Source organism: Haliotis cracherodii, unplaced genomic scaffold, assembly GCF_022045235.1.
Source record: "Haliotis cracherodii isolate W230 unplaced genomic scaffold, xgHalCrac1.p SCAF_7, whole genome shotgun sequence".
NCBI classification, from domain to species: domain Eukaryota; kingdom Metazoa; phylum Mollusca; class Gastropoda; order Lepetellida; family Haliotidae; genus Haliotis; species Haliotis cracherodii.
Window position 1 is genome coordinate 35,162,854 of NW_027266330.1, and position 72,089 is coordinate 35,234,942.

The 72,089-nt window shown below is 41.9% G+C and overlaps 2 protein-coding genes and 1 pseudogene across 2 annotated transcripts in view; 2 read left to right on the forward strand and 1 right to left on the reverse strand.

Moving 5' to 3' along the window:
* Positions 1-7,895: 7,895 nt before the first annotated feature.
* Positions 7,896-19,316, reverse strand: LOC139449134 (apicoplast pyruvate carrier 1-like; annotated as a pseudogene).
* Positions 19,317-42,087: 22,771 nt separating this feature from the next.
* On the forward strand, positions 42,088-54,901 carry LOC139449131 (apicoplast pyruvate carrier 1-like). The gene is made up of 11 exons (XM_071230615.1): positions 42,088-42,196; positions 43,784-43,973; positions 45,442-45,568; positions 46,159-46,298; positions 47,383-47,512; positions 47,646-47,746; positions 48,241-48,385; positions 48,779-48,901; positions 50,052-50,261; positions 54,467-54,566; positions 54,795-54,901. Exons 1-11 carry the CDS (start codon positions 42,088-42,090, stop codon positions 54,899-54,901), a joined length of 1,482 nt encoding a protein of 493 aa, XP_071086716.1.
* A 13,185-nt stretch (positions 54,902-68,086) lies between these two features.
* The window catches only part of LOC139447340 (uncharacterized), a 12,647-nt gene continuing 8,644 nt past the window's right edge, over positions 68,087-72,089 (forward strand). The window contains exons 1-4 of the mRNA XM_071228644.1: positions 68,087-68,096; positions 69,976-71,030; positions 71,173-71,231; positions 71,909-72,007. Coding sequence (XP_071084745.1) covers positions 69,977-71,030; positions 71,173-71,231; positions 71,909-72,007 — 1,212 coding nt within the window. The 5' untranslated portion in view covers positions 68,087-68,096; position 69,976. The remainder of the gene's footprint in view (positions 68,097-69,975; positions 71,031-71,172; positions 71,232-71,908; positions 72,008-72,089) is intronic.

The following is a 72,089-nucleotide window of genomic DNA, read 5'->3' on the forward strand; positions in this document are numbered from 1 at the left end:
GTGAGGGGAGATAACCGGATGAATTTGTTTAAAATGCATTAGGTCTGGATCAGAGTTTATGCGTTTTCTCCAGGTTTCAAGATCATTCGCTTTAATGGCATCTTTCACAATTTTCTTCCAGGTATGACAGCTGGGGAATGTACCATGGGTACTAAAGCTGCTCAAGAATTGCTCAAGATTATATTTAGACATAATACGTTTAATGTCAGGAACATAACCCAGGGAAGTGGTAGAGCAATAGTAATTTGAGAGGGAAAGCCTAGTACTGAAAATTCTTCTCGGAAGGAACGTTATTCTACTATTGCATAGGTTCCCTAGAAACAGAAGTTTTCTCTTGCCTATTTCAGATTCCAAGGGGGTCCATCCAATTAGGGCATTACAAATATCAGTCCGTGTGCTTCGAGGGAGACCTTGTGCAATTTTTAATGCAGCTCTCTGGGCACGCTCTAAAGATAACAGTTCAGCTTTGCTTAAGCCACACCACAATTCACATCCATACAGGGCTCTTGGTACACAGACGCTCTTTAAGATGTTGGAACTCACCAGAGGGTTCAGTCCTCTTACGTGGACTCCTGTTCTTAACAACGCCATTGTGGTAGACCTCATCTTTGAGCAGGCATCTAATGTCCGTTCCCAGGAGCTGTATTCCGAGTCAAGTAAAATTCCAACATGTTTAATTTCTCTTGTAGCAGTGATTTCTCGACCATACAATGTTATATTGATGTTAGCGGCACTTGATGGGCCAAAGGTCAATAATTTGCTCTTTGACGGAGAAAATGTAAACCTCCATTGCCCACTGTATGTTTCACAAATAGACACCATTTCTTGAAGATGTGCTGGCACTGGAGAGATCAAAGTGATATCGTCAGCTTGGGTGGGAGCAGTAATGCTGACGTCCAGTACAACAGATCCCTTCTTACTCCTAACTAAGTTTCGCAAGAGCTCATCTATATACAGTAGGTATAGTTTTGCAGATAAAATGCTCCCTTGTCGAACACCTCTGTGAAGTTGAAACCAGTATGACTTCTCGTTGTTTGCTAAAACGCAACTTCTCATATCCGTGTAAATATGATCAAAAATTGTCCAGAGCGGATGTGGCACTTCCATATAGTAGAGTTTCAGGAGAAGGCCAGGCTGGTAGACAGTGTCGAAGGCCTTAGAGCTATCAAGGAATGCTACATGAACTACATCAGAACGCTCTGAGTAATGGTAAGCTGTTTCTTGTACCAGAAATGATGTGTGGATTGATGACATTCCTTTTTGGAAACCAAACTGTTGATTGCATGGGAAGGAGTCAGAATCTGTGATCTGTGGAAGTCTTTTAGATAGCACAAGTTCAAACAGTTTAAATATAACTGGAAGGAGTGTCACGCCTCTATAAGAGTCTGGAGACATTTTAGATTTATCTCCGCCTTTAAATATGGGTACTATAACCCCATTCTTCCAATCTCTTGGGATATATCCTGATTGTAATATGAGATTGAATAGTAAAGCAAGACATCTTGATAAATATTTTCCCCCATACTTCAAGTGTTCATAGGTGATTTTGTCTGCACCTGCTGCCTTGTTGTTTTTAAGTGAGAGGCACAAGCGAAATACCTCCTCCTGTGAAGTAAATAGAAGTTCAGCCTTGTTACCTTCTGCTTGGATTGTTTGACGTATTTTCTCAACTTCTTTGTCAATGCCCCCTTTGAATTCATCATTATAATGTGGTTCAGATTTGTCCATAAATACATCTTTGAGATGGTCTGCAAGGGCATTGCATATCTGTTTGGGGTGTCGGACCTGTTTGTTTTTAATATTCAAACATGAGATCTGTTGTTTCCTTTTTGTTCGTCGTAGCAGGGCCCAGAAGAGCTTCTGGTCAACGTCACTTATCTCGTCGAGCTTGTTAAACTCTTCAGCCTCAAACTTCTGGGCAGCAGTCTTGAGTGCGTTTCTAAAGGAGTCTTTCGTTTCCTTATATTGTTTGAACTCTTCATGATCCATTCCCCTTGGACGTCCATTCTTAATCCATATATCTCTGCGCATCATCATAGCATGGTGATGTTCTCTCACTGCACCTTTCCAATATGGCTTTAAGTGCTTAGAGAATTTGGATTGTGGAATAAATTGATCTGATGATGTGATAATACATCGAACTATATTGGCGTAAAATGATTCAACAGTTTCTGAACTACACCCCTGCTTTGGAAGAGAGACTGACCACAGCAGGTGGGAGACGCTACTGGTGTAATCATTTAGTGTGCTATCCCTTATGACCTTTTCCCAGGACGGCTTGGAGAAGTGAGGCTGACTGTCTTCTTCTTCAATGATGCTGTTAATCAAGGAGCATATTACTGGGTGATGATCAGAGATATTATAGGGATTATCTCCCTTCACTTGCACAAATGTCGTCAGTTCAGATAACTCCTCAGGAATCAGAATATAATCAATTGCCGACTGTGGTCCACCATCATAAGCTTGGAATGTAAAGATTGGACCTCTGCAATCATTCCGCATATTGACAGGTACTAGACTATGTTGTTTGATAAAATCGGTGAGGGCTTTACCTCTCTGGTCAAGTTTCTTGCAATATCTTGGTCCACATAGTCCTGCATTGAAGTCACCAAGGAGGATAACTTGTCCCCTGAGAGCGTATGCTTCATAAATGTCCTGCAGTTGTTGGAGATAGTGCCGGAACACTTCTAGTGATCTGTTTGAGGGAGGTAAGTATACCGAGAACAAGTAAGTATAGCTAGTATATTGGTTGATGAGCTCTATCCCTGTTATCCGACCACTATCACAGTCCAGTGTCAGTTCAGATATCTACTTATGGAGCCTTTTATGGCACAGTAAGGCGGTGCCTCCACTTGAGCACGCACTGTAAGTGTGGTGTTGCTGCTCTGGAGCTGGGCTAGCAATATTAAAGTAGTTTTCATTAAGGACATCCATAAAAGACAAGTTGTACTGTCTAAGTTGGTGATCTGCAATGGCACATATGTCAATACAATGCTCAGATAAACACTTGTTGAGGTAAGGCACGCTCGACATGATTCCCCATGCGTTCCAGCACATCATATTAAGTCTATTGCTTCTGTTCATAAGTTTGATGTTCATGTGTTCCTTCTCTGGTGTGGATCTTTTGCCAGAATTGTTCTCTAGAGAGCCATGGCTTGACGATAATGTCCACCGGCCAAAATGAAGAGTCTTCAAGTCTTTCTTTATATCGCATCAGGACATTTACTTGTGCTGATGCAAATCTTCTCTCTGGGCGGTTGAAGAATCTCAAAAAGGTTATAGTAACTTGTCTTTGGTCCAAATATTGTTTCAAAGAGTCCACTGTATTGGATTTGTTAATGCCACCTATATAGAAGCGTGATGTCCTTACCCTTGGAGGAGCGGCACATAATTCCTGTGGAACATCACGTGTTGCTGCACATTGGTCTCTGCCTACGATGGTTTTGATGAGCGATGATGTCTCCTTTGTCTCTGTTAATAAAGGTCCAGCTTGTGCAGGTAGGGACGGAACAGGTCCAGTTGGCATCTTGGTTCTGCCTGGTATTGATTGTAGGCGCTCACTGTATGTTGGGATATGTGCAGGTCCTGAGACTACCACAGGTATGAGCGACGGTTGAGTCACAGGCTGTGTCTGTATATTGTAGCATTCTTGATTGATCATTCCAGATGTAGGTGACACAGGTGGCTGTGCTGTGGTTTCATTCAGAGTGACGTCGCCTGTCTTCTTCGCAGCAATATCCTGGTTAGATTGTACGGATCTGGGTACGGGTCACCGGCTTAGCGTCACCGATCTAGATATATCTATGCAGGAATAGGTCATCCATGTGGATAGCGTAATCTCGATTAATGTATTCAGGAACCTTTCGTGAACAACATTTATTGAAAATGCTACCGAAGAATCAAACGACTTAAAGATTTGGCTTCTGTGGTGGAATCATTCTAATATTTCACATAACCGTTAACGTACTTCTTGAATGTTGTCACGCCATTCATTCAGACAGATCTCGAAGATATGTTAATATCTATGCGAGGACAGCGGATTAAATATCGCGAGGCCGGTTCACAATCCGTAAAAGCATGTGATATGCAACGAATAGCCCATTGCATCTCCTGTACACAAACTTTCTTTTGTACGTGTTGTCACAGAGCCACAAACTTAGGTCAGTGGATCAGATAAAAGCAGGACTGCTGGAATCGGTTGAGGTGAACTTCCGATGACATAAACTCCTACTTGACAACCGCTTTAAGAAAGTGCCGCCATTCATGTACACAGCCCTGTGGATGAATGAACGACCTAGCGAGGCCAGTAGCGCCACCTAGTGAGATATAATGGAAGAAGACCAACCGAGAGTTGAATCTTGACATACTCCGGTGCCATCTGCAGAACCTTGGTTAGCAATGGCACAGTGATTTATGAGAGTTTATGTGAGTCGGATTTTACGCCGCCTTAGCAATATTACAGCAATATCACGGCGGGGGATTCCCACATTGTGCCTATGATATGCAGAGAATCTAACCTGGACTTTCGGCACGAGGAGCGACCGCTTTTACCACTAGGCAACGCCAGCGGCCTTGATCATATGTTCATATCATCACAATCACCATCACCATCACCATCATCATCATCATCATCACCATCACCATCATCATCACCATCATCATCGCCGTCACCATCATTATCATCACCACCACCATCAGCATCAGCATCGCCACCGGTATCGTTATCACAGGTATATACGGTACTCCACACAGAGATTAACGAAGGGCATCTATTTGATCAGGGGTTAGTTAAATATCTATAAAAGCCGTGGGTCAGTATATCCAGTTTCTGTCAGTGCAGAAAAATACCAAGTCGGTCAGCTGTGAACACGGTTCTTCAGCATCGGACATCAGCTGTCCTTGACACGCACATTTCAGCGCATTTGAAGCTACTGAGAATGCCCCCTGCAGAGTTCGACGAACATTCTGTGGTAGCGCTCGCGGCGGAGTTGACCAGAGGCTATCAGCAGGTTATTTAGGTCCGTTGTGTGTGTGTGTGTGTGTGTGTGTGTGTGTGTGTGTGTGTGCGTGCGTGCGTGCGCGCGCGCGTGTGTGTGTGTGGGGGGGGGGGGGGGGGGGGGGGGGGCGTGGGGTGTGAGAACGGGGGTATAGATGATGGATTTAACAACAAGTAAGGTCATCTTGAGCGGGACGGTTTTCGTAGGATATGAATGGATTAGCATATAAACTATGATTCTCTTTAGGTAGAAAAAATTCCACGATGTTCGACCTGGTAGAAGTGTGTAATCAAACCGCATAGCTTTGGTCTTTGATTGACTGTGGCGTCAAACAAACTCATTCATGTACTTGATCTGAATGTTCATCTTAATTGTTATGGATAGTCACGGAGCCGTGATCCAGAGAACAGGGTGTCATTAGATAAAAATGAAGTAATAATAGGATTACCAGAAAAACGGGATATAACACCCAAGCCAATAACCTCCCCTCAGGAACACCAGAGTAAGTCAGTACAAGATTGAAAACTGCCCCATAAGTATATATGACAGGCTAGTCGGGTATTGTTACTTGTATATGTGAAAACAAAGTTATTAAAATTAATAGCAAAACTGATGAAAGTCACCAATAAACGTGTATAAGTGTTATATCGTCACTGCAAAAATAATGAGTGTTGTCTTTAGTATTAACATTCCAATACGTGATATCTGTATTAGCGATATTGTCTACGTTCCTCCGGTGAGTAAGCGTTAGCCTTACTATCTCGTAGTATAAATGTTGCAAGAAATTGCATTTCTGATGACATCACGATACAGTTTTTTTATCACGTCTGCACAAGCGCTTGATAACAGCCTTGTGTTTGGGTGTTTCAGTAGTTCAAATTGCTGTTCTTGATGTTGTTGAATAAACTTTGATACTATGAACAATATAAGGTTATATGAGAGTATGACTTAAGAATGGTAACATGCGTTAATGTATATCTGATATAAATATATAATATATATATAATAGGATGACATAAATAGAACAATGAGTAGTACGTCCAGATTAGTGTATAGGCAACATTTAAAAGTAGATGAAAGAACACAATCGTCCGGAATACAATGTATAATTCTAGTGCAGTTCCATTGGACTATATAGCATACAATAAGCTTTCGGGTCCCGTTTGGGTCGGTTTGGGTGGCAGCTTAGATATCTACAGAGTAGGTTCATCTCGGAATCTCCCATATAACTGGGGCTCTCTTCAATTTAAATGGAGTTACTTGTTTCTTTCAAAACTATACAGTTTTAGAGACTAAGCATTAGTCTGAATAGATATCACCAGTTTGGAATTTGAAACTAATCTGTTTACAGTAACAGAACACTGTTTAAGTGTCATGTACAAATGAGAAAGTGGAATCCCGTCAATTAGGCGGACGAACCTTAAAACTATTAATAAACATTAAAATAAGCAATATCGGGAAAATGTATATGCATATACTATCCGGCAATAAACACCAAGATCACCTTCTACAAAAATAAGTTTTAAAAGCCGGTTGATATTCTTTTGCGTATTTGACGATTATATAACTTTCGAAAGTATAAATCCTTTTCCTATACTCAGACGTTCCTGAGCCTTGCGCTTTCCTAATTATTTTGACTAAAATTATTACCGTTATCATTGTATTTGTTAATGGGAAATACGCGCCGATCATGTACGTGCCATAAATTAAAGCGACATTGTACGATTCCGAACTCATCACGAGACTGTGTTTATGAATCACTGTCAAATAGTGGTGACATATAGTGGAAACAATACGCGAAATCGCGCACGCACAGAACGGAAAATTTGGACAAGGCATTAAGCAATCCGCATGCGCAGAACGATTGATTTCAGTACTTCCGCTAAGCGCTTCGAGTACAGCGTCAAACTCGGGCCTGTAATCTAACACGCGAGAACTGACCAATGAAATCTGAGAAGTAGGAATACCGGTAGACGCTGTTGCTTGATTGACAATGCCAATCAAGAAAGGGAGGAGCTTGATGATATCCTTCTCTCCCAGTAAATTCCGATGTCAAATAACGACGTTATTTGGACGAAAAAACGATGGTTTGAAAGCGTCCAAATAACGTCGTTTTTCCGTCCAATGACCATATACGGAAAAAACGACGTTTTCGTGTTTGCAGTGTTAACAAGAGCTCGCCACCAAACATCACATGTTCATTATTGGTATTGTCAGGGCCAGGCGATTTGTTCCCTCTCACTTTCTGTACATATCTTGTGACTTCGTGAAGGAATATTTCGGCGCACTGTACACGTCATCACTGCAATTTGTTTTATTACAAGATGGTAATTTCTCAAATTCATAGACAAAACAATGTTTCAATTTTTGATCGAACTGATCACAGTCAGTCAGGTTTTGCTTTATTGCTTACGTCATTTTCTCACAGACTTGTAAAGCGTATTCATAACCTATTCATTTCTAACTCATTTTTTATAAACAACTCAACCTTTACACACCTAACTCAAACTGTTTCATATCAATCTCAAATCTTTTTTTTATATCTAACTCATTTTTGTTTTTATTTCCCGTCTTGCTCTCAGAAGGTATATCTTCAATAAAATAAAAAAGGGAGTAGATGTTTTATATCGATATTTTTTACACTGTATTATATATTGTCAGTCAATATTTCACTTCAAGTACACTGTCTATAATTTACGTCAATTATTTCACTGTTAATTATTTCACAGCCACCTGAAAAAAAATACAGGCAGCTTATATAGACAGATTTGCTTTATTGGTGAATAATATAATATGAAATCTGCTATCTCTGTGTTTTACAGTGTTCGCCCAACCGCGATCGTTGTGTGAAAGTCATTCACAACAAACGTACAAATTCCTATAGGTCTGTTTGACATTCTACAGGCGGGTATCACCTGATTTCTCGGCGTGTTTGTTGCTGTACATTTCCTTCTTCCTGGCCAATCGGTACTGCACAAGCATTCCACAACACAAGCAGAAACCTGCAGAAACGAACACGACCAAAAATCACCAAAATTCAAAATATTTGCATGTGATTTGTGAAGCACACCACTCTACCATGGCAAACATGAAATAGAGCCGGAATATGTTAATACTGCATTTCAGTGGACCTAGTATATCTAGCAGAAGAGTACAGTATACTACGGTTATAACGAACTCAAAGGGACCACTAATTTAAGTTCGTAATAAGCGAAGTTCGTTATAAGCATATATACAGCATAAATACAAAAATGGCAGGGACTTAAAAAATCGTTATATCGATTAGTTCGTTATAAGCGTGTTCGTTATAAACGTAGTTTACTGTATATTTGTGTACGTACTGAATATTATTCCTCCACCGCCTATGTAGAGTATCCCATGCCATCCAATGGCGGATTTCAGTTGTGACGGCAGAAGCGCCGCTGCCAGCTGAACTACAATCTGGACCAGAAAGAAGTTTGTGAACACGGCGAAACCGTTACCCGACGGAGCAGGATTTGGCGATATACGATACAATTAAGCGTGCATTCAACCTTTAAAGCAGTCACTCAAAATCAAGTTGTTCCTCTGCCGTGACTCAACTCTGGCTTACATTGTTCAGTGTTGAGTGAGACGCGACCGCAACAACTATCGTTATGTAAAAATGGGGGTTTAAGACAATATTAATCTACTCTCTAACAAACAAGGAAAACCAACAAGAGTTGTGCTGTTGTAGTGAGTGAGTGAGTGAGTGAGTGAGTGACGTTTTACGCCGCTGTTTGCAATATTCCAGCAATATTACTGCCGGGGACATCCGAAATGGGCTCATATTGTACCCATGTCTGGAATCGAACCCTGGTCATCGGCGTGACGAGCGAACACTTTAACCAGTAGGCTACCCGACCGCCCCTGTGCTGTTAACTGTGCCGGTCTGATTGACCGAATGTTCTGTATATATGTAGGGAATCTGTTTTTTAAAGCATAAAATGAACGTACTCCACGATACCTGATGAAACAACAGTAAAAGGACATTGTACGTTTTTCCTAAAACGTTACATCAGTTCCCCCTCACCTACCAAAAATGAATCCAGTCGCGGACAAAATCTCAAGACAAAAACTGCTCATGCCTGGACAGTTTATCTGAATGATCTTGATAGTGTCAGTTTTCTGTGTAAATAGAATATCTGGGGGTGACAATTCTCACACAGGGGTAGAAATACCGGATGTTACTACGTCTTATGAAAGACACTAATTACACATTCACAATGTACTACAGACATCAATCTTATCTTACTCATATTTTCTTACACCCTTATTATTTACTTCAATTGTTAATTCATCAGATGTTAGATCTACACTCACTGGTATTGCACATGATTGAGCTACAGCATTCGTTGATGAATTAATGAATACTGTTTTCATCAGGGAAAAAAGTGTTCTTCTCCAAACCAAAGTTTGTAGCTTCACGGGAAGTTTAAAATTAGAAGATAGTTTAGATCTAAGGTTTCATTCATAGAATAGTTCCCAATGCCATCTGGCATTAATTGGCTGGTTTTGTCAATACACATGGCTCTAAAAGTTAGTGCAGGTGAAAAAAATAGCTTATTTAGGTATATTGTATTTAATACTGAGCACGTTTCCCTGGCCCGTCTATTGGTGGCATTTTAGACTAAATAACTTACATACTCACATGTAAGAAAGTAAACATTTCCTGGTATATTGCGAAATGACTAATAACAGCCAACGAATGAAATTATTTAATATCATGTTTTCTTTAGCAAAATATTCAATACACATTTTCGTGTAGAGCATATGGTATCTCGAAAGTCATGAAAATATCAACAAATCGAACAAATTACCAGCTGGAGCATAAGCAGTCTCCTCCTAATAGGATACAAGGATTGTCCCTGCATATGTCCTTATGAAACGACATACAACGCCTAGACCTAGTCTGAGGTCCAGAGAGTGGAGATAGTCCCCCTTCAAATGATGGTGAAGTACTTAGCGGATGCCGTAGACTCACGTGGCTGGTACAAAGCAGGCCGAAGTTGACGTTGTAGTATTTCTGACCATACACATTCACTATCAGTGAGGGTATGAGGGAGTAGAATCCAGATAACGTCCCGTAAATAAGGCACAGCCAAATCATCAGCATCACCTTCCCGCCATATTCACACAACGTGAAGGTCGCTGCTGCTGTTCCGAGCAGCCCCACAACAATGGTGAGTGATTCCTGTGAAGGAATCATTGAGTGATCGAGGTTATTAATCCACAGCTTGTTAGAAGATGTGTAGAGTATGTGAGAGAGCATATGAATGAGGTCATTTATCCTTAGTTTGTAAGTAGATTCGTAGTGTATGAGAAAGAACTTATTTATGAGGTCATTAATCCATAGTTTGTCAGTAGATGTGTAGCTATGTGAAAGAACATATGAATGAGGTCATTCATCAAAAACTTGTTAGTAGATTTGTAGGGTACGTGAGAGAGCATATGAATGAGGTCTTTCATCCATAGTTTGTTAGTAGATGTGTAGGGTATGTTAAAGAACATATTTATGAGGTCATTCATCCAAAGCTTGTTAGTAGATGTGTAGGGTACGTGAAAGAACATATGAATGAGGTCATTCATCCATAGCTTGTTAGTAGGTGTGTAGCTATCTGAAAGAACATATGTATGAGGTCATTCATCCATAGTTTGTTACTAGATGTGTAGCTATGTGAAAGAACATATGAATCAGGTCATTCATCCATGGTTTGTTAGTAGATGTGTAGCTATGTGAAAGAACATATGAATCAGGTCATTCATCCATGGTTTGTTAGTAGATGTGTAGGGTATGTGAAAGAACATATGTATGAGGTGATTCATACATAGTATGTTTGTAGATCTGTAGGATCTCTGAAAGAACATATGAATGAGGTCATGATTAACGCCTATCTAAGAAACATAAGCTATAATGCAGTGGTCATGTTACATTGGCTAGACATATACGTTCTATGATGTCGACTCCTGGTGTTTGTTTTGTGTGGATATCGAAAACTGTCGGGATAGACATTTAAAAGAATAGCTCGTCATATGTTTAAGCACGAACGGTTCTCAACACAACAAACCTGGACCAAGTAAAAGACCAATAGGAAGTTAGGTAGGTATAATTATTTTGACGCCCCTCAATAAACGTCCCTGGACTTACCCTGTAGCCTATCTTGTCCCCCACTGCTCCCCAAAATGGCCTGCCCAGAGCATTACAGGCTGATCCAACAGAGCCCGCCAGAGCCCACCAGAGCCAGAAAATGGTCATCTTTGATGAAGGCCTGTGAAAAGCTCTGAAAAGAAGCATGCAAAGACATATTACATTCCAATCCCTACGCAGTTGTAAAATATTGTTTAAAAAATTCGAAAAGGTTTTTTATTTGTTTTGCAGAGTCGAGAAAGTTTCCTGACTAGCCTGGCAAGGCCAATTCAAATTGCAGTCCATTCAAGTAAAATATCTTTCACAGAAAAACCTCTGCCATTGTATTCAACAACGTCAGTGTCTCCTGTATCTGAGCCCCTATTGCTATCTTCACACATTCTCCTCCAGTTTGGAGAGAACGGACGCCACATTAATAATATTGGTATTCAACGTAGACCATTGTGACTGATGCAGTTCTGACCTTGTAAAAGTTGGTGACGAAGAATATACCGAAGATCACACAGCTGTGGATTAGCCACAACAGGTAGAAAAGCTTTGATTGTAAAACCTGACGTGGAGTGTAGCTACCGTCGTCATCTTGATGTGTTCTGGTGATTGAATGATTAGTGAATTCTACATCTGACACGTATTCAAGATTTGAAACAAAACATATAAAACAAGACTTTAACAGAAAAGAGTATAAAAACAACCTGATACGGGCAGATAGCGTATTTGTATTTGTAAAACAAGGTACATATATGTTACATGATGCTCTTTCGACAACATTTAAGGCCCTGGAAAAGCTTTCAAAATAGTTTATGCTAAACGCATGGCGGGCACTTCCACATTTCAAGCAACAGTGACACAAATAAACGTCTGAAGCAATTACATGTACCTATGTCGACGTGTGTCATGTTACAGGGGTCGTTTTTCAGGCGACCAATTGACTTGCCTTTGCATGTGTATGTGGCCGGTGTCACCCGTGGTGCAGGATACGTTCACCCTTTCGCGAATACCTGGTACCATAACTTCTTCATAACGAATCATAAACAAATACTTATGCTAAAGTCAGAATCGTAAATTGATTCTGCTTTTAGTAGAGGTTTTTATATGATTATGGAAATGTTATGGTCGACTTTATGTACTTGAGACTGTTGCGATTCTGCGTCACACTCGCCCAATGTTCTCCATACATGTGTAAACTATGGTTAAAATGAACACGGCTTTGGAGAGATTTCTAACAATGGACATGTTTTTGTCGCTGTTTAATTATAAGCATTGAAAGGGGTTTGTCGCTATTTTTTAGTAAACTCTGTGACCCATGCCCAAATGTAGCTAAAATAGTCTCAGTAAAAGATAGGAAATGGTTACTGTGATTTGTGTTACCTATGTGCGTCCAGTGTAACGTCTCCCACTTCTTTGGGCTTTTCATCTGGATTCGTTTCCTCTGCATGACTCTTGTTAACTGCCTCATCAGAACTTCCCCCCTGTATGGTACACAACCAACATATAGTTTTAATAACAGGAACAACTGTACACAGCAGTTGACCCACTTCATGAATGGACACTGAGGACACAGGATTGGTTGATAAAAGACGTTTTCTGATCCGTTATTTTTAAATCAAAGTAAGGAGCCTGAAGCAAATCATCCTTCCAAAAGTCATATGAGAACGTGGCTTTACTACCTGTGTGGGCGTGTCCGTGGGCGTGGCTATGAGGAACATGACGGTGAGGAGCTGTATGACCGTACAGACCCCGCCCACTAGCAAGAAGCTATAGGGTACCCTGTCCAGCAGAGAGGCCTGAGTGAAGAACCTAGATAATGTTAAGATATTTAAGAATTGACTTTTACTTTGTGTGAGTTCATTGGAACATGGACCTTCACAAACTGATGGCCAAACTGTAAGAACGTCGGTGCTTGCGACGACGTTCATACACTGTTTGGCCCTCATGCTCAAAGTGAAAGTCAATTCTTATAAATTATTTATTTCCCTATTTTTACCTTGAAGGATATAGGCGTAGGTCTATACAGTACGTGTGACTTCATGTTTACACTGACAGACATACAACAACCAGCTGTGTCGCGGAATAAAATAGTTCCTCAAACAGAGAGATGACGTGTTAGTATATACACTCAACTTGCCCTACAGGAACAAATGTTGTAGTTTGTTTTCAAATAATATCATCATTGGTTGAGAAAGGTCTGTTAAGAACGACCTCAGTGAGTCAGTCAGAATGTCAGCGCGTCAGGACATGTACATCAAGTACAAGAAGTCAAAATGGCTGAAGAGATTTTCGAAGTTGTTAATGAACTCTGTGGCGGTTACATGTGTTAGTCATCATTGATCAATTGGCCGATCATGGAAAGGTGAATATACAGATGTGTCAAAAAGAATTAAGATAAATTAATTGATTGCTGTAGACTGTCACTGTCAGTTTAGACACGGTTGGGTTTAACGCCGCTTTTAACAGTATTCCAGTTATATTGTGTCGTGTCAGGTTAATGGAGGAGGAAAGCCCGAAGTGATGCTGGTCTCAGACGTTTACCACTTCGGTGAAACCCACGAACACGGTTATGGTGCTGACAAACCTAGAAACATAATCGGGGCGAACCGGGATTCGAACCCACAATCATAGGTTTCTGCGTGCTTTAGGGATGCAACTCTGCACAGCGAATCGCGGCGCCTCAGACGACTGGGCCACCCGTGCCCTCCACGCCATTTGAATATGGTCTCATGAAAAACGTATAAACGACAAATTATGTCGTTTATACACTTATATAAGATAGCTACGCGATAAATCGCAAAGAACAATGAAGACCAAATGTGTATCGTGTCAATCGTGACGTCATTTCGGGAGATTTGAACATGCGCTGTCAACTGGATGACATCGTATATTGGACCACGTTATGTTTTAGAAGGGAGTGTCTAGTGAGTTGATGTATAAGTGGGCACGGGAGAGATATGACAATCGGTAATGAGAACAGATACAGGTAATCGACGTAAGCATTGTGAGAATATGCGTGAAACATCCTATGGACGTGTCCGACATTGTCGGGGTCGGATTCTATAGAGTCATCATTATCAATATTTGGGCAAATATTTTTAAAGCTTGTACATTTTATCAACACCCTTAAAGAGACTGTACATAATGTTGATATCTCATATAAGAAAGAAACGACGAGTGGGAGTTGTTTATCGTACAATAAAACACTGCAGGGAGAATAAAACATAAAGGGCCTGAAATAAACGCCAATTTAATGGTCATGTGACCATTGGAAAAGCCGTACATCATGAGTGAGTGAGTATGTATGGTTTTACGCCGCTTTTAGCAATATTCCAGGAATATCACGGCAGGGGGACACCAGAAATGGGCTTCACACATTGTACCCATGTCGGGAATCGAACCCGGGTCTTCGGCATGACGAGGTAATGCTTTAACCACTAGGCTACCCGACCGCCCCCCGTACATCATGACAAATTGACATGAATAAATATATTTGTTTAAGTGACACTTGTAAAATGAGTCATTGTAAATATATGTGTCATTTAAGATTTAAGATAATTTTACACACGGGATAACAAATATAAATCTGTTCAAATGTTTAGATTTTTTAGAACATTATTATTTCTTTATAATACTACAATGTACAATTATGCTCCTATGTCACATGCTGCATCATTGGAACTGTAACGGATTTGAATAGAAAATTTCTCAACTGGCGTTCCCTGAAGTATCAAACAAGCCAGTCTTCCCTATACTTGCAAGGCTATAGAAGACACACAATTGAATTCGGTTAGCGTCTTGCAATTATTTTACAATATCATGGACGCCAGTGCATCGAGTCCTAATTGTTTGAGCTAGTTCCGGTAAACCATCTATGTTTGATGCGTAAGTGACAAGAATGATGTCCGATGCAATTCACTATTGCGACTTGAACCCGTGTTTTTTTTTAGGTGAACAATTAACTTGCCTTTGCATGTGTTTGTGACGGGTGCCACCGGTGGGACAGGATACGCTCACATTTTCGCTAGCTTCTGGTACCATCATATGATAGTGATTCATAAACACATGGTCATGATATAGCCGGATTCGTACAATCGACTCTGCCTTTTGCAGAGGCTTCTTATGAATGTGGAAAAGGTTTTATCACTTTTATTTACCAATCATTTTCTATAACGTGCAGGAAGTATATATCCTCATGGCACGTTTCTCTTATAGAACAACCGTCAAAATGTAAAGCTATTTGATAATGAGACCATCAGTAATCAGCAGCACAAGTTATAATATAAAATAATGTCCACAACTTACAGTTTCTTACATCACTACTTCACCCCTTCCAGTGTCAGGTTAATACAAGCAGCTTCTGTATCCACAGAGCACCCTGGAGCATGCAAGTCGAGATGACCCCGACAAGACACAAAACATATGGTTTCCCTTACAAATCCGCAGTTTTATTTATTTATTTTTTGCTGGCAGAATGGTAACACTCACAGATCATCTGTGATTGTTTCGTCAGGGGCCAAGTTGTCAGGGTTGATGAAGGCAGTGATGACTTGGTTGAACACGAAGGTTCCGAAACCAATTCCACAGATAATGATTCCTGTTACTAGACCAGATCTGTTCGGGAACCACTGAAACGACAAATGTGGGCGTGTGCTTTGTGGACGATTGCAGTTTTATTGCCTTTGAATACGCTATACAGTTGTCCTCAAACAATAATCGAATTTCCTTTTCTCTTATAAAAAGTACCCAGGTGAATAAGACCATGTGTGTTTACAAATCTTTAAACCAACTGCAACCAATACAATGGACTTCTACAGAAAACATATGTTTGAAGCCCATGTCTGGTGTCCCTTGCGTGAAATTGCTGGAATACTCACAGAAACTGTGCTAACTCACTCAACAGACAAAATCTATTTTCAATTAGTCGGTCATTTTGCAACTAACCTTAAGTGCACTTTTCAGAGCACTAGGGTATGCCAAACTGCTCCCCGCACCGTCAATGGCGCCAAAGGTTAAGGCCGTCAAGGTGAGAGAATGCTGCATAGCAAAGTACGTGAGGAACAAACTGGAACTGGAGAAATACAATTGACATTATAGCAGAACATCTGTACACATGTAATGCAATAGGATCTAGCATACTGTTGTTACTCTTCATTTGGTTTTGGGAGGCTGAGGTTGGTTTTAATCATAAAAGAGACCTGACATTTTTCTAGTCACCTTGCAAATCGGGAGGGAATATTGAAATTTTCTCAGTATGGACTTAAACATAATTCAACTGTTCAGTCGTAGGTGATTTTAAAACAATCCACGGATTTCTGCGTGTCCCCAGTAATCAAAACAAACAGCAAATAACACCGCTTATAATAGTTGTGTACTTCCTCAAATCAATAGTGTTTCCCTAAAAACAACGCTTAGGTTATATTATGTTTATTCTGTATGCGGAGTAAATGCCATGAAACTGGAAATCCTCACCCCAGTAATGGTAACTCAAATGTCCAAATGTAATTTCTAATTTTGGAATGACATATTGTTCCCAATAAACCGTCATGTGGAAATAGACAGTTGCTTGTTTTCATATTCATGTTGGTATTTCCGTTATTCAATGTGTGCAGTTAGGCCGTCTTATCAACTGTCATTTCTAAGACATAAATGCAAAGTTCGATTTATTTAGTCCACGTGCATTTTGTGCATTTATTATCAACTCTAGCGTTAATTTCAAGATCTACAGTACATACTATTGAAAAGAAGTTAAAGAACACAAGATATTTTTTCATATGACTATGGTTAGTCATGAGAGAAAGCGATAAAGCCAGACAGCGAGAAAGCGATATTTCCCATAATGATCATCAATACATCAAAAAGATTTTAGTTGGTATTCAATGATCCTTTCCTATGATTCTTACACCTAGACTGTTTCATAATTTTGTAGTAGATGAATATGTTACATATGCATGCATAATGCTATTCGTTTAGTTTGTATACACGCATGTAGTGTAGTAAATTTAAATGAGCAAGATTCACAGACTACAACAGAACGGTCTCTATTCATATTTTCATTGTATTCCTAATACTACCCCATTCTTCCTTCAATCTTAAAAATGAAACTTTAAAGGATACATTGAACTGGAACAAATAATGATTTACAAATAGATCATATATTGACAAAAAAAATATAAGTATTATCAGCCACTGTTTGTATTGTTTGCATTGTCTAAAGAATTATTTCGTCGGTCAACTTATTTGGAGTTGAAGCCGAATAGGTGCTCGTCCGATTTAGGGAAGATACTTATATTGATAAAGATGAATGTACACTTTGCAGACAAAAGTTATGCATTACACTGTTATGTAACCCTTAAACAATACAGATCGTTTAGATATGTCTCTACCTTAAGTCACATATACGGCGTTTGAGAGCGTGATTAACCCATAACCTCATTCCTTGGACAATAGAAATGAAACGTGTTGTAAATATGATATAAAAAACAACTCTTTTCTTATAATTCCTTTCGAACAAACGGTCTTCGGGAATTAAATTTAATGCTAATTGCTTGTAAAGACTAGAGATCCGACCATAGATATAGGCCCTTTTTTAAACTGTATGGCTGTCAACAATTATGCGTTCTGATGTGAGTTATGTCATTATCTACCACATATATACACAGACAGTGAGTCAGACACACACACACACACACACTAATTAGGGGCCGCCTCCGTGGTCGGAAGAGCGGAAGGTCCGGGGTTCGATCCCCGGCCGCGTCATACCAAAAGACGTTAAAAGATGGTACCCTGTCCGACGCTCGGCATTAAGGGGCTAAAACAAGGACTGGTCGGCTCGGAGTCCGTATACTGTGTCTGAGCGGGATATTCATGTTAAACTGCGGCATGGTATCTTAGTGGGCTAGCACTATAAATCAGCATCAGTCCGGACTAGTACAAGCAGCCACACAAACAAACACACGTACATGCACGTCGCTATATAAGTGCAATAATCTTGGACGCGACGTTAAATCCCATTTCACCTCACCTCACCACTAATAAGGATGTCTCTCCATATCCGTAGTTTACCCAAGTACAGGTATCAACTGTTTGTGTTATCACCATTTGTCACAGCGATGGGAACAGTGGGGGCAGCTTGTGGTTAAAGCGTTAGCTCGTCACGCCGAAGTACATCAACAGAATGAAATTGTGGCGGTTCAAGATCTTTTAACCAGGATAGCATAATATCAAATGTGTGTTACCTGACAAGAAGTCCACCAATGAGTGTGCAGATTCTTGGAGGTAGTTTCTGCCCTATCCAGCCCAGCACGGGCATACAAACTCCAAGGGTTACATATTTCGCTGTGGAGATCCAAATAGTGTCCGAGTAAGTCACGTGACTGGAAGAACTGCGAACCCGGAGGTAGGACGTTAGGTAGGGGTTTATGCTGCCTAGAAACAAAGGAGACAATCACCACAAAGATATGCTTTGTTTGTTTGTTGTTTAACGCCACACTCAGCAATATTCCAGCTATATGACCGCGGTCTGTAAATAATCGAGTCTGGACCAGACAACCCACTGATTGACATCATGAGCATCGAACTATGCAGTTTGGAAACGATGACATGCATCAACCAAGTCAGCGAGCCTGACCACCCGATCCTGTTAGTCGCCTCTTACAACAAGCATAGTCGCCCTTTACGGCTAGCATGGGTTGCTGAAGACCTTTTCCACCCCGGATCTTCAAACATATGCACAAACGTTCATTACTACATATATTGTTATGCATTTTACTGACCCCTGGGCTTTTTTTGTTGATGGGAAACACATTGTCCCAACAATCTCATTATGTGTCCAAATAGCTTCCGACTACATAGAACATATCATTCGACCAGAACAGGAAAGAAAATTTAAATGGAGATGACCCTGATTGGAACAATGAGAATTCAACGACCATATGACATTATGTGTTTGACAGCGACTTTGAGGCTACGCGAATCTTTTAATAATATCATTATCTACTGCGTTCTTGGGACTTAGAATACATTATGAGTCTATATTTTAATGTATACAACTTACCAAACTTGTATCCGGTGCTGATGGTGCTGTGTATCAGGAACCCGCCAATCACAGTCAGCACGCCGCGGAGAGGCAATGTGCGCAGGCACGACAGGATGTTCTTCGCCATCTTTGGTAATCTTTTATCAGCCTCGGGCTGATATGTAATAAGGGTGTGTGTGTGTGTGTGGGAGGGGGGGGGGGGGGGGGTGCAACAGGTCTAGTTGCGGGGGTACTAGAACGCTGTTTGTTGTTCCGCTTGTTCTTGAAATATCAGGTTTGAGTGGAATCAGAGAAAGCTGATGTCGGTACTTGGAGATATCCAAAGGATTTATTGAAATACGACTAGGATCACCGGGATGAATATGCGTCATCGTTAAAATGTTTTCCCGAAGTCAATTATCCCGAATGGCGTAGATCGATGCACATGGCGACTGGATTATCTGGTCCAGATCAGAATATTGCTCATTGTTGCGTTAAATAACAAACAAAAACAATGGATATATGTATACCTCTACACTGAGCAGAGTGAGATATCTGCCACTGGAATCTGTATTTATAGACCCACAGGCCTTCTTTGGAATGTATAAGTTCCCTGAACTGGATATGTCAGGTGTGTAGTGTATGTAACCGCAGTTAAAAGTTACCGAGTGCGATGACCACATCATACCATACCAAACTGCCACTGTCTACATAAGATTATTGTGCGTCCACGGGCGTTTATGAAATAGAAAGTAGCACTGACAGGTCTTACGTTGACGAGTATTATAGTTCAACATAGCTGGGAACATAGCAGAGAACTTTGTAACATGTATAGGTTCAGCCCACAGAATTGAATACGAACCACATATTACAGGCCACTAGGTTTAACTCAAAATGTGAAACCTTTGGAAGGGAAATGCTTTGTGTTTCGTGGTGTGTGTGTATGTGTGTGTGTGTGTGTGTGTGTGTGTGTGTGTGTGTGTTTGTGTCTGTGTCTCTGTGTGTGTCTGTGTCTGTGCCTGTGTCTGTGTGTGTGTCTGTGTCTGTGTCTCTGTGTGTGTCTGTGTCTGTGCCTGTGTCTGTGTGTGTGTGTGTGTGTGTGTGTGTCTGTGTGTGTCTGTGTGTGTGTCTGTGTGTGTGTCAGTGTGTGTGTCAGTGTGTGTGTCAGTGTGTGTGTCAGAGTGTGTGTCAGGATGTTCACGGGAAACATAAAGATATAAGGGTGAGGGAAAAAAATGCACCAACCCGAAACCAATTCATGGATCATTCGACCCGTGAAGATCCGGGGTAGAATAGGGCTTCAGCAACCCATGCTTGTCGTAAAAAGCGACAATGTTTGACATAAGAGGCGACCAACGGGATCGGGTGGTCAGGATCGCTGACGTGGCTGACTCATGTCATCGTTTCCCAATTGCAAGGATCGATGCTCATGATGTCAATCACTGGACTGTCTGGTCCAGACTCGATTATTTACAGACCGCCGTCATATAGCTGGAATAATGCTGAGTGCGGCGTTAAACACAAAAAAAACCAAACGTGAATCGTTCCTGAGACGAACAAACAATGCCACATTTGTGAGATGAATGTATCACAAGTCACGGTATAGTTTGATACACTGAATACTTGAGTTGACGGAGTGACATATCTAAAAGTGAAGATTGTATCACAGGATATCCCGACGTGTCAGCTTAATGAGGAAGGAAAGCCCGTGATGCAGGTCTCAGACGTTTACCACTTCGGTGAAACCCACGAGCACAGGTATGGTGCTGACAAACCTAGAAACATAATCGGGACGAACCGGGATTCAAACCCACAATCATAGGTTTCTGGCGTGCCCAAGGGATGCAACTCTGCACAGCGAATCGCGGCGCCTTATAGAACTGGGCAATTCGTGCCCCTCGTGTCCCTCCCAACTAGAGAAGGACATTGGGAACACAACAAGGGATACACCAAGTGTATCAATTTGCCATTACACTCTGATTTCAATAGTTTATCATTTCATTCTGGACAGACTATTCAGGGAACAACTCCGAAGTTGTTACATAACCGCTCTCTTAAGCAAGACATTATACATCCATCACGTCTGTCCGGAGCGTGGCCGGAGATGGACAGGACAACTACACGGTAAGGTCAAAGGTTGTGTCATCCAGTAGGTAAAGTCTGGGGCGCCAGGTCAAGAAGGTAAAGCCTTGACATCCCGTAAATACAGAGGGGATTAACAGAGAGACAGTGAACATCGGGCGACCAACGGGAGAACATCAGCAGATCAACACAACGAGAAGGTCCTGAGTGAGAGCCGGAGCTGGCAGCTCAGAACCAACTTGGACTGTTCAATGAATCTTCTTGCTGACTACGAAACGTGCTGTTAAAATCCCTGATTCCTTGTGAGTATGTTTCTATGTCTGTCAGCACCATTCCCTTGGTAGTGTTTCACAAAAGTTATATCCATTAAAAAATCTACACCACTTTGGTACTCACCCACTGAAACAATGTGTCTATAAGGTGTAGGAAAAACCCAGATGATAGCAAAACACAGTCTGGCCTCATTTGAATACCCTTTTGAAGTTCTATCTTCCATGGCGGCATGTAGGTTATCGAGTCTGGGCCTTACTCCAGTGGGTGTTCATTTGAATATACACGTGGGGGAGTGTGAGTGAGTTGTGTTTAACGCCGCTTTTAACAGTATTCCAGTTATATCACGGCGTATCAGCTTAATGTGCGAGGAAAGCCCGAAGTGATGCAGGTCTCAGACGTTTACCACTTCCGTGAAACCCACGAGCACGGGTATGGTGCTGACAAACCTAGAAACATAAGATACCGGGATACAAACCAATCATAGGTTTCTGGCGTGCCAAAGGGACGCAACTCTGCACAACTAATCGCGGCGCCTTAGACGACTGGCATTCGTCACCACTCGCCTCTTTCCGTCATCTGCAAGACGACTCGTCCCCCTATCGATGAATGTTATATGCGAAAATACGACAAACCAATCAGAATGCGCGTATGACTTCAAGTTCTTCGTCAAAGAATCCCTCAGAAATAAGTTTTGATTTTACATATGTCTTGCATCTAAAAATATACCAAAAACAGAGTTAAATGTGTTCAATCATACTGTATAATTCCGCACGTCACTGCTTTCATTCGTGGCCAACTCGTGTTATTCCGGGACAAGCCGAATAGCAGGTTACGGAAAGGGGCGAGTGGTGACGAATGCGCTGCTCTTTGCGCAGAACACTTATCGGTGTGAGGGTCTTAACATTCTGGACACGGCTGGCAAGCCTAGAATAACTGACAACGAAGCCAGCATATTGAAACTTATAACAAATTTTATAGTTTGAAAGTGTTAAAAAAATGGATGCGCTGATTCAGAATTTGCTTATTATGGACTATAATGTCGACTGGTTTGTGTGGGTTAGGCGCTATTCTCGCTGCGCTGCGCGAAGCGACACCTATCAAGCGAACAGTGTGAAACCGTATATCATGATAAAAGATAGACAAGAAAGAGCTGTAGAGTGACATGTGGTGATAACAAACTTGGTCTAACAAACAGCAATATTCCAGCTATATGATGGCGGTCTGTAAATAATCGAGTCTGCACCAGACAAGCCAGTGATTGACATCATGAGCATCGATCCACGCAATTGGGATACGATGACATGCATCAACCAAGTCAGCGAGCCTGACCACCCGATCCCGTTAGTCGCCTCTTACGACAAGCATAGTCGCCTTTTACGGCAAGCATGAGTTGCTGAAGACCTTTTCTACCCCGGATCTTCACGGGTCGCTAAGCATGATGATTTACCACGAAAATTGTATCTACTTTTCTGCTAGGCATTGTTTTATGTGCAGAAATAAAGTTTGCCGTGTGTATTTTCTCGTAAACTAAGACGGAAATAGCAATTAGATGAATAACATTTCTACGAATCTACCCGTGAAGTCTTAAAAAGACATTTCAATCTCATTGAAAGGCATTTAGAAGTGATACACATGAGGAAGAGAATTTATGGATGTCAATTTCTTTATTATGAGGAACACAACGTTTCGGAGTACATGCTTACTCCTTCATCAGGTGAATGAATACTAGTACTATGAGGCACAGAACATTGAATGTACTTGTGATTCAGCTAAATAATCTCCAAAAAAATAACTTCAAAGACATTTGATGCAATGATCGCATAAATTGTATCTGAAACTATCATTTTATCAGAAAAAAAAATATCCAATATCGAGTAATTCTAGTTGCAACTTTTATCAAATTTAGATAAAATAATTATTAGCATACGCGAAACGCTTTGCAATAACTCATTGGTATTGGTATTGCCGGGTATGTTTACCGTATGGATCAATCAGACACCGTTGAGGCTTCCCGCGTTCTTGCTACAGCAAATTAATGATTTTTTTGTTTGTTATTTAACGCCGCACTCAGCAATAGTAAGGCTATATGACGGCGATCTGGAATACGGAAAACCCTGGTAATTCCCCAGCACGAAAACATTCTAAGAGTTGTTTCTCATTATTTAGACCCTTTTACTCTTTAACTCAGCGTTTTAGCATACACTGAGAGACGTCAGACTGCACTATGACTGCATGATCGTTTAACAAAACGTGATAGTGAACAAAACGAAGAAATGCACATCAAATTTTTAGTAGTATCGACTCGATCCGTGTCTAAACTGACAGTGACAGTCTACAGCAATCAATGAATTTATGTTATTTTGGGGGAGGGGGGAACGCCAGAAACTTTTGATTGTGGTTTCGAAACCCGGTTCGCCCCGATTTTGTTTCTAGGTTTGTCAGCACCATACCCGTGCTCGTGAGTTTCACCGAGGTGGTAAACGTTTGAGACCTGCATCACTTCGGGCTTTCCTCCAACATTGCGCTGACACGCCGTGATATAACTGGAATATTGTAAAAAGTGGCGTTAAACCCAACTCACTCACACAACAAAGTACTTCTGACCCTGGTAACCGGATAAAGATATGTGCACATATCTTTTGTTACTCTGGTGGCGTTGTGAAGGTGACACTGATATCCGAGAGTGCGTTATCTCCCGTCGTGGATGGATCGCCCTGACCTGCACTTGCTGTACGGGGGAAATTGACAATGTCTGGGTTGACATATGGTACGCACACGTCACTCAAGTCTCATCATTAACAAACGGAAGTGTTTCTTCACCTACATATATAAACACTTCAATCTCATTAAAATCAAATCATAGTTCTCGCTATCGCTAAACAAAGATCTGAGGACATCCCATTACGGGTCACGTCAGACCGACCCTGCGCGAAATTTGACCGACCAATGGAAAGACCGACAAGAAGTCGACATCAGCTAATCAGAAGGCAGCTTTCTCGTGCTTTACGGCACTAATTTCAAATTGGCGACTACGCTTCGAAACATATTTTGACAAATTCTCGATCAAAAATTTGAAACCTGAACAAAAGAACATTCTTGAGTGGCAAATATATTGTCTAGATTGTATGGACTCAGTCGTTAAATCCGTAACTATCGTTAGGAATACCCCGTGTTAAAGTTTTCGAGTTTGCATGATTAGAAATCACATTCCGACTGTCACGTTCATGATCTAGTAAGCGACGCTCTGATTGGTTGGATGATGAAAGGTCGTTCTGACGTGACCCCTAACTGGATGTCCTCAGATCTTTGTTTAGCGGTAGCGAGAACTAAGATGTGATTTTAATGAGATTGATAAACACTTTTAGTTACTTTTGACAAACCCACTGTGCAGTGATTAATCAATCAACGTATTCTCGGTCAATCATTTGATCGATGTTTTTTGTTGCAACTCAACTGACCATCTTGCTGCGCTGTAACGTGCATATTACATAACACGTAATACACCCACCAACATCAGACGTGGATTTATAACCTAAGATTAAAAAACGAAAATGCCAAATGCGAAGCACTGATTGCTATATTTCATTAACACCCTCAGAAGCAGGGGTGAACGTTATTGGGTTATTTTGCAGAGTCTTTGTCGGGAATCTGATTGGTTCCATCACTAAGTATACTGCTATGAAGCCATTAGCAGAGCATCAAGTGAATGACGACAAATACACAGGTGGAGGTTATACTATGAAACGTGGATGACATGTATATTTTGAAATATTAGATTGCGACAAAGACATTAGACAAGTTTCTTTGTACAGCTTCAGATGTGTAGGATATTGTTCCCTAATGTGGATATTTATCTATATCCCTCTAACAGGCTAACTACCTGATGTTATACACATAACTTTTGTCGGTTGCAAATAAGATATTTACATTTTGTTTTCATTCATTTGCTGTAGCAAGAACGCGGGAGGCCTCAACGATGACTGATCAAATTGTTCCATACGTAAAACATATCAGGTAATAGCATTCAGTTGTTCCATTGGTTATTATTATGTTACACACACACACACACACACACACACACACACACACACACACACACACACACACTTATTTAATTATTACTATATATATAGATATATAGATAGATACTAAAAGCGCATTGAATAAGTTTTAATGCAAAGTTATCTTTTTTACCAAATCTGAAACAATTTCGGTTTGCTACAGATAAAAGACTCCTGTATGTGTTCAAATAGTTTAATTTGCCATACTGTCTTCAGAAAATGCGTGATTTCATATCATGAACATGCCAAAAAGTCAATTTACAAATCAATAGCGTGTCCACCTCTGGTTGCGATGCAAGCAACACATCTTCGTATCATGGAATGGACTAGGCGTCGCACAAAGTCCTGTGGGATATCTGTCCATATCTGCTGAAGCATGTTTCGAAGTTCCTGGAGTGTCTGTGGAACACGTGGTTGACGTCGAAGGCGCCGATCCATCTCATCCCACATGTGCTCGATTGGTAAGAGATCAGGGGAGCGAGCCGGCCAGGGGATGACATTCACGTTGTTTTGTTGAAGAGAATCCTGACCAAGTCGAGCAATAATGAGGCCGGGCGTTGTCATGTTGAAAGGTAATGATTGGGCCATGACGACTCAGAAACGGTAGAACAACAGAAGCGATGATCTCGTCGCGGTAGCGCTGTCCATTGAGATTTCCCTCTACCACTATCAAACGGGTCCTCTTGCTGTAATCCCACCCCATACCATAACGCTGCCGCCCCCGAACCGATCTTCTTCCATGACACATTGATTGCCGTAACGTTCACCTCGACGTCGGTACACTCGATCTGCCCATCGCTGTGGCTGAGGTGAAAACGAGACTCGTCAGTGAATAGAACTGGTCCCCACTGCATGGCCGTCCAGCGTAGACGCTGTCTGCACCACTGTAGGCGTGCTTGACGGTGGTTTCCTGTCAAAATGGGACGTCTGGCGGGTCTTCTGGCGACAATCCCTGAACATCTGAGGCGACGACGTACGGTTTGTGAAGATATTCGTCGAAGGCCAGGGATGCTTCTTGCAGTCACTGCTGCTGGCTGGAATCGATATCGTAGGTGTGTTGTTCGAATCCAGTTGTCATGTCGATTATTGGTTACGCGTGGCCTGCCACTCCGAGGATGGTCTCTGACTGCATTCGTCTGTTGCCAACGTTGTCATGAACACCAAATGGTGTTTCTGTGGACGTTAAATTGTCTTGCAACATCACGTTGACTCGATCCTGCTTACCAATCGCTCGCAGACGCTCATTTTTGGACAGGCGTGACATTTCGTAATGTTGAATAATTGCGTAATTTTAATGTTTTTCTGAGTGGTTGTTGTCAGCACGATGCTAAACAATGCATATGGAATCCCGTTAGCGCATGTTTTTCTACCCATTCTTGGGTAGTGAAATGCATGGGGCTTGCACAAAAGTCAACTTTTGCATGGAATGCATGCGTTTTTGTGACTTGATTCCATACATGTACTACAATACTGAAAACCAAACTTTACTTGTTTGAAAAATACACTAAAATATTGGTGTCACAGGAACTTTTGTTGTTGAGTATAGATGTCACCTTCTCTAGCAGCAAGTCCATCAAGACCCATCTTCAAGCCAATGGCAGAGGCACCAGCAGCGCAAGTCCCAACCCCCGAGAATGTATATACCAGATCCCCTGCAACTGTGGCCATCAGTACATTGGAGAAACCCTCAGACCCCTCAACACCAGACTCACAGAACATCGGACCTTTGTTAACAAACTCGACCTGAAATCCGCTATTTCCGAACACATCCTGAAGAACCAACACCATAACACCATGTGGGAAGCCACCAAAGTCCTGTCTACCAACAACAACAACTGGCCACAATGAAAATTACAAGAAGTCGTTGACATCAGGAGACACCAGCCAGCCATGAACCGTGACCAGGGAACCTTTCTTCCTCTTGCTTGGGACTTATAGCTTTAATCTTTGTCGGTGCTAAATACCTAGCTGCCTTTACTATGTCCATTCTTTCACCTATCAGTGCTAATTACCCCCGGCCCCCCGTTTGCCAAGCGTCCATTACCTATTACTTATCTATGATAACTTAAGTACTGTGTAAAGTGTTGGTTTCCATTGTCTATTGCTAATCACCTATCAGCGCAAATCATCTGTCGGCTTCCCTTGTTAGTTTCTACCAACTACAGTGGTATGTAGGTAGATATATGTTTTACTATTCTATAGATGTAAACACATTTGATAATACATCTGTGAGACATTAGTTCTTTTAACCGCCCGTGCTAAGTCAGACGAAACACTTCTGACAGAGTCAAAGATGAGAATGCAGAGGAAAAAAGGCCTTCACGGACCAGCTGTCCTATGAGACGCACTGTGACATTACAAAGTGATGTTTAGGTACACATAATGATATTCTATGTGGCTAAACACACTACATGATGTATATACATAGACAAAAGTTAAGCTCACCCCTATGTCTGAACCATGGCAAATGGCAATAGTGAGTGAGTGAGTATGGTTTTTTCGCCGCTTTTAGCAATATTCCAGCAATATCACGGCGGGGGACACCAGAGCGGGTATAACCGCCACGTGCCCGGATGACGCATTCGACCCTACGTCTCATGCCTCCAGTCAGACGTTGGATCTGTTGACGGGTAAACAACAACCACTCCTGATGCAATGCTGCTTCCAATTGGCGTAAATCTTGTACAAGCGGATCTTGTGCCTGTATGCGCCGCCCCAGAATATCCCAAACATGAAATTCTCGTTCTTCCATAAGTGACGTGGAGCAGAAAGCGACTTTCGTCTAACGAATGGACCCACCATGCTAAACGAGCAGCTTTGTGGTGATCTCTCAACAAGGGACGCTTTATAACTCGTCTAGCCTTCGGTCCTGCTGCTTTCAGTCGGTTCCTGATGGTTCTGGTGCTGAAACGACGATTGGGCAATCACAGCTGTTTCGGACGAGTACTTGTTAAAAAGGGTTCTCGGCGTATGAGACGAAGGTCCCCGTCTTCGCGATTTGTCGCCTGGGAACTGGGACGGTCCTGTATATCACCGGTCTGAGCATGTTATTCGACTAAACAGTTTACGACAGTGTGATGATACCCCAAATTCAGACCAATGGCATTACAAGACATTCCAGCGTTATGCATGCCGATTATTTGCCAACTTGTTGCGTTTGATAATCGCCTTCGTGCCATGGTCACCCAATGTCATGGAATAACTGTTTAAAACCGAGCTTAAGAAAGCAGTTTTAACGTTTGGATATACTGCTTTTAGAGATACTCGAGGGTAGCATGCTGCACGGTATACCATGCATGGCACGTGAACTTTCGTCACGCATGACTGATTACATCATCTCGAGAAAACATAATTCTTCCCGTAATTATATCTTTCATGACTGTTACAAATATTGGAACCAAACAATAATGAAATATATTAGGGTGTGCTTAACCTTTTTCTTTGTGTATATCTGTGACGTTTCAGTTGATTTTGACAGTTGTGACGGTTGTGCTGTGGACCATGTTGTGGCTATGAGAAAAAGGGTTCCACTTTGAGGAACGTGTTTGCTTTAAATACCTCGATTTGAGATACTGTAAGTGGTATATTGGCAGATATAATACTATTCTATAGATGTGAACACATGTGACAAAGATTATGTTGAGAGTATGGGGAAAAGAGCTTCACTTTTACCAACGTGTCTGTTTTACATACGATGAACAGTGACATTATAACGTGGTATTTACTAAGATATAGTCCTATTATATATACTGAGTCAAATTAAAAACTTCACATTTTTAAAAGTAATCCCAAATATGATATACAACGGACAAATGTATCAGAGAAGGTAATTTTTAATCATTAATGTCCAAAGAAGGATTTTAATTAACGGTGGTAACCATAATTTGTTCCAAGAACCAACAGTATTCGATAATACCATCAACAGTTTAAATCATAAGTCCCAAGCACGAGAATCAGTAGCGTGTATGGCCACCATGTGCGTTGACAACTGCCACACAACGCCTCCGCATGGATTTTGTGACGCTTGTGAACACATGATTGAGAAGACGACGCCATTGTTGCTGCAAAATTGTGCCAAGATCTTGCAAATTCTGTGGTTGGTTCTGGAGAGTGCGCAGACTTCTGCCAAGAGCATCCCAGACGTGTTCGATGGGATTGAGGTCGGGAGACCTTGACGGCCTGTCCATGACGTTGACTCCCGCATTCTGAAGGAAATTCCTTGTCAAGATTGCTATGTGGGGTCTGGCATTGTCGTGTTGGAAGATCAAACCGAGTCCATGTGCTGCCATAAAAGGCAGAAGTTCTGGTGCCAGTACCTGGTCGCGGTAAGCAGCAGCGTTGAGGTTGCCACGGATGACAAGAAGCCTGGAACGTGCATTGCCACAGAAACCACCCCACACCATGACACTTCCGCCTCGAAATCTGTCAACTTCCTGTACACAACAGTGGGCGTAACGTTCATGACGGCGCCTCCACACACTCGCCCTACCATCAGCAAATCGAAGATTAAATCGGGATTCATCACTGAAGACGACTTGATTCCAATTCTTCTGAGTCCATCGTAAGTGTCGCTGTGCCCACAATTGACGTTGACGTCTGTGTAATTGAGTCAAAATCGGCCCGCAATATGGCCGTCGTGCTTGAAGGTGAGCAGTTCTCAGACGGTTTTGAACAGTTTGCGCACTCAGTCTACCCCTAAACAGTTCATTTCTGGTTGATGTAGCCGTCAAAAATCGGTTACGGAGGTGACGTAAGACAATCTGACGATCCTCTGCATGTGACGTCACACTTGGTCGACCTAGCCAAGGGCGATCAGCGGTGGTACCCGTTTGCTGTAGACGCGTCTGTAAATCATAAACAGTCCGTCGACTACAACCCATCGTCATAGCGACTTCAGCTACGGACGTTCCCGTCTGCAACATGCCGATGGCATGTTCACGTTGGACATTTGAAAGGCGTGGCATGACAAATGGCCGTAAAGATTTTTGTTTTCTTGTGTTTTTCTTTTTTTTTAATGACTGCTAACAAGTATGGCTGAGAACACGTGTGGTATTATGGCCACGTGACCAGTTGCACGTGAAAAAACACTTTTGCCACTATAGTGCTGTGCACATGATTTTGATCGATTCACCTGCACAAAAACAGGTGTTATCTGAAGACAATACGTGGCCATTACTGTTTAAATACACAATAAGGGCCCACAATGATAACTGGTCAAAATGTTACATTTTTAGGATTGTGAAGTTTTTAATTTGGTTCAGTATAGATGTAAATGCTATCCCTGACAGAAATTTGTTTCACGATAGTTGGAAGAATCTGATACGTTTCAAATCGTACTTCGTTTAATGATTCCTCTTTTACATGTAACCAACCACAGCCTCGCTAACAGACCGCCCTACTTCTCGATTTCCACGCGCTTTACTTGCAAATACTTAATTATGTTGCACGATTTTGGTTTTTCATTGTTTATTAATGTCTTGTGGGTGTGTTGCACCAATAACGTGTAAGTATGGTCATCGATAATTGAGTAATTAGCCAACAATAACGTTAGCCCGTCTTGCCCAGGCCCGGACCGTTTTTAAGGTAATATCAACTCTTTTTATATATCTACCCCAAACCTTTCTATATATATACATCAAACCTGTTTTTTATAACTATCTCAAACATTTTCATATCTCATTTATTTTTTTCAATAACTACCCCAAACCCCTTTCAAACCTATTCACATCTAACTCAAACATTTATATCTAACTCATTTCTGTTACAATAAGATGGAGATGACGGGAATATAGTTTAATAGGAACAGTTTGTTTCACAAATGCATACATATGGTTATTATAAACAAAATGAGAGGGGCAATATTGTTTTATACAGGTTTTTTTATCACAACTATAGGTACAAAATGAAAGGAGCAATATTCCCGTGAAGATCTGTGAGGATCTGTGAAGATACGGGATGGATCTCAGACGTTTACCACTTCGGTGAAACTCACGAGCACGGGTATGGTGCTGACAAACCTAGAAACATAATTGGGGCGAACCGGGAATCGAACCCACAATCATAGGTTTCTGACGCGTCCAAGGGATGCCACTCTGCACAGCGAATTGCGGTGCCTTAGACGACTGGGCCATCCGTGCCCCCCCCCGGCTCCATGTAGCCCACCTTAAAGCAAAGCGTACAGTGAAGGGTGTGACCCTAACAGCTTACCATATCGACAAAAACAATTGGGGTTGGCTGGTAAACACAAGGGACGGGCATATTTACAGACGATTCAAGGTTTTGCCTCCGATTCACAGAAGGCAGAAAACGTTTTTGGCGACAGAGTGGCGAGCGGTATGCCAGGGAAACACTTCTTGACCATGGTCGGTAAGAGGGCAGTGCTGTTATGTTGTGGGACTGATTTGGTTATTGTTAATAGATGTTTGAATGGCCACGATATCTTAACAAAACTTTGGGTTCTGTAGTACCATTCGTTAGAATTTTCGGGATAAAGTTTGAACTGCAACATGACAATGTTAGACCACATCGTGGCCAGGTCGTCACTGATTATCTCCGACGAGAAGGCATGCGGACATTGGACTGGCCCGCTAAGCCCTTTGACATGTCTCCAATAGAGCATCTGTGTGACGTTCTCGGGCGGAAAGTGTACGCCAGACACCCAGTACCCGCCAACCTGACCCAACTTGGGGTAGCTTGGGGGAATGGCGGTCAATACCAAGTCCCACCGGGGGCACGGGTGGCCCAGTCGTCTAAGGCGCCGCGATTCGCTGTGCAGCGTTGCGTCCCTTCAGCACGCCAGAAACCCATGATTGTGGGTTCGAATCCCGGTTCGCCCCGATTATGTTTCTAGGTTTGTCAGCACCATACCGTGCTCGTGAGTTTCACCGAAGTGGTAACCGTCTGAGACCTGCATCACTTCGGGCTTTCCTCCCACATTAAGCTGACATGCCACAATGTAACTGCAATGCTGTTAAAAGCGGCGTTAAACCCAACTAACTCACCAAGTCCTACCACACGCAAGCTAAGCAACAGTATGCCATCAAGGTGTCTTGCATGTATCGCCGAAGATGGTGGACACACCCGATATATCTACACGCCCGAAATTAATTTTACAGACATTTATCGCCATTACATTTTCACTTAATCGTAATCGCATTTGTTTAGGTCTCTGGCCAAAAGTAGATCTTATACACATGAACGTAGATTATATGAAGCATCACTATACATTAAGCATCGATCAAAACCTGCCACGACGCACTGCACAGTTGTTCAATTATCACACTTTGACTGTTAAAATGGTTAAGACAGGCTTTCCTCGCAGATGTGCATCGTTGTATGAATCATCTTCCTTCAACTGTTCACTGAAGCTTTCCAACCTGGTGTACTGCATAATATAAACAAAGCCACAGTTTCAAACATAAAATTTCAATATTTCTTTTCTTTCAATATTTTAACAAATGTGTCCAGATATAACTTTGTGATTTATGCATGCTACATAGATGTCTGCATACACACATTCATCATTATTCCAGCTATGTGACTGCGGTCTAAATATTCGAATCTTGAGCGTCGATTTACTCAATTAGTGATACGATGATATGCATCAACCAAGTCAGCGAGCCTGACCATCTGATGCTGTTATGGCTCTTACGACAAGCATGTGTTGCTGAAGGCCAATCTAAGCCAGTTGTACGTAAACATGGTTAGGTCATGCGCGTGTGGTAGTGTTATTTGTATGGAAATCAAAAATAATTTGATTATTTGATCCTAATGATCCGATCGGTATTTCAATCATTCTTTGAAATTCTTCAAATACTAATCAAAAACTGGTCATTGACTTTCGTAAAAGGCTTTTATTTTTCACTAAATCCTGTTAATTCACGAGAAAATGTCGCTGTTATTATTTTTATACCCAGTGTTGTAAGGCGTGGGTGTTATATGGATGAACATTAAACATGATTATAAATATTGACTCAGTTTGTTCCAGGCCTATTTCATTCAGTTATTTTTTATGTCTTCAGATACTGACGTTCGTAAGCTGCTTTGATCCAGTTAATTCGTGAAAAGTAGAACAAGATCAAGCGTACTAGTATACTCGCAACTACTTACATTGCATAAACCCTTTTCCCCCATAACAAACTGAGAGAAAGGGTTACCAAAGATGGCGATGAACATCCGGTCGCGCTTGCGCACATTGCCTCTCCGCGGCGTGCTCACTGTGATTGGCGGGTTCCTGATACACAGCACCATCAGCACCGGGTACGTCTTTGGTAAGTTGTACATACTTAAATATATACTACACATCTTGTATCCTTAGGTCTCACGAACACAATAGTCATAATGTTTCAAAGTCACTGTCAAACACAATCATGGGATGAAGAATGTGACAATGCCTGATAATCTTTGAACACATTGCTCCCATCATGGTCATCTCGCATTTAGCCTATCCTTTATGCAATGATCAAATGCTATGTTCAATATAGTTGGAAGCTATTTAAACACAGAATGAGACTGAGGCAATTTAAATGTATCCCATTAACAAACTTGTTAACAACATTAACAACAAAAGTTCATGTGACACTGAATAAGATTTAATGCAAAGTTATCTTTTTTACCAAATCTGAAACAATTTCGGTTTGCAACAGATAAAAGAGTCCTGTAAGTGTTCAAATGGTTTAATTTGCCATACTGACTTCAGAAAATGCGTGATTTCATAAAAAACATGAACATGCCAAAATGTCAATTTACAAATCAATAGCATGTGTGTCCACCTCTGGTTGCGATGCAAGCAACACATCTTCGTCTCTTGTAACGGACCAGGCGTCGCACAAAGTCCTGTGGGATATCTGTCCATATCTGCTGAAGCATGTTTCGAAGTTCCTGGAGTGTCTGTGGAACACGTGGTTGACGTCGAAGGTGCCGATCCCTCTCATCCCACATGTGCTCGACTGGTGAGAGATCAGGGGAGCGAGCCGGCCAGGGGATGGCATTCACGTTGTTTTGTTGAAGAGAATCCTGAACAAGTCGAGCAATATGAGGCCGGGTGTTGTCATGTTGAAAGGTAATGCCTGGGCCATGACGACGCAATATTGTAAGAACAACAGGGCTGATGATCTCGTCGAGACTCGTCAGTGAATAGAGCTTGTCCCCACTGCATGGCCGTCCAGCGTAGACGCTGTCTGCACCACTGTAGACGTGCTTGACGGTGGTTTCCTGGCGGGTCTTCTGGCGACAATCCCTGAACATCTGAGGCGGCGACGTACGGTTTGTGAAGATATTCGTCGAAGGCCAGGGATGCTTCTTGCAGTCACTGTTGCTGGTTGGAATCGATATCGTAGGTGTGTTGTTCGAATCCAGTTGTCTTATCGATTATTTGTTACACGTGGCCTGCCACTCCGAAGATGGTCTCTGACTGCATTCGTCTGTTGCCAACGTTGCCATAAACACCAAATGGTGTTTCTGTGGACGTTAAATTGTCTTGCAACATCACATTCACTCGATCCTGCTTCAAGCATACCAGTGGCTCGCAGACACTCATTTTAGGACAGGCGTGGCATTTAGTAATGTTGAATAATAGCGTAATTTTGTTGTTTTTCTGAGTAGTTGGTGTCAGCACGATGCAAAACAATGCATATGGAATCCCGTTAGCGCAAGTTTTTATACCCATTCTTGGGCAGTGAAATTCATGGGGCTTGCATAAAAGTCAACTTTTGCATGGAATGCATGCGTTTTTGTGACTTGATTCCATACATGTACTACAATACTGTAAACCAAACTTTACTTGTTTAAAAAATACACTAAAATATTGGTGTCACAGGAACTTTTGTTGTTGAGTATAGATGTCACCTTCTCTTGCGGCAAGTCCATCAAGACCCATCTTCAAGCCAATGGCAGAGGCACCAGCAGCGCAAGTCCCAGCCCCCGAGGATGTATATACTAGATGCCCTGCAACTGTGGCCATCAGTACATTGGAGAAACCCTCAGACCCCTCAACACCAGACTCACAGAACATCGGACCTTTGTTAACAAACTCGACCTGAAATCCGCTATTTCCGAACACATCCTGAAGAACCAACACCATAACACCATGTGGGAAGCCACCAAAGTCCTGTCTACCAACAACAACAACTGGCCACAATGAAAATTACAAGAAGTCGTTGACATCAGGAGACACCAGCCAGCCATGAACCGTGACCAGGGAACCTTTCTTCCTCTTGCTTGGGACTTACAGCTTTAATCTTTGTCGGTGCTAAATACCTAGCTGCCTTTACTATGTCCATTCTTTCACCTATCAGTGCTAATTACCCCCGGCCTCCCGTTTGCCGTGGGTCCATTACCTATTACTTATCTATGATAACTTAAGTACTGGCTTCCATTCCATCAGCGCTAATTAGTGTAAAGTGTTGGTTTCCATTGTCTATTGCTAATCACCTATCAGCGCAAATCATCTGTCGGCTTCCCTTGTTAGTTTCTACCAACTACAGTGGTATGTAGGTAGATATATGTTTTACTATTCTATAGATGTAAACACATTTGATAATACATCTGTGAGACATTAGTTCTTTTAACCGCCCGTGCTAAGTCAGACGAAACACTTCTGACAGAGTCAAAGATGAGAATGCAGAGGAAAAAGGGGCTTCACGGACCAGCTGTCCTATGAGACGCACTGTGACATTACAAAGTGATGTTTAGGTACACATAATGATATTCTATGTGGCTAAACACACTACATGATGTATATACATAGACAAAAGTTAAGCTCACCTCTATGTCTGAACCATGGCAAATGGCAATAGTGAGTGAGTATGTTTGTTTCGCCCCTTTTAACAATATTCCAGCAATATCACGGCGGGGGACACCAGAGCGGGTATAATCGCCACGTGCCCGGATGACGCATTCCACCCTACGTCTCATGCCTCCAGTCAGACGTTGGATCTGTTGATGGGTCAACAACAACCACTCCTGATGCAATGCTGCTTCCAACTGGCGTAAATCTTGTACAGGAGGATCTCGTGCCTGTATGCGCCGCCCCAGAATATCCCAAACATGAAATTCTCGTTCTTCCATAAGTGACGTGGAGCAGAAAGCGACTTTCGCCTAACGAATGGATCCACCATGCTAAACGAGCAGCTTTGTGGTGATCTCTCAACAAGGGACGCTTTATAACTCGTCTAGCCTTCGGTCCTGCTGCTTTCAGTCGGTTCCTGATGGTTCTGGTGCTGAAACGACGATTGGGCAATCACAGCTGTTTCGGACGAGTACTTGTTAAAAAGGGTTCTCGGCGTATGAGACGAAGGTCCCCGTTTTCGCGATTTGTCGCCTGGGAACTGGGACGGTCCTGTATATCACCGGTCTGAGCATGTTATTCGACTAAACGGTTTACGACGGTTGATACCCCAAATTCCGACCAATGACATTACAAGACATTCCAGCGTTATGCATGCCGATTATTTGCCAACTTGTGGCGTTTGATAATCGCCTTCGTGCCATGGTCACACAATGTCATGGAATAACTGTTTAAAACCGAGCTTAAGAAAGCAATTTTAACGTTTGGATAACTGCTTTTAGAGATACTCGAGGGTAGCATGCTGCACGGGCATACCATGCATGGCACGTGAGCTTTCGTCACGCATGACTGATTACATCATCTCGAGAAAACATAATTCTTCCCGTAATTATATCTTTCATGACTGTTACAAATATTGGAACCAAACAATAATGAAATATATTAGGGTGTGCTTAACCTTTTTCTTTGTGTATATCTGTGACGTTTCAGTTGATTTTGACAGTTGTGACGGTTGTGCTGTGGACCATGTTGTGGCTATGAGAAAAAGGGTTCCACTTTGAGGAACGTGTTTGCTTTAAATACCTCGATTTGAGATACTGTAAGTGGTATATTGGCAGATATAATACTATTCTATAGATGTGAACACATGTGACAAAGATTATGTTGAGAGTATGGGGAAAAGAGCTTCACTTTTACCAACGTGTCTGTTTTACATACGATGAACAGTGACATTATAACGTGGTATTTACTAAGATATAGTCCTATTATATATACTGAGTCAAATTAAAAACTTCACATTTTTAAAAGTAATCCCAAATATGATATACAACGGACAAATGTATCAGAGAAGGTAATTTTTAATCATTAATGTCCAAAGAAGGATTTTAATTAACGGTGGTAACCATAATTTGTTCCAAGAACCAACAGTATTCGATAATACCATCAACAGTTTAAATCATAAGTCCCAAGCACGAGAATCAGTAGCGTGTATGGCCACCATGTGCGTTGACAACTGCCACACAACGCCTCTGCATGGACCTTGTGACGCTTGTGAACACATGATTGAGAAGACGACGCCATTGTTGCTGCAAAATTGTGCCAAGATCTTGCAAATTCTGTGGTTGGTTCTGGAGAGTGCGCAGACTTCTGCCAAGAGCATCCCAGACGTGTTCGATGGGATTGAGGTCGGGAGACCTTGACGGCCTGTCCATGACGTTGACTCCCGCATTCTGAAGGAAATTCCTTGTCAAGATTGCTATGTGGGGTCTGGCATTGTCGTGTTGGAAGATCAAACCGAGTCCATGTGCTGCCATAAAAGGCAGAAGTTCTGGTGCCAGTACCTGGTCGCGGTAAGCAGCAGCGTTGAGGTTGCCACGGATGACAAGAAGCCTGGAACGTGCATTGCCACAGAAAGCACCCCACACCATGACACTTCCGCCTCGAAATCTGTCAACTTCCTGTACACAACAGTGGGCGTAACGTTCATGACGGCGCCTCCACACACTCGCCCTACCATCAGCAAATCGAAGATTAAATCGGGATTCATCACTGAAGACGACTTGATTCCAATTCTTCTGAGTCCATCGTAAGTGTCGCTGTGCCCACAATTGACGTTGACGTCTGTGTAATTGAGTCAAAATCGGCCCGCAATATGGCCGTCGTGCTTGAAGGTGAGCAGTTCTCAGACGGTTTTGAACAGTTTGCGCACTCAGTCTACCCCTAAACAGTTCATTTCTGGTTGATGTAGCCGTCAAAAATCGGTTACGGAGGTGACGTAAGACAATCTGACGATCCTCTGCATGTGACGTCACACTTGGTCGACCTAGCCAAGGGCGATCAGCGGTGGTACCCGTTTGCTGTAGACGCGTCTGTAAATCATAAACAGTCCGTCGACTACAACCCATCGTCATAGCGACTTCAGCTACGGACGTTCCCGTCTGCAACATGCCGATGGCATGTTCACGTTGGACATTTGAAAGGCGTGGCATGACAAATGGCCGTAAAGATTTTTGTTTTCTTGTGTTTTTCTTTTTTTTTAATGACTGCTAACAAGTATGGCTGAGAACACGTGTGGTATTATGGCCACGTGACCAGTTGCACGTGAAAAAACACTTTTGCCACTATAGTGCTGTGCACATGATTTTGATCGATTCACCTGCACAAAAACAGGTGTTATCTGAAGACAATACGTGGCCATTACTGTTTAAATACACAATAAGGGCCCACAATGATAACTGGTCAAAATGTTACATTTTTAGGATTGTGAAGTTTTTAATTTGGTTCAGTATAGATGTAAATACTATCCCTGACAGAAATTTGTTTCACGATAGTTGGAAGAATCTGATACGTTTCAAATCGTACTTCGTTTAATGATTCCTCTTTTACATGTAACCAAGCACAGCCTCGCTAACAGACCGCCCTACTTCTCGATTTCCACGCGCTTTACTTGCAAATACTTAATTATGTTGCACGATTTTGGTTTTTCATTGTTTATTAATGTCTTGTGGGTGTGTTGCACCAATAACGTGTAAGTATGGTCATCGATAATTGAGTAATTAGCCAACAATAACGTTAGCCCGTCTTGCCCAGGCCCGGACCGTTTTTAAGGTAATATCAACTCTTTTTATATATCTACCCCAAACCTTTCTATATATATACATCAAACCTGTTTTTTATAACTATCTCAAACATTTTCATATCTCATTTATTTTTTTCAATAACTACCCCAAACCCCTTTCAAACCTATTCACATCTAACTCAAACATTTATATCTAACTCATTTCTGTTACAATAAGATGGAGATGACGGGAATATAGTTTAATAGGAACAGTTTGTTTCACAAATGCATACATATGGTTATTATAAACAAAATGAGAGGGGCAATATTGTTTTATACAGGTTTTTTTATCACAACTATAGGTACAAAATGAAAGGAGCAATATCTCCGTGAAGATCTGTGAAGATCTGTGAAGATCCGGAATGGATCTCAGACGTTTACCACTTCGGTGAAACTCACGAGCACGGATATGGTGCTGACAAACCTAGAAACATAATCGGAGCGAACCGGGATTCGAACCCACAATCTTAGGTTTCTGACGCGTCCAAGGGACGCCACTCTGCACAGCGAATTGCGGCGCCTTAGACGACTGGGCCATCCGTGCCCCCTCCGGCTCCATGTAGCCCACCTTAAAGCAAAGCGTACAGTGAAGGGTGTGACCCTAACAGCTTACCATATCGACAAAAACAATTGGGGTTGGCTGGTAAACACAAGGGACGGGCATATTTACAGACGATTCAAGGTTTTGCCTCCGATTCTCAGAAGGCAGAAAACGTTTTTGGCGACAGAGCGGCGAGCGGTATGCCAGGGAAACACTTCTTGACCATGGTCGGTAAGAGGGCAGTGCTGTTATGTTGTGGGGCGGTATCACACATGGTTGGCCAACTGATTTGGTTATTGTTAATAGATGTTTGAATGGCCACGATATCTTAACAACACTTTGGGTTCTGTAGTACCATTCGGTAGAATTTTCGGGATAAAGTTTGAACTGCAACATGACAATGTTAGACCACATCGTGGCCAGGTCGTCACTGATTATCTCCGACGAGAAGGCATGCGGACATTGGACTGGCCCGCTAAGCCCTTTGACATGTCCCCAATAGAGCAACTGTGTGACGTTCTCGGGCGGAAAGTGTACGCCAGACACCCAGTACCCGCCAACCTAACCCAACTTGGGGTAGCTTTTCGGGGGGAATGGCGGTCAATACCAAGTCCCACCGGGGGCACGGGCGGCCCAGTCGTCTAAGGCGCGGCGATTCGCTGTGCAGCCTTGCGTCCCTTCAGCACGCCAGAAACCCATGATTGTGGGTTCGAATCCCGGTTCGCCCCGATTATGTTTCTAGGTTTGTCAGCACCATACCCGTGCTCGTGAGTTTCACCGAAGTGGTAACCGTCTGAGTGAGACCTGCATGACTTCGGGCTTTCGTCCCACATTAAGCTGACACGCCACAATGTAACTGCAATGCTGTTAAAAGCGGCGTTAAACCCAACTAACTCACCAAGTCCTACCACACGCAAGCTAAGCAACAGTATGCCATCAAGGTGTCTTGCATGTATCGCCGAAGATGGTGGACGCACACGATATATCTACACGCCCGAAATTAATTTTACAGACATTTATCGCCATTACATTTTCACTTAATCGTAATCGCATTTGTTTAGGTCTCTGGCCAAAAGTAGATCTTATACACATGAACGTAGGTTATATGAAGCATCACTATACATTAAGCATCGATCAAAACCTGACACGACGCACTGCACAGTTGTTCAATTATCACACTTTGACTGTTAAAATGGTTAAGACAGGCTTTCCTCGCAGATGTGCATCGTTGTATGAATCATCTTCCTTCAACTGTTCACTGAAGCTTTCCAACCTGGTGTACTGCATAATATAAACAAAGCCACATTTTCAAACATAATATTTCAATATTTCTTTTCTTTCAATATTTTAACAAATGTGTCCATATATAACTTTGTGATTTATGCATGCTACATAGATGTCTGCATACACACATTCATCATTATTCCAGCTATGTGACTGCGGTCTAAATATTCGAATCTTGAGCGTCGATTTACTCAATTAGTGATACGATGATATGCATCAACCAAGTCAGCGAGCTTGACCATCTGATGGTGTTATGGCTCTTACGACAAGCATGTGTTGCTGAAGGCCAATCTAAGCCAGTTGTACGTAAACATGGTTAGGTCATGCGCGTGTGGTAGTGTTATTTGTATGGAAATCAAAAATAATTTGATTATTTGATCCTAATGATCCGATCCGTATTTCAATCATTCTTTGAAAGTCTTCAAATACTAATCAAAAACTGGTCATTGACGTTCGTAAAAGGCTTTTATTTTTCACTAAATCCTGTTAATTCACGAGAAAATGTCGCTGTTATTATTTTTATACCCGGTGTTGTAAGGCGTGGGTGTTATATGGATGAACATTAAACATGATTATAAATATTGACTCAGTTTGTTCCAGGCCTATTTCATTCAGTTATTTTTTATGTCTTCAGATACTGACCTTCGTAAGCTGCTTTGATCCAGTTAATTCATGAAAAGTGGAACAAGATCAAGCGTACTAGTATACTCGCAACTACTTACATTGCATAAACCCTTTTCCCCCATAACAAACTGAGAGAAAGGGTTACCAAAGATGGCGATGAACATCCGGTCGCGCTTGCGCACATTGCCTCTCCGCGGCGTGCTGACTGTGATTGGCGGGTTCCTGATACACAGCACCATCAGCACCGGGTACGTCTTTGGTAAGTTGTACATACTTAAATATATACTACACATCTTGTATCCTTAGGTCTCATGAACACAATAGTCATAATGTTTCAAAGTCACTGTCAAACACAATCATGTGATGAAGAATGTGACAATGCCTGATAATCTTTGAACACATTGCTCCCATCATGGTCATCTCGCATTTAGCCTATCCTTTATGCAATGATCAAATGCTATGTTCAATATAGTTGGAAGCTATTTAAACACAGAATGAGACTGAGGCAATTTAAATGTATCCCATTAACAAACTTGTTAACAACATTAACAACAAAAGTTCATGTGACACTGAATAAGATTTAATGCAAAGTTATCTTTTTTACCAAATCTGAAACAATTTCGGTTTGCAACAGATAAAAGAGTCCTGTAAGTGTTCAAATGGTTTAATTTGCCATACTGACTTCAGAAAATGCGTGATTTCATAAAAAAACATGAACATGCCAAAATGTCAATTTACAAATCAATAGCATGTGTGTCCACCTCTGGTTGCGATGCAAGCAACACATCTTCGTCTCTTAACGGACCAGGCGTCGCACAAAGTCCTGTGGGATATCTGTCCATATCTGCTGAAGCATGTTTCGAAGTTCCTGGAGTGTCTGTGGAACACGTGGTTGACGTCGAAGGTGCCGATCCATCTCATCCCACATGTGCTCGACTGGTGAGAGATCAGGGGAGCGAGCCGGCCAGGGGATGGCATTCACGTTGTTTTGTTGAAGAGAATCCTGAACAAGTCGAGCAATATGAGGCCGGGTGTTGTCATGTTGAAAGGTAATGCCTGGGCCATGAAGACGCAATATTGTAAGAACAACAGGGCTGATGATCTCGTCGAGATTCGTCAGTGAATAGAGCTTGTCCCCACTGCATGGCCGTCCAGCGTAGACGCTGTCTGCACCACTGTAGACGTGCTTGACGGTGGTTTCCTGGCGGGTCTTCTGGCGACAATCCCTGAACATCTGAGGCGGCGACGTACGGTTTGTGAAGATATTCGTCGAAGGCCAGGGATGCTTCTTGCAGTCACTGTTGCTGGTTGGAATCGATATCGTAGGTGTGTTGTTCGAATCCAGTTGTCTTATCGATTATTTGTTACACGTGGCCTGCCACTCCGAAGATGGTCTCTGACTGCATTCCCCTGTTGCCAACGTTGCCATAAACACCAAATGGTGTTTCTGTGGACGTTAAATTGTCTTGCAACATCACATTCACTCGATCCTGCTTCAAGCATACCAGTGGCTCGCAGACACTCATTTTAGGACAGGCGTGGCATTTAGTAATGTTGAATAATAGCGTAATTTTGTTGTTTTTCTGAGTAGTTGGTGTCAGCACGATGCAAAACAATGCATATGGAATCCCGTTAGCGCAAGTTTTTATACCCATTCTTGGGCAGTGAAATTCATGGGGCTTGCATAAAAGTCAACTTTTGCATGGAATGCATGCTTTTCTGTAGCAGTTGCGTTTTTGTGACTTGATTTCATACATGTACTACAATATTGAAAACCAAACTTTTCTTGTTTGAAAAATACACTAAAATATTGGTGTCGCAGGAACTTTTGTTGTTGTGTTTTCAGGCACCCTAAATCCCTATCTGACGTCCTACCTCCGGGCTCGAAGTTCTTCCAGTAATGTGACTTACTCAGAAAGTGTTTGGATTTCCGCGGCGAACTTTCTGTCCTTTGCACTGTGTATGCCCATATTAGGCTGGATAGAGCAGAAGTTACCTTCAAGAATCTGCACTCTTATTGGCGGACTTATTTACAGGTATTCTGCCTAGAGGGCCGTCAAGCCTTAATAACGAGCCTTGCAGCGGGTCATGCTTTAACATGTACCTATTGTGTCACGTGTTGATTCCCAAGTTGAAAAGACCGCCTCCGTGGTCTAGTGGTAGAGCGTCCGCCCGGGGCGCGGAAGGTCAGAGGTTCGATCCCCGGCCGTGTCATACCTAAAGGCATTAAAAGATGGTACTTGTTGTTACCCTGCCTGACGCTCGGCCTTAAGGGACTAAAACAAGGACTGGTTGGGGTTGTGGAGTGGGGTGTCCATGTTAATCTGGGGATATATTTCATACACCAAGGTACGCGTGAAGATCCGGGGTAGAATAGGTCTTCAGCAACCCATGCTTGTCGTAAAAGGCGACTATACTTGTCATAAGAGGCGACTAACGGGATCAGGTGGTCAAGGTCGCTGACTTGGTTGATGCATGTCATCGTATCCCAATTGTGCAGATCGATGCTCATGATGTCAATCACTGGGTTGTCTGGTTCATTTACAGACCGCCGACATATAGCTCAAATATTGCTGAGTGCGGCGTTAAACAACAGACACATAAACAAACCATACCCAAAGGATAACTCTCAAGTATACTAATTGTTTGGTACCGTCAATACAAAAACCTATTGCAATTGACATTTTACGAGCGCTTCGATCTGCTGTCACGAAAGATACGGCCTCCTGCCACATAACTATTGTTAAATGGAAGCAATGGTTATGGTGAGGTGGTGTGAAATGGGGTTTAACGTCGCGTCCAAGATTATTGCACTTATATAGCGACGTGCATGCACGTGTATGTGTGTGTGTGTGTGTGTGGCTGCTTGTACTAGTCCGGACTGATGCCGATTTATAGTGCTAGCACACTGAGATACCATGCCGCAGTTTAACATGAATACCCCACTCAGACACAGTATACTGACTCCGAGCCGACCAGTCCTTAATGCCGAGCGCCAGACAGGGTAACAGCAAGTACCATCTTTTAACGCCTTTTGGTATGACGCGGCTGGGGATCGAGCCCCGGACCTTCCGCTCTCCGGGCAGACGCTCTACCATTAGACCACAGAGGCGGTCCAGCAATTGTTATGTGGCAGTAGATGTGGCGAGTATATTTCTGATGATTGTTAGTAAAAGGGAAACAGACAAGTGAAGATCAGGGGTAGAATAGGTCTCCAGCAACCATGCTTGTCGTAAAAGGCGACTATGCTTGTCGTAAGAGGCGACTAACGGGATCGGGTGATCCAACTCGCTAACTTGTCTGATGCATGTCATCGTGTCCCAATAATGTAGATCGATGTTCATAATATCAATCACTGGAGTGTAGTCCAGACTCAATTATTTAAAGACCGTCATATAGATGGAATATTGCTGAGTGCAGCGTTAAACAAAAACAAACAAACAAACAAAACAAACGCACACCAGCATACGGGGGTTAAACTATAATGTAATGTATTCTTTCAAGTTCCAGTTTGTTCCTCACGTACTTCGCTATGCAGCATTCTCTCACCTTGACAGTCTTTATATATGGCGGTATGAACGGTGCTGGGATGAGTATGTCATTCCCTGGAGCTCTGAAAAGTGCCCTCAAGGTCAGTTTCAAAATGATTGAGGGACTGACTTATTGAAAGTACACTTTGTCTATAGAGGTTTTTGTATTGTATGCAGTTGGTAGCTCTTTTAAGATTTGTAAATGCAAATACTTATATTCACACCTAGGTTCTCGCACCTTTGTTAAAGAGTGAGTGAGTGAGTGAGTTGGGTTTAACGCCGCTTTTAACATTATTCCAGTTATATCACGGCGTGTCAGCTTAAAGTGGGAGGAAAGCCCCAAGTGATGCAGGTCTCAGACGTTTACCACTTCGGTGAAACCCACGAGCACGGGTATGGTGCTGACAAACCTAGAAACATAATCGGGGCGAACCGGGATTCGAACCCACAATCATAGGTTTCTTGCTTGCCCAAGGGACGCAACTCTGCACAGCGAATCGCGGCGCCTTAGACGACTGGGCCACCCGTGCCCCCCCCCCCCCCCCCCTTTTTTTTAAATGAAGAAAAAAGGGAACAAATTTTACTTCTGATTATTGTTTGAGGACAAATATATATATATATCTTATTCAGATGAGGATATAATCTGCAAACGGAAGCATAAACAAGCATACGCCCACATCTGTCGTTTCAGTGGTTTCCAAACAGATCTGGTCTGGTGACAGGAATCATCATCTCTGGAATGGGTTTTGGAACCATCGCCTTGAACCAGGTCGTCACTGCCTTCATTAACCCTGACAACTTGTCTCCTGATGCAACGATCAAAGATGACTTGTAAGTGTAACTATACTGCAGACACAAATCCGTGTGAACATTGCGAGTGAGTGAGTGAGTGAGTGAGGTTGGTTTAACGCCGCTTTTAACAGTATTCCAGTTATATCACGGCGCGTCAGCTTAATGTGGGAGGGAAGCCCGATGTGATGCAGGTGTCAGACGTTTACCACTTCGATGACACCCACGAGCACGGGTATGGTGCTGACAAACCTAGAAACATAATCGGGGCGAATCAGGATTCGAACCTACAATCATAGGTTTCTTGCGTGCCCAAGGTACGCAACTCTGCACAGCGAATCGCGGCGCCTTCGACGGATAGGAATATTAGAGACTGTGAACTAAGCAAAGATGTTACGAGTTTATTTAAATTTTGCGCATTTATTAATATCATAACTCTTTCGTTGTTGAACCACTGAAGATGTCATCATCCAGTCTGATATACATTTGGACACTCGTTCTATTTTAGAAACATAGCATGCGGATGGATGCTTAAAGAAGGTGCTCGTAACATAGGGAGGTTTACCAGGACTAGGTCAAACAATTATGGCCCAATGCATTTTGTTTCCTAAAATTGTAGCCAAATTTCAAGAGACCAAGTATAATTATTTGTATGTCTCCTTAGTTTTGCATGAACACTTTAGAGAATGTTTGTTTGATATATGAGAAGTCTCCTATCTAAGTCATTTACAAGTAAGGGTCGGGTGGGGTGTTTTGTATGGAGACTACATAGGTTTTCAGCGATAGCTGTGAAACAAGATATTTTTATAACTAATACTATGAGCCCAAATAAAGTCCTTTCAATAATGCTATGTTTGTGGCAGACAATTTCTTTTGTTGTGACAGTCTGAAGCTTAAATGTGTCACGAATTTTCTGTGACAATGTATTTCTTTCGATAAAAAGCCAGGCCCCCAAGAATAGCAAAATTGTGTCTGTTGTAGAATTGAAGTTAAAAATTATCAGAGCGTTTGAAAATACTTATTTATGTTATCTCGTGTGTAAAAGTGTCTTAAAACGTAATTGACAAACATATTTAATGCAACACAATAATTGACAATAAAACCAATAACTCTTAACATTATCTAGGTTCTTCACCCAGGGCTCTCTGCTGGACAGGGTACCCTACTGCTTCCTGCTACTGGGTGGGGTCTGTACGGCCATACAACTCCCCACCGTCATGTTCCTCATAGCCACACCCACGGACACGCCCTCACAGGTATGTAGCGGAAGGATGGGCTGCTTCCGGCTTTTCACTTTGATTTCAAAATCTGCCATCAGAAGCATCTTCGAGTATTGTTGTGTACAGTTGTTCCTGTTATTAAACTATATGTTGGTTGTGTACCATACAGGAGGGAAGTTCTGATGAGGCAGTTAACACGAGTCATGCAGAGGAGACGAATCCAGATGAAAAGCCCAAAGAAGTGGGAGACGTTACATTGGACGCACATAGGTAACGATAACCAAATGTATAATCACAGAAAACATTTTCCTACTAAAAATATTTTCGTTGCTATATTTACGTCACAGTTTTAAGCCACGTAACAACGAAACAAAGCTTTCCACAAATATAAGAAATATCTGCTAAAAGCAGAGTACTTGGTACGATTCAGAGTATATCACAATCATGTGTTTATGAATTAATATCAAATAGTGATGACACAAAGTGAGAAAATGCTGTCCCGCTGTTGCAGCTACCGCAAACGCAAATGTCCATTGTCCACCTAGTATATCACGGGAACACATTTCACAGGTCAAACTAGGGAATTGCTTTAATTATTTTGTGGGATGTGCATGTTGAGGAACAAGAAATAAACAACATACAATTACAAATGTTTTATGGACCCGCATCAGATCACTTTGCTGTTATTAGTGTCTTTTTTAATATATTTCTTCAAATCATGAACACGTATCAGATGTAGAACTCACTAATCATTCCATCACCAGAACACATTCCCCCAGTGTCATCTCTCAAGAAGACGACGGTAGCTACACTCCACGTCAGGTTTTACAATCGAAGACTTTCTACCTGTTCTGGCTAATCTACAGGTGTGTGATCCTCGGTATATTCTTCGTCACCAACTTCTACAAGGTCAGAACTGCATCAGTCACACTGGTGCACGTTGAATACTTGTAGTTATGCTATAAATATGGAGTCGAGGCTCTCCATAAACTTATGCGAAATACATATACATGAAGCGAATGAGTAGCAATAACAATAGGAGCTCCGGAAGGTACGGGGACAGGAAGGCAGCAGATCTTGACAGCCGATGAACTTTTTAGTTGCTCAGATGTTGGACACAATAGCGGACATTTTGTACTGGCATTTTGTACTTCGCCTAAATTACACTGTAGCTGCATTAAAGAATGGTTTTCAGGAAACTTGTCTCGCCCCAAATCAAATATAGTTTTTTAGTAAGATTATCAAACAATGTTTTACGAGTAATTTGCAAACCAGCACGGCACGCATGTTGTTTCTTTTCAGACCTTTTCAAACACATTCATCAAAGATGACCATTTTCTAACTCTGTCAGGGTCTGTGGCATCAGTCTTTGGTGCTCTTGGCAGACTGTTTTGGGGAGCCCTGGGCGACAAGATAGGCTACAGAGTAAGTTTAGGGAAGTTTCCAGAAAGGAAATTTTCTGTTGGTCTTTTATTTGGTACATGTTGGTAGTGTTCAGAACCATTCGTGCTTTAACATAATATTATGACGGCGTTGTTTCCTTTAACGAAGGGATATCCTCTATCGTTTGTAATAACCACATAAAACAAATACTAGCAAGCATCAAAGAATGTATATCTTCTGCCCATGTAATATAGCCACTGTGCGAAAGCATATTGTATGTTTTCTTAGGTTGGCGTGAATCATGACCCCATTCATATTTTCTATCAGAGATCCTACAAAGCAATTAACAAGTTGATGAATTATTTCCTGTCACAAACCTATACATCTGCTAACAAAGTATAGATTAATGACGCCGTTCTTGTGTTGTTTTACGTACCTACACAAATACTTACAAACTGGTCATGAATGAGCTCATTTATATGTTCTGTCAAATACCTACACATCTCCTAACAAAGTATGGGTGAATGACCTCATTTTTAAGGGGTTTTTTCACGTACCGACACAACTATTTACAAACTAGTCATGAATGAGTTCATTTATATGTTCTGTCAAATACCTACACATCTCCTAACAAAGTATGGGCGAATGACCTCATTCTTAAGGGGTTTTTTCACGTACCGACACAACTATTTACAAACTAGTCATGAATGAGTTCATTTATATGTTTCACGCACCTACACAACTATTTACAAACAAGAAATGAATTAGCTAATTCTTATGTCATATCACATGCCTACACATCTACTAATCACCTATCGATGACTGACCTCATTCTTATAACAAACTAGGAAAAATGACTTTTGATGGCGTGCAATGTGCCTTTGCAAATCCTCACAAACCGACACGACAGAAGACCATTTTCAGACTCTACTAAGGTCTGTCGGATCAGTCTTTAGTGCTCTGGGTAGACTGTTTTGGGGAACCATTCATATGGGTTTTTTTCCACATACCTCCAAATCTACTAGACGTATGGATTAATGACCTCAATATACAGATTTTTGTCACGTACCTTAACAACTACTTACATACTATCGATGAATGACCTCATTCTTCTGGGTTTTTTCAAGTACCTTCACATCTACGAACAACTATGAATAAATGGCCTCAATTACTCGAATGACTCGATTCACAGGAATCACTCACCATCGTCATCGGGGTGTTTGGAGCATCAGGGACGACCTTCACCTTGTGTGAATATGGCGGGAAAGTGATGCTGATGATTTGGCTGTGTCTAATCTACGGGACGTTCTCGGGATGCTTTGCCCTCATGCCATCACTAACAGTCTCTCTATATGGTCAGAAATACTTCAGCGTCAACTGCGGTCTGCTCGGTACCAGCCACGTGAGTCTCCAGCATCAGCTATGGACTTCTTATAATCTAAAGGTGGACACTCTGGTGCTCAGCCTAAAATAAACTAAAAATAACATCGATGGCTGATGAAAATATTGCAAAAGAACACCAAACTTATTTCCTTGGAACTTGGAGCAACATGTTATCAGACAATCTATTCTGGTTTCTGTATTTCATAATGGAAATGTCACCTTCTGAACAATTAAGAATTGTGTTTTGAGTGAAGCACTCAAATCTCCCTAATTTTCTATGAAGATTTAGATGTTTAAATGTTCAAACTCCACAAAGTTTTAACCCATCAAAATCTGCTTTGTACTTTTGGTGTTCTTTAAACAAGTTATAGTGAAATGGGTGGCTGTTTTCATAATCATAACATATGAACCATGGGATTCGGATGAAAGAGAAGAAACATTTTCTGTGTGACTTTTCCTTTCACTCTAAAATGTATCTAGTCCAGACGCTTTACATAGAAAGGGTATCTCCTGCTCTGTAGAGAGCTGTGTTTCCAATCACTCATGGTTGAATGCACGCCTAATTGTAACCCTGCAACCCTTTAAAGGGAAGGGCAATCGCCTTGACCCTATTTGATACAGATCTATTACTATATTGAATTGCTTCTGCAAACTTTTCACCCGAATATTAAATAACAGATTAATTAAACTTGTTGATGATAATCACATTTAAAATCCTGCGCAAACTGGTTTTAGAAAAGCATTTTCTACTTGTGATAGCATCTTTGCAATGCAAATGTTGATGCAAATAATGAAAATAGCGAAAAAGAAAGTATAATAGTTTTTTTTTATAGATTTTACTAAAGCATTCGATAAAGTATGAAGAGATGGTCTATGGCATAAACTTCAAAAACTTGGAAAAGAAGGAAAGTTTATCACCCTGGTCAAGAACATGTACCACATCAAATCTAGAATTAGCATTAATAACCATTTCTCTGACGATTTCATATGTCATGATGTTGCACGATAGGGTGAAAACCCCTCTCCTATTTTCATTATTCCTAAATGATCTTTAACAACATCTGAACAATGAATGTAAAGGTGTTTACCTTGGAAATCTAATCGATACTAACCTAACAGTATTTTTCCAGCTCCTGATACTGCTCTATACTGATGACACAGTTATAATAAGGGATGACCCGAAAGACCTACAAAAATCGCTGTGCTCTTTGGAAGTTAAATGTTAATCTAACAAAAACAAAAGTTGTGATCTTTGGTGCCGGACCTGCAAACAAGTCGAAATTATGTTTCACTATTGGCTCCGACCCTATCGAAACTGTAGATTCATATACCTTGACCTAAGACAACACAGAAATAGACAATATATACGAGCAGTCAAATTTCTGTCAGAAAATAACTAAAGCCATGTTCAGCCTACTCATGAAGTCCCGAAATGTTACTCTGCCATTAGATTGCCTCTTATCTGTATTTGATGCAATCGTCGTCCTTATACTATAATATATGGTGCCGAGAACTGGGGATTCGAGAATTTAACTATATTATAGAAAGGGGTTATCTAAAATTTCTTAAATTAGCTACTGGACTGAAAAATACAACTCCAAACTTTATGTCATACGGCGAACTGGGTAGGGAACCACTAAGTATTAAAGTTTATAAACGTGTTATCTCCTTTTGGCATAAGCTTGCTCCTCAGAAGTGTATCATAAACCGTCCAAAATACTTTACAAATACATGTATACTATCCATATAGAAGTTGAAAATGTCCCATGGTTCGATTTTTTAAGAATGTATTAGATAATTGTGGTCTGTCATATGTATTTAAAAAAACATCGGTATGTTCAACGCCATGGCTGGCCTCAATAGTTGAATATATATACATACTGAACCGCAAAAGAAACGTCACCATGGATAGATATATAAAAAACCTTATTTGTCCAAACACTGTAAACATACTTTGAGACATATTAGAATATTAAACTTGGCAAAACTGATCATCAAGGTTGAAATTAAAGTGTAAAATGTTCTTAGTGTAAAACACATCACTTGTCTCTGAGAAAATGGCATCAAAAGTCAGTATCTCGTGTGTCCAACGTGTGCATTGATGACTTCTGTGCAACGTCGAAACATGGAATGGATGAGCGGTTGATGAAGGCCATAGGCACTTGAGCCCACACTCTATGGAACGCCTGGCGGCCTTGGTCGGACGTCATTCAGCCGTCTTTGAATCTTGTCCCACAGGTGTTCAATGGGATTTAAATCGGGACTGAGGGCAGGCCACTGCATGGTTCTGATGCCTTTCTGCTGGAGGAAGTATCTTGTTGCTCTCGCAGTGTGGGCACAGGCGTCATCATGCTGAAACTCGTGGTTGCGGCGACTTGTAAAATGAGGTATAGCGTGTGGTCTCAAAACTTGATCAATGTACCGTGCAGCTGTGAAACCATTGCCTCTCCATGGACCGATGTTCCGATGAAGACCACAGGGCCGACCCCTCTGTGCAAGACCAATTCCATCCCACACCATGATGCTCGGACCACCCAACGAGTCTCTCTCAACAATACAAGCATCCGAATAACGTTTTCCATGGCGACGCCACACTCTCTCTCTTTCTGCCATCTGCTGTTGAGATACAGTAACGGCTCTCGTCTGAGAAGAGGACTCTTCTCCACTGCTGGTGGCGCCAATGCTGGTGCTGTGTTGCCCACTGAATACAGTCCCGGTGATGACGTGGTATCAGAATGGGTCCTCGGTGTGGCCTGTGACAGTGGAGGTGTCTGCTCGTCAATCGTTGAGGCACGGTGTCTGCACTAATGTGTCGCTGGTGTGTCCCCATGGTCTGTCGAGCAGTTTCCACAGCAGTAAAAAAGCGATCTTGAAGATGCTGTCGCACAATCTGACGATACTGACGTCGGGTGGTGACCCTTGGTCTTCCACTACGTGATCGGTCATCTGTAGTATTCGTGGTCTGGTACTGTTCCTGGAGACTGTATATGGTCCTTACATGGACTTGAAATGCACTGGCTACTTGCCGGGCGGTTTGTCCAGCTTGCAATCGTCCAAGGGCTTGGTGTCGCTGATTTCTTGTCAATGTTATCCGATCTGGGTGGATTTTTATAGGGCAAGAAATGTGGGAACGTATGTGCATTTCAATTTGCACGGAACGCACGTGCATCGGGTTACCATGGCCGTTGCCGTATTGCGTTTGGACGATCGGTTTTATTGTCATCTGCTTTGTTTTTTTATCATCAAATTTCATTTTTCCGGACAAAGTAATGTTAAATTTTAGAAACTTTGACAAACATTACGCAGATATTTAAATGACAACTTTTCATGCAATGTTACTTGGGGTGACGTTTCGTTTGCGGTTCAGTATATACAAATCTCAATTTCGTCAGAACTGGACATCCACTGACGAATGAAGGTCAAAAGGGTCGTATTACACGTACCTGAAGAATCAACCTTCATTTGAGAAATATCTATTGCTCCCAAAATCAATATTTCTCCCTGTAATAAACTTTTAACCATAGATTACCCTTGAAACTGGTCGATGGCTGAACATTCCCAGGGAAGACCGCCAGTGTCCACTCTGTGATTCTACCGCTGTGGGAGAAGAATTTATTTATTTCCGATGTGAAGCAATATCTTAAGTTTCAAAACATGTCCCAATTTAAGAAAATTATGACCACGAACAATGTAAGAGATCTAAAAAGGTTGTCTAACGATGCATGAGTAATTTCCTCATGGCTCAGAGTAACCCGTGCAGTGATAGACCCATATAATCTGTTTGAAGAAACTATAGAGGTGATTGGGTAGGGACAACTTGAGATGTAGATTAAAAAGCAGTGTATTTATTCAAATTCTTACTTATGGGATAACGGGCGGTCGGGTAGCCTAGTGGTTAAAGCGTTCGCCTGTCACACCGAAGACCTGGGTTCGATTCCCGACATGGGTACAATGTGTGAAGCCCATTTCTGGTGTTCCCCGCTGTGATATTGCTGGAATATTGCTAAAAGCGGCGTAAAACCAAACTCACTCACTCACTCACTTATGGGATAAGATCAAATAAAGTTTTTTTTCAATCAATAAATGTCAATAAAATAACATAGTTTTACAATGTAGAGATTAAACGTAGATAATAGAAAAGAATAGAACTCTTTGTTACTTAAATATTTCAAACCACAGGTAGGTAGATAGGTAGTTACTTCTTCTCATCTATTGCTGTTCCAGATTGTAGTTCAGCTGGCAGGGGCGCTTCTGACGTCACAACTGAAATCCGCCATTGGATGGCATGGGATACTCTACATAGGCGGTGGAGGAATAATATTCAGTACGTACACAAATACTCTTAGTAGGTGACGATCGCAAGGTGTAGAATCGTGCCGGACTTGGCCTTAGAGTGCTGGGATAAGATAGTCGTTAGATTTGCCTTGACTATAACCAGCACGAATTTCCGTATGCATTGTGCTCACCAAAGTGGTAAACGTCTAAGGCATGTATGGGAAACATGATATTGTCGTCATTGCCTCTGGTTTTAATGGAGTGCTTTTTTCTGCAGGTTTCTGTTTGTGCTGTGGAATGCTTGTGCAGTACAGAATGGCCAAGAGGAGAGAAATGAAGTACAGCAACAAACACGCCGAGACATCATATGACACCCGCCTGTAGATTAAAAAACAGAACTATATCCGGAAGGAAATACATGGATATTGCAAATATAACTTCTTGGGTGAAATATAAACAGAGATGAGTTATAAATATTATAAACTGACGTTCTCTCTGGGAGTATTTGGTTTGGTTTGTTGTTGAACGCCGCACTCAGCAATATTCCAGCTATATGACGTTGGTCTGTGAATAATCGAGGCTGGACAATCCAGTGATTAATATCATGAGCATCGATCCACGCAATTGGGATCGATGACATGCATCAACCAAGTCAGGGAGCCTGACCACCCGATCCCGTTAGTCGCCTTTTACGACAAGCGTAGTCGCCTTTTGAGGCAAGCATGGGTTGCTGAAGACCTCTACTACCCCGGACCTTCACGGGCCGCGCTCAGCAATATTCCAGCTACATGACGGCGTTCTGTAAATAATCTAGTCTTGACCAGACATGCCAGTGCTTGACATTATGAACATTGATCCAAGCAAATGTGATCGATGACATGCATCAACCAAGTCAGCGAACAAGTCACCACCCGATCCCGTTGGTCGCCTCTTACGACAAGCATAGTCGACTTTACGGCAAGCATGGGTTGTTCCTTATTGCTGTTGCCATTTACACTCTTAAAAAAAGGAAACGCACAGGTATATTTTTAGTAAATTTAATGTACCTAATAAAGTCGATATATTCAATTTAATATCATAGATACAAATATGAAATTTTGGGGCTCGATAGCCACATGTTGTCGTCGGTCACACGGATGGTCACACGGTCACAAGGATGCGCTGAACTCAGTATCTCGTGTGACCATACCGGCTCTGCATCTCCTCGGCACTGACTAGATATGTGTACGAATTCTGTCCTGCGGAATTCTGCGTCATTCTGCTTGTAACGCGTTGGCCAGTTGTGGGAGTGTCTGCGGCGTGTTCTGACGTTGACGTATACGTCGATTGAGTTAATCCCAGAGGTGTTCGATTGGGTTGAGAACTCGAGATCTCGACGGCCAGGGAAAGGCGTTGATGTTGGCATTATGAAGGCAGTCTACCGTGACACGAGCTGTATGCCGTGGAGCGTTGTCCTGTTGAAACAGCTCCCCCTGGCGGTCAATTACTGGGAGAAGGTGAGGTTGAAGAATTTGATTTATGTAGCGATTTGCTGTCAAATTTCCCTGAACCACAACCAAGTATGATCTCCTTGTATGGGTTCTACTACACCAAATCAGAACCAGTTTGGACAGTGCGGTTTTCAGTGCAGATCGAGAGATATCTGCAAGCTGTGATTGGGGGATATTCTGTAAGATGTTTATGTCTTTCAAATGTACATCCATCCAGTTATTAAAACTGACCATGTTTTTCTATATTTAGTACTGTCTTTTTCAACATGATGACTTATGCTGAATGTGACCATAGCTATTTTCAAGTAGGAGACATTTGGTGCGAAACTGGGGGTGGTGTGTTTAGCTTCCTGTACTCGGAAAAGGAGCTGGCTAAGCTAGTCATTTTTTTATTTTTTTATTGCTGGTCTAAGGCCAAACTGTGCACACACGTACAGGTAATAGCTGTTGAATGCTTAGTTATTTAAAAAAAAAATATAACGTTACTATAGAAGTCTATGGGAAAACATTTGGTTGTGTGTAACCTGTAGGATATGGCCCCACACACCATGACACTACCGCCACCGAAATTGTCGAATCCACGTACACAATGTTGGGCAAAACGCTCATTTCGACGCTCTCTTTGTGAGGTATGGCACCAACGCAAGCGTCGCTGTCGATGGATCTGTTGCAAAACAGGGACGATAACTGGTCTTTTGGGTCGGGGGCGGTCGGGTAGCCTAGTGGTTAAAGCGTTCGCTCGTCACGCCGAAGACCCGGGTTCGATTCCCGACATGGGTACAATGTGTGAAGCCCATTTCTGGTGTCCCCCGCCGTGATATTGCTGGAATATTGCTAAAAGCGGCGTAAAACCAAACTCACTCACTCACTCACTCTTTTGGGTCGGATACCAGCCTCGCGAAGATGGTTCCTGATAGTCTGGTCCGATATCCTCCTCAAACCAGGGATGCGTCCTGCAGTCTCCATAGCTGTTGCGTCGCGATGACATAGGTGGAACAGTCGAATGTAGCGATCCTGTGCAGGGGTGGTAACTCTTGGTCGGCCTGTTCTCAGACGGTCTGCAGTGAAACTGTGTGTATCGGTCCCAAAGGCGGCAAATGGTGCTGTGGTGGACGTTGAAGCGGCCTGCAACAGAAGACTGCGTGGATACGTCCTATGGCGATGTTCCGATCGGCGGCGCTGAGCCTCGGCATTTTCGAACATGAAAAATGTTGACAACTGAATGACAAATTATTGGCTTATGCTTGCCTTTTTATAGCCACTGCCACGACTTACGAATGCCATAACTTGCAAGTGCATTTTGCTTTACTTTATTCCTCCATGACATGTTTGAACACGTGTGAAAACAATGCCGTTTAAGACGTTGCAAATCGACAGTGGCTGCGTTTTGACGCACCGTTTGTCGAATATCAGACCACCAACATTTTCCAATAACATATATCCAATTTATATACCGGATCTTTTTTGTAGTCAGGTTCAATGAACTACATTACTACCTGTGCGGTTCTTTTTTTCAAGAGTGTATTTTACCCACTGTATTGACTGTTTTGATTGTGAACCTAAAATGTGGACTATTAAAATAATTGATTATTTATTGATCTTGTGAGGTCATTTAGTTTCTGTGCGTGTCGATTTCTGGGTTTACTTGGAATTTGGAAATTGAAATGTCAGCATATAAATAAATCATGCCACAGTAAAAGCATACGTATACCTGATCATGAATAGTCAGTGATAATTCTTATCGGTCTAAGTTACATATAACAAGGCAGTTTCAAGGAGTGAGTGAGTGAGTGAGTGAGTGAGTGAGTGGGTTGGTTTTATAGCCGCAGTGTGTTTAACAAATACAACAGTCATTCACACTTCACATCACAATGAGTTTAACCACAACACTAGACATCCACACTTTACACCACAGTGTGTTTAACAAATACACCAGACATCCACACTTCACACCACAATGAGTTTAACCACAACACTAGACATCCACACTTTACACCACAGTGTGTTTAACAAATACACCAGACATCCACACTTCACACCACAGTGTGTTTAACAAATACACCAGACATCCACACTTCACACCACAATGAGTTTAACAAGTACACCAGACATCCACATTCCACATCACAGGGTGTTTAACAATGTGTGTGAACGTCAGTGACAAGTGTGGTATTATCACATTGCTCTGTAGCTTCATGTTCAACAAGTTGTGGTTCATTATCATAAATCACAGTTTCATTTCTATCATTTTGAAATTGTTGGTCATTGTCAACTCAATTACTCTCGGGTTCTAGCATAGATTCACCAGCTTGTCTAGGTGAAGGCTGAATATCTTCACGACTGGGATATTTTCTATTAATACCTGTAGTTGTTCCTGCGGATGAAATGCTAAGAATGGTAACAATCTGAGGTTCGAACAGTGAATGACGAAACTGATTTTGTGAACTTTCTAAGCTGACACTGATCCCCCGAAACTGCAGTGACCATATATTTGTCCCTTTCATGTGTCTTTTCTTTCTCTCTTTTGAGAAAAACAAGATCTCCAACTTGAAACTTAGTTGGTACCACGAGCTTCAGATTTGCTGCTATGTTGATGGTTAAAAATGTTCTGGTGATATTTTGTTCAAGAATGAGTTGCCTGTCTGTGATGGGTAGTTGTTCTCCAGTCAATTGATCAGGGGCTGACAGACTACGAAGTCTTGAAGTCATATTGGCTGTTGCTATTGCCAGGTTAACCAAGGCAACGGACCACCCCCAGGGCATAGAAGTAAACATTCTGTTGCAAGTTCTTCAATGGCTCGTTCTGAGAATGGGTTTTTTGTTATCATTATTTGGCGAACCAATCTCAAGTTCAATACCTTACTTCTACAGTAGTGGATCATTGTCGAGGGACATAAACCCTGGTGCAGGGTCAACCCTAATATTGGTGCCACAATCACCAAGCTTAAGATGTCTGATGTCGACACAAAGCAATAGGATGGCATTGCGTAGATCCTTACGTTACTCACTCTCAATCAGACATGTCATTGAGAAGGAAGACACAGTTTCCCGAAGAACAACACGAGTTGACCGTAGCGTTTCATGACGTCCCCTGCGAGGATGACACCAATAGACACAGGCGGAGGACTACTTGACTGTAGATATAATTGGGCAGGCATGGATTGCAAAGACATATTACAGTGATGACATGATGAATCCACAGCTTGAAGAGATTTGTCTAAATCCAACGCAAAAAAGTACCTGTTGAACAGTTGTTTAGTCTGATACATGGTGGGTGATTGAACCTGATGTGTTAGGGAGTAAGGAGACAGCTCTTGGAACAACAATATGTTCACGTACGGGATGAAATGGTTGACAGACACTTACAATGAGCAAACCATCCGACGCAATAGAGACTTCCTTCCGATATCTCTTGATATCTGGGATATCTGTGTGTTCCTAGGATGGATGGGTTCCTTGAAAGAGGTGAGAATGAGGCCTTCTAAGATCTGAACAATTATGTTTTGTAGCCTGCCATGCTGCACGGCTGATGAAAGGCATTCGATCACCACCATCCACAACATCTTTGTCACACAAGTTTCGGACGGCAGATCCGTCGACTGCAAAAGTCAGTTTGAACATTTGCTACAGATATGCATTTGCTACAGATATGCATTTGCTACAGATATTTGCATAGATATGTGGCTCACAGTAACGAGGTAGCTACTGACGGTCGATAAGAAAGTAGTGACCCTTGAACTTGCAGAAAATTCTCCTCAAATGAGCTTATTGTAAGCTAGCACACAAATGTCGACTGTCAGTGAGGATTTGTGTTTTCTGAGTTGATGCTGTAATAAATCGAGCAAAATGTTTTACCGCAGATACAATTGCAAGCGCCTCCAACTCACAAGGAAGCCAGGTAATCTGGTGTGTCTTCAATGTGTCATTAAAAAAGCCAGCCAATTAGGATTTTCCTTAACCATATGTATACATTGCCATGCCAAGCCATGAGTTTTCGAATGCACAAACTGTCGCTGCGTCATGGAGTAGTGATCGTCTTGTTATCTAATAAGGCAGACTTGGCCATATGGAATTTGTTTGGTATGGCAACAGTACAGGAAATCGTTTCTTTAGATTGTCTTACTGCAGTGGCCTTTTTCAATGGTTGGAGGAGATCAGCATACCCATGAAGACCTCGGCTTAGGACTTTGTATGCACCAACACACGATCGTAGACCCTGTACAGTCACAGGCAGTGACACAGCAGACAGTCCTGCGATTCAGTTTGGGCTAGCTGATAAGTGCCATTTGACCAAATCCAGCCGAGTATGGTTGTAGACTTTGGGCATATCACCGTTTTAGGGGCTGAGAGCCTCAGATTGTTTGCTTTCAGGGTACACAAGACACGACGCCAATTAGACACGACCTCATCAGGAGTGTTTCCATCACAAAAAAGATCATCAGCCAACTTAGCAACACAACCTTCTTGTATGAGATTGCCAAGAACTCTACACATGAGTTCTTCAAGGTAGGTCTCCGAACCAGGCATCCGCATGGCACATCGGGTGTAAACTCAGATCCCTTTGTTAGGTGTCACCACCCCACAATACTTCATAGAATCCTGGGATAACGGACTTTGGTAGAAGGATTTTAATAAATCAGTTTTGATTATCCCTCAGTACATTGTCTACATTTTGCTTCAGAGACGGTTGAGGCTTGCTAATTCACCTACTTCTCCAAATGATGTCACCAAACGATAACCTCCAGCCGGTTTGCGAACAAGGAATGAGAAGTTCAGATATTCAACAGTAACATTTACTTGTTCCATGGTAGCAAATACGCCCATTTCCTCGAGTTCATCAAACTTGGCTTCGGTAAGCGTCTCCTTATTGTACTGGGGTAAGCGGCCTTGTTTCTCTGAGGGGCTGATGTAGGACCCATGTTGACAACATCCGCTTCCCAATTTACGCGACCCCGTGCAAATGTCCGACGTGCGTCTCGGAAGTTTCAGCTCGTAGTTTTTACACTTTTGTTGAACGTCTGAGGGTAACTGGATTCCTATCACGGTTTCTGTGTGCTGATATCGATATTAGCGTAGATTCATAGAGGTGCCCCCACGCCAATGTAGACCAATCCAGTCCTTTTTGACACAAGTTTAATGCACAACAAACTACAATGCCAAAACCGGAAGGAAGGGATTTTATAAAAAAAAAGGGTTATGCATTGGATATGATTCTTTTGATGTGCCGCTTTATGTTAGTAAAATGGAACCGACCGTCTCGAACATTACCGCATTTAGAAGTAACCACAAACACCACCATCTTTTTCTGTTTGAGAAAAGCTGCAAAAGGTTCATCTGTGCGTGATGTAGACTTGATGATCAACGCAGACCATGATGTTGTTGAGCTGGATGTGGTTGCTGATACTGTAACAAACAGCTGAACCATTATAAGAATCAACGTTACAGACTCGCCAGCAGTCACACGCGCAGAGCATCAGGCAAAGAGCTGAGAGAACACACACAACTTTGAAAAAAACTGTTGGCCATACATTCCAATCTCTGAGATCACAACTTTATCAAAGAGTCACCTCTTACGTCAAGCATAGTCGCCACTTAACAACAATAATTCGTTGCCTTTCCGTTGGGTTCCGCCTTCACGGATTCCAAATATGAAACTGGACTTTGATAAAGGGTCTGGGCGTGCATAGCAAGCTCTTCGCTTAAATTTCAATAATATGGTGAGGGGTTGAAAACAGCAGATAAACTGACCACCGAGAACATACCACGTCCATCGGCTCAATAGAACAAAAGCTGTAGAAACAAACCGAGTTTGTTTAACAACACCCAGTTGTATGACATGTACATTTGGGCCCATCTTCCAGAGGCAAGGTCGTGAACTGAATATACAAGTCCAGTTTCCACAACTAGGATGGAATTCCGGTGTTACATTTTTGATGGACTAAGCAGTCTATGCATATTTCCAATCAAAATCGTGTAACGAAATAAATATCTGGTTCGTTTAACAACATGGATTACAAGGTGCAGATTTCTGTCGAATACAAGATTTGCAAAGGATGTGTACCGCCGACTGGACGTCGACATATACTCTTCAAAAACGCAAAACGGATATTTTTGGCCATAAAAGCAAAAATAGCGGACCAAGAGATGAAAAATGAAGAGATTTAATGTGTTATGTCAATGACAAATTTCCCGGATCAAAATGATCCCAACAAGGACATGCAAACCATGAGTCGGGAAACTCGTACGATTCGGAAAAAAAACGCACCCAGTGCATTAACAGAAGGGCCATGAAGCTGCACGCACTGCACGTGCAGCAGCACTATGAACGGTATTAAAGTGCAGGGTGTTTGATTGCCTGGCATCTGCGTCAATGAAACAGTGACAGTTCAACAACATGCCGGGATTAACAGAAGTGCAAAGAAACAACGTCATGGGGCGCTTGCAGGCAGGGAATCCCGATCCGCTGAAGCCATGGTTTTCAATGCAGCGCCCAGCACCATCACAAGGCTATGGGATCGGTTTCAACAGCATGGGTCAACACGTGATCGGACAAGGTCGGGACGACCAAGATTAACTACATCCAAGATCGCTACATCCGACTGTGCCACCTACGTGAAAGGACGACCACAGCCACATCAACCGCATCCCAAATACCCGGACTGCACAGACTGTACAAACCCGTTAAAGAGCATCATGACATCCTGTTCGACGCGTCATATTGAGGCGACAACATCGTCAACAACTACTGCATTGGCGTCGTCAATGCGATGGAGTGATGTCTGGTACAGCGACGAGTCAAGATTTCTCCTCCGTCGAGGGGATGGAAGAGCACGGTTCTACAGACCTCGGGGAGAACGTTACGACGGAAACTGCCCACAGGAAGTGGACAGGTTTGGTGGGGGTGGCGTTATGATGTGGGTGGCTATCTTTCATCAAGGCAGCACAGTTTTGGTCTATATCCAGGGCAATCTTACTGCTCAACGATACATCAACGAAATTCTCCTACCACACGTCCTCCCAATTGCAGCCAACGACAACTGTGTATTCCAGCAGGACAACGCTCGACCGCATACAGCACGGATCACAAGAGACTGTCTACACAACAACAACGTTGATGTTCTCCCCTGGCCCTCCAGATCCCCGGATTGAAACCCGATAGAGCACCCGTGGGATAAATTGGATAGGCGGCTACGCCGACGTTAACCACAATCCGAGACGTTGCAGCAGTTGGCTTTTGCGTTGCAGGCCGAGTGGGCTACCATTCCCCAGGATGTGATTCGCATACTCGTCTCTTCAGTGGGCAAGAGATGTCAGGCCGCTATCGATTCCAACGGGAGACATACGCGTTATTGATGGTAGCTGACCTCCACCTTGGACTTTTCCTGTGTACCGAGTGTTCTCTTCACAACATTATGGCTCAAAACCTTGTGCAGTTGCTCCTATAAAGGTATTACCCAACCTCGAACAAATCTGGCTTTGCGTTTCTTTTTTTCAAGAGTATATATTTTGTAAGTCATTCCGATTTTTTTTAAACAAGGCACTCACGTGATTTGATGCACTGTGCGGGTTATAACCCGTTTTTTTTTACAATATTGATCAGTCCAAAAGACAAGTGGCCACCTCCGAGGTTTAGAGTATAGAGCGTCTGCCCGGGGCAATATCATCACTGAACACAAGATTAAACCATTTTATTCACTCGGCACAGTAATTATCTTCACAAGTCGTGATGTGAGGGTAACAAACAGAATTACATAGGAATTGAAATCAATCATCACAGATGTATCACATAAAGATAATAAAATTGATAAATCTAATTTATTTAGGATTTCATCACATGTCTTGAGTGGAAAGCTAATATTGCAGTAATGGTTGCATGGGGATGAGGGGCGATGTGAGATAAGGTGAAATGGGGTTTAACGTCGCGTTGTTGTACTTCTGTTGTGAGGTCCATGGACGTGTGCTTGTGTAGCTGCTTATACTTATGCCGATTACATAGTGCTAGCTCACTGAGATAACATGCCGCAGTTAAAGCATTGCCTAAAAGTCGGGCCGGGCCGGGCCGGGCCGGGCCGGGTCAAGACGGGCCAAAGTGTTATTGGCTAATTTCTTCATTACCGGCGACCATACCTACATATTATTGATGCAACATACACACATGACATAATTGAACAATCACCAACCTAAAACGTTCACCATAATTAAGTAATTCGGAGTAAATCACTTGAAAACCAGAACGTGGAGCTGTGTGTTCGCGTCCTTGATCTAGGTAACATGTAAAAGAGCAATCTTAAACGACATAAGATTTTACACATATCAAATACTTCCAGCTATCGTGATACAAATTTCCATCTGTCGGCATAGCGTTTATAGGATAGTACTATATATAAGTAAATACCACTTTTATAATGTCACTGTTCATCGTATTTAAAGCATACACGTTGGTTAAATTAGACCTCTTCTCCCTATACTCTGAACAGTCACACAAGTGTTGGGTCCGACTTGGCCCGGGCCGTCAAAATCTATTTTAAACACACAGATCAATCTTCAAATGTGTTTACATCTATAGACTAGAGTTATATCTACCTATATATACCACTATATAATGTCACAGTATATCGCACTTTTACCGTATTTTCTTAAGACAATCGATAGAAGTGTTCGGTCCGACTTGGCCCGGGCGGTCAAAATCTACTTTAAACACATAGATCTATCTTCAAATTTGTTTACATGTATAGCTTAGTGTTATATCTACCTATACACCACTTAAAAATGTCACAGATCGCAGTATTTATAGAAAACAAGGGGCCTTTTTCCCTCTACATTCTCAACATAGTCTCTATCAGAAGTGTTTGGCTTGTGTTGTGTCCGACTTGGCCCGGGCTGTCAAAATCTACTTTAAACACACAGTTCTATCTTCAAATGTTTTTACATCTATAGATTAGTGTTATATCTACCTATAAACCAATTTATAATGTCACAGTAGATCACATGTAAAGAAAACTGGTCCGTTAAAGTCAAGCATTTTTAGTGTATTTTCTTAAGAAAATCTATGTCAGAAGTGTTCGGTCCGACTTGGCCCGGATGGTCAAAATCAACTTAAACCTCACAGATGTATCATCAAATGGATTTACATCTATGGATTAGTATTATATCTACCTATATACCACTTTAAGGTGTCTCAGATCGCTGTACTTAAAGAAAACAAGGGGCTCAAAGTGAAGCCCTTTTCCCTCTACATTCTCAACATAGTCTTTATCAGAAGTGTTTGCCTTGTGTTGGGTCCGACTTGGCCCGGGCGGTCCAAATCTGCTTCAAACACACAGATGTCTCATCAAATGGATTCACATCTATAGACTAGTGTTATATCTACCTATATACCACTTTATAATGTCACAGATCGCAACACGATGGAATAGGCAAAGACAAGGGATTTTCCGACCAAACACATACCATGAAAGGGCTTCACTTTAACGAGTATACTTCACTCAAACACATTGGTGATACATCTGTGAGGTTTAAGATGAATTTGACAGCCCGGGCTAAGTTGGTACCAGGACATGTGACAGAGATTTTCTTGAGAAAATACAGTGATAGTGCTCGACGGACCAGTTTTCTTTGAGTTAAACTGCGACATTATCAAGTATTATATAGGTAGATATAATACTAGCAATGTTGAGAATGTAGAGGGGAAAGGGCATCACTTTGAGCCCCTTGTTTTCTTTAAATACAATGTACCGTGACATTATAAAATGGTATATATGTGATTTTGACCGCCCGGGCCAAGTCGGACCGAACACTTCTGACATAGATTTTCTTAAGAAAATACACTAAAAGTGCTTGACTTTAACGGACCAGTTTTATTTAAGTGCGATATACTGTGACATTATATAGTGGTTTATAGGTAGATATAATACTAGTCTATAGATGTAAACACAGTTGAAAATACATCTGTGTGTTTAAGGGTGATTTCGACAGCCCGGGCCAAGTCGGACACAACACAAGCCAAACACTTCTGATAGAGACTATGTTGAGAATGTAGAGGGAAAAGGGCTTCACTTTGAGCCCCTTGTTTTCTATAAATACTGCAATCTGTGACATTATTAAGCGGTGTATAGGTAGATATAACACTAAGCTATACATGTAAACAAATTTGGAGATAGATCTATGTGTTTAAAGTAGATTTTGACCATCCGGGCCAAGTCGGACCGAACACTTCTGACATAGATTTTCTTAAGAAAATACACTAAAAGTGCTTGACTTTAACGGACCAGTTTTATTTAAATGCGATATACTGTGACATTATATAGTGGTATATAGATAGATATAACTCTAGTCTATAGATGTAAACACATTTGAAGATAGATATGTGTGTTTAAAATAGATTTTGACAGCCCGGGCCAAGTCGGACCCAACACAAGCCAAACAAAACTTCTAATAGAGAGAATGAAGAGGGAAAAGGGCTTCACTTTGAGCACCGTGTTTGCTACTGCAATATGAGACACTAAAGTGTTATATAGGTAGATATAATACTAGTCTATAGATGTAAAGTATGTGTTGTAATTGTAGAAGAGCTTTGACAGTTATCAACACGTATCGTATCAGCCCTATGACATTCGCGAATATCCACTTGCAGAAAACATCCTGTGTTGGTTTAACATGAATTACTAAAGATTAATTAGGGATTAATGAAAAAAGAGTAGTCACAACACTGTCATTTCCTGCACAGGACATCATACCTCTACACGCTAAGGTCGTTGAGAAACCTAGTCATCAAAGAAAAGACACAGTCAAGATTCTGACTTTTCTACAAGGACTCTCAGTATGTGGTCATACTTATCAGTTTATTATATTGGTGAAGAAGCATGTTGATTCAAACTCAATTAAATGAGCAAAACTATTCTTTTCTGGACAACTGAGATCTGCCTAGATATGCATGTTTCGTTTTATTATTCTGCAATCCATTTTTAGTATTACCCGCTGGCCCTGCCCCGCCCGAATTTTCTGGGCCCGACTTTTAGGCAATCCCCGCAGTTTATCATTAATAACCGACTCAGGCACTGTATACTGACTCCGAGCCGACCAGTCCTTCTTTTAGTCCATTAATGTAGGGTAATAACAAGTACCATCATTTAACATTCTTTGGTATGACGCGAGGATTAAACACCGGAGCTTAATGGCTCAAACAAGTCATGACACACTTTTACTGTTATGGTGTATAATAGAAAACACTCAGCCGCGTCGCCGTGTATAACAGAGGTATGGACAGACATACGGCAAGCATAGTCGCCTCTGCTTTAGGCAGGCTGTAAACAGATGTTTATACATTAGTAAAGATAGAGTGTTGAATTATTTTGTTAAAATGAGATTGGAGATGGTGGAATGTAGTGTATATGCGGTAATGATAATAATTGAGATATGGCTTTATCATTGTGATTCTATACACGTGCTGAACGAACTGGTGCTGCTTGTTCTGGAGTACATGTATTGGGTGTGTATTGTTTCTGAATATACTTGTATAGTGAGAGGTACATGTACTGGTGCTATGCAGGGTATAAGGTAGACACGTATTTCATCAGTTAAAGATCAAAGCAGCCTCTTCCCGTCTAATCTAGCAAAACAGGTCGCACGATGTCACCTTGCGTCGAACCCGCTCCTTCGAAATCCTCGCTAAAACATATTCATAAAACGAGCAGTATTAGCCTCGTGAAATAGAACTGAATTAATTTCGTGTTATATCCAAACGACGGTTTCTTCTCAGGTTACACGGAGGGTCCCATGATTTATAATAGTATTGCCCTGGATGATTCCAACAGCTTCAAGCTAAAGTGACCAAAATATCTGAGTTGACAAAAATAATGATTTCAATTTCTATTTGTAATTCTTATATATGCATTTATAATTCAGTATACATAAATACTTCAAAAGGATGTGTTGTCTTCTCATCAAAGGAAATAGACACTGTCATTATCATCGTGAACGAAAATATTTATATAGGTTCTAAAATATAACACACTTGTAATAAGATAGTTTTCCCGCGTAATTGTCCGGAAGTGACCTGCTTATCACAGAGAAGGAAGTCACCTTTCTAGGTTGGTGTGTTTGTGTCTCGTCTCTCACTTTGTCTTCCTATATACAGATAACTGTTCCATATCCAGTGTCAAAACTTGCATGTATATGTCACGACACTATCAGGCTACTGTAGGTGTTACATATACCTCTATTTTTACAGTGTATATCCTGAATATCAGTGTTTGTTGATTGCTTCACATTCCTACTTTCGTTTTACAACGAGGCCGGGCTTCATTCAAACAAGTCATGACCCACTTTTGCTGTTATGGCGTATAATAGAAAACACTCGGCCGCGTCGCCGTGTATAACAGAGGTATGGACAGATATGTCCTTGCTTACACTACAGCGATAGTGACTGTATTTAGACGGCTAATAACTGTAGAATACACACACTGTGTAAGATAAGAGGAAGTTATTTCCTGTTATTGTGAATTATCGAATGGCGATGCTTATCATGTGTACACCCTATTGATTCTATGTTGTTGTTGAATGTGCATGTACAGTGAGGATCCCTCATAGGAGGGTAGGGTAGCTGTGTGTATGCGATGAGTGGACTTGAACGCTGCTTTAGGCTTTGTTTGTTTGTTGTTTAACGCCGAACTCAGCTATATTCTAGCTATCTGACGGCGGTCTGTCAATAATCGAGTCTTGACCAGACAATCCAGTGATTGACATCATGAGTATCGATCCACGCAATTTGGATACGATGACCCCGTAGTCGCAACTTACGACAAGCATAGTCGCCTCTGCTTTAGGCAGGCTGTAAACAGATGTTTATACATTAGTAAAGATAGAGTGTTGAATTATTTTGTTAAAATGAGATTGGTGGTGGTGGAATGTAGTGTATATGCGGTAATGATAATAATTGAGACATGGCTTTATCATTGTGATTCTATACACGTGCTGAACGAACTGGTGCTGCTTGTACATGTATTGGTGTGTATTGTTTCTGAAAATACAAGTATAGTGAGAGGTACATGTACTGGTGCTATGCCTTTCACGCATTAGTGGATTCTGTAAAATGAGTAGGTACTTATTGAGGAGTATATCAAGAATAAGTGAAATACGCTCTGCTATGCAGGGTTATATATGTTTGAAGTAGTTGAATTGTGGTTTGTGTATTTTGTGGATGGTTGTTGTATGATATAAATGTTAGTGTTAATTCTTCAAGTATGTAGTCAATATAGCTGTTGTAAAGCACAATTTAGCACATCCACCCATTGTGATATGGCCCTTATATTATTCATTATGTCGGTGTAATACCTGTCTAACACAAATACCAGTAGGTGTTTGCGACATTGCCCTACATGCCGTTTTCATTCTGCGAACATAGTGTGTAGATAGGAGAGTGAGGTAGTATGGTTTCTCACAGCTTTCAGCAAAAGTCACCGGTAATTGGTTTCGCGCATTGTACCCATGCTGGGAATCGAACCAGTCTGGACTAGTGACTGCTCGACCTACTAGGCCACCCACCGCCCAGCGGTAGATAAAACATCTAGAAGTAATTTGTTTGTATGGACCCGCCCACTACATTTCCCCCTGTCTCTACTATTATATTGTAAACACTGTTTAGGAACAATTTTCTGAATTCATATTTAGTTTTTGCATCCGTTTCTTATTGTGCATCGGATTCACAAGTGAACCAATGCCATAATTTAATATCTGACACTAAAACGGCTCAACAGAATCAAACCAACCATGTTTACAATGATGTTTCATGTAATGCAAATATGGTCTCAGAAAAGCATGTTATTACCCTGTCTGGAAATGAGTGCCAATTTAAAAAAGTACCACATATTCAGGGAAACTTAAGTTGATCAACACAAACCTGGCATGTCTACATCAATGCAATGTGGATATGTATCGCAAAGTTGGTCAGTATTGTTTTCTGTCTTTCAGAATGGACACCTTCCCCAAGTGTTCCTTCTGTCAGCAGCAGTTTACCCTGAAAGGTCCAGTCCCCTACTTACTGCCCTGTCTACACGCTGTGTGTGAGACGTGTGTGACATCTGCAGCTGGCGGTGTGATATCATGCTCTACATGTCAGAGGGAGGTCAACCTCACAGAGACAAGTCTCCAGAAGGATGCAGTGAGACAGAAGGAAATATTCCACCTGACAGTCAAACATCGCCCCACAGAGCTTCTTTGTACAAATGAAGATGATGGAAATCAGGCTGTGTGTTGGTGTCAGGAGTGTGAAGACTTCCTCTGTGAATACTGCCAGAACATGCACAGCAGCGTCAAACGTACCAGAAACCATCCCGTGCACAAGTTTGGGGATATTATTCCGCAAAATCTCGAAAATGAAACACATTGCAGTATTCACAACCGTTATCCACTTGATTTGTTTGACAAAACCTGCAACATGTCTATCTGTGGTCGATGTAGCAGAGGAGAGCACGTGGATCACGAGGTTGAAGATCTGGATGAGGCTGCTGAAGGCGTTAAACAGCGGATTAAACAACACGGGAAAGATCTGTCGGCGTTACTGTCTCGTCAGCAAACACACCTTCAGAGTATCAGACAAGATACAAAGTTAGCAGACAGGACGCAGAACACATTGAGAGAGACAATAGGACATACGTTCCAGTCTTTAAGATTACAGCTTGACCAAAGGGAGAAGGAACTCTTGATTGATCTTGAAAGTCAGACCAGGGAAACCAAGGCAACTCTCTGTGCTCTTCAAACCTCATGTGAAGAGGATCAAGCAAAATGCACCGAGGTTTTAGATTACATCAGGAAAAGTGTTGTCTATGCTTCCAAATCGTTTCTCTTGCAACTAGAGAGTTCTGTTGAGGGGATAACTCGGACTTGCCTGGAGACTGCTGCACCCCAAACACATGATGTACCCACAGCGGCCTTCAACACCAACGGCTTGTCCAAACTGAAATCAGATATGTCTGGATTTGGTACCATCACTGCTTTGAAAGAAGAGATTATCGACACAGGTGATGGTATGTAAATAAAAACATTTCTTGTCCTTTGAGAATGATATGTGCCAAAAGTCTGCAAAATAGAATTCATGTTTTTCATGTGCTTTTCACACGGTATTATTTTCAGTTCCTACTTTTTCATAATTTGCTTCTTCAATTTCAGATAAGCAAACACAGACTGATGATGACTATTTGGCGGACCTGGAACAGAAACACGAAATGGTATGTAAAATTAGCTAAGGATTCATATAGGAAGAAGCCCACAGTCAAGTCTTCACCATACCATACCAATAGTGTATGCATTTTATCTGAATATTTTAGAAGCACCTTGAAGACGAAAATAGCATTCTGCAGAATCTCTCAGATTTTAAAGTGTCTGAGATCAAAAGATAAAGATTCCATACATAGTGTCAGATAGATGATATGCTGATATTGATGGAGCTGACTTGTTAGAGCGAGGCGTTTGTGTCTTCTCTCCATTCTGGTGGAGTGTCTGTTGATACCGAGAGCAAACTGATACATGATGTTAATCCAACTGTTCTCATTGTCCACATCATCCCTCCAGCCTGGAGAGAGCTGCTGGTTTTCATGTACGAAATCTAGCAGCTAACGTCATTATCAGTATCAGATCAACTGACAGATAGTATCAAAACAATGTGTTGGATGACAGTATCAGAGATGGTGGCTGGGGATACTGGACAGATCAGAGCACTACTACCAGAACGTGAAGTTAGCTTTCTTTGCTTCGTAGGCCCAAATCATGTGATGGACATAAACTCTTGATCACACAATACTTGCATCAACCTGATGTAACTGTAAGAAAGTCTTTTTGCTGCTTGATTTAAAAGTATTATTTTACAGCCTCGAACTTCCATCAAAAGGTATGTTTTACTATTCAGGAGCTTGCAGAACTGAAATCAAATATCGACAAGGAAAGAATTGAATTACTACAAGACCTAACGGACAAATCGATTGGTGAAACAATCAACATGAACATGGTTTGTATATCATTTTGTCACACTCAATAATCACAGGCATATTGTTATATCATATTCCAACTATTGGAGAGAGAGAGAGAGA

What these genes read in the sequence shown, in the direction of transcription:
- LOC139449131 (XM_071230615.1), top strand. Translation starts at nt 42,088, where the DNA reads ATGGCGATGAACATCCGGTCGCGCTTGCGCACATTGCCTCTCCGCGGC. An exon ending in GTTACATTGGACGCACATAG is followed by an intron (nt 47,747 to 48,240) that starts GTAACGATAACC and finishes TTCCATCACCAG; the next exon opens with AACACATTCCCCCAGTGTCA. An exon ending in GCGACAAGATAGGCTACAGA is followed by an intron (nt 48,902 to 50,051) that starts GTAAGTTTAGGG and finishes CTCGATTCACAG; the next exon opens with GAATCACTCACCATCGTCAT.